Genomic DNA, 72,089 nt, shown 5'->3' with positions numbered 1-72,089 from the left:
CTAGAAGGCATGGAGACCAGGGAGTCCCAAACTTTCTTGTGCATAGGAATCCCTTGGACATCTTGTTAAGATTCAGATACTGGAGTAGAGCATGAGATTCTGAAATTATAACAAAGTACTGATGCTGCTGGTCTTCAGATCACACATTCAGTAGCAAGAACAAAGACCAGGATCCCCACATGGCTGAACATCAGCCTAACCTGTAGGGATTGTTAAATAAAGGATTCTTCAGTCTTGTACCTAATGCTCTGAGATGGCGGGTCTGGGGAGAGACCCGAGTATTTTGTAAGAAGCCCCACAAGCAGTCTTAGTGCTCAGCCAGACTGGGAACCACTGATGCGTGGTTCCAGTGACAAAGCGTGCCCCAAGGGGAGGGGGTCTTGAAAGCATATTTAAAAATGTCTTTTTTCCCTCAGAAAGAAAAGAGAGACCATGCATCATCAGTTATGAGACATGATGTTGGGAGATATATATCGTTCTCTTTACCCTAGGCTTTAGTCAGGTGGAAAATTTTAGAAGTGGATCACAGTTCAGCATAATGAAAATCTCTGAATGTTTGCTCTCTGAAACTATTCTCCAGATTGATTTCTTGGAGCAAACAATGGAATCCAAATTTTTTCCTATTTAGACATAAAGTAGTGTATATGTGTATATAGATAGATAGATAATGTTGGGGTCTAATGTTATTTTGGGGAAGACCACAGAACAGGTTTGAGGTCCCAGCTAGGAACAGAATCCACGCTCTCACTCTAGGTCAGGTCCCACATAGGAAACACTGCCCCTGTTGCTGGGCACAGATGTCACTGCTCACACCAAATTGGGCGAAGATATTTGCAAATCATATATATGATAAGGGTTAATATTGAAAACATATAAAGAACTCATACAACTCAACAACTGAAAAAATCCCAATTAAAAAATGGGCAGAGGATCTGAAGAGACATTTTTCCAAAGGAGATAGACAGATGGCCAACAAGCACATGAAAAGATGTTCAACAACACTAATTATTAGGGAAATACAAATCAAAACTACAATGAGGTATCACCTCACACCCATCAGAATGGCTATTATTAAAAAGACATGAAATAACAAGTGTTAGAAAAGATATGGAGAAAAGGAAACCCTGATACACTGCTGGTGGGAATGTAAACTAGTGCAACCAATATGAAAAACCATATGGAGATTTCTCAAAAAATTAAAAGTAGAACTACCATATGATCCACCTATTCCATTTCTGGGTATTTATTCAAAAAACATGAAAACACTAATTCAAAAAGTTATATGCACCCCTATGTTCATTGCCTTATTATTCACAATCACCAAGATTGGAAAATAACCCCAGTGCCCATCAACAGGTAAATAGATAAAGACAATGGAATACTACTCAGCCATGAAAAAGATGAAAACTTACCGTTTGTGACAACATGGCTAGATCTTGAGGGTATTATGCTAAGCAAAATAAATTAAATGTAGTAAGCCAAATACCACACGGTTTCACTCATATGCAGAGGATAACAACAACAAGCAAACACATAGATACAGAGAATAGATTGGTGGTTCCAGAGCAGACAGGGGGAAGGCAGAGAACAAAAAGGGTAAAGGAGCACATTTGTATGGTGACAGATGGCAACTAGACTTTTGGTGGTAAACATAATATAGTCTATACAGAAGTAAGAATATAATGATGTGGACCTGAAATGTATATAATGCTGTAAACCAATATTACCTCAATAAAAAATAAATAAATAAAAGAAATTACCAAATAGACTCAATTACAAATAGAAAACCAGAACTCTGTGAGGCTGAATAGCATGTGGCTGAGAGCATGACATCTGGGGGCCACTGAGCTGGGTGAGAACACTGGCCCTGCCACTTACCTGCTATTTGACCTTGGGCATGTTACCTGACTTTTCTGCTTCGGATTCTACAACTCAGTGGATTGTTTTTAGAAGTAAATGTTAAAATTAAGACACTGAACTAGCACTCAAAGATTGTCCTCACTGCACTCAAAAAATTCGTCGCCAGGACCAGATAGCTTTGTGGGCAATTCTTACTGAAATTTAAGGAACAAAGGATTCCTATCTTATACATAAAGTAAAAGAAAACAGAGACTGAAGGAAAGCTACACATCTCATTTTTGAACTGGTAATAACTTTGATTCCCAAACCAAAAGGAATAAAACAAGAAAAGAGAATTATATGCTGTAGAACCAAACTAAAATGGAGTCTCTTATCTCAGGGACAAAATGGAGGCAGTCAATGCAGGAGCATAAAGGAAACAAGCTAACCTTACAGGAATTTACAGAATCTACAGATTTCTTTTCAGAAATCAGCAGAGAACACCAGTCAATCCCCAAATGCCAAGTCTGTTTAAGACATCACTGGACTTCCTTGTTCCTCTGACTTGCCTCTCCTGATCCAAATAAGAAAGAAGACCATAGGGCAACCAATCAGCTGAAAAAGCCAAATAACTTTGAAAGCCTTGCAATCAACTCATCTTTCTGCTTTGTTTTACTCAGTATGCAGAGTTTGGTTTTTGATAATGCTAACTTTTCTTATGAACATAGATAGAAAAATCATGATCAAAACATTCATAAACTGCACCAGGTTCACACACATCTACATACGTACACACGTTCATACGACCCCATCTCCTTTCTTACAAAAAAATCAGCATACTGCATACACTTAATCCTGGAGATCCCTTCGCATCAGTACAAAGAGATATTTTAATTCCTGTGTACCCCTGCTGCCTTCCATTGTGCGGCTGGACCACGGCGTTCACCAGTCCCCTCTCCTGTGAGCTTGAGCTGTTGCCATGGGTGTTGAAGCACTTCCATGTTTTGCCTTTCTGTTCCTCTTTTTTCTTTTTCTTTTCTTTTTTTTTTTTTTTTTTTGCTGTATATTTATTTTTCAGTGCAGTTTGAGGGAAGGTAATTGTGTGAAGACAAGAAAGGTTAAAAAATTAGTGTAGACAATGATACAGAAAGCAAAGAAAGAAAAAAAAGAATAACTACTGAGCAAAGGCTGCGTGTGTGTGTGTGTGTGGTCAAGGATAAACAAAGCTGTACATTAGTTAAAGCAGTGAAAATAGCTTTTATTCAGTAACTATTGACAGAAGGGGAAAGAGTTGAACTACACTCCAATTTGTGCCGAGGTGACTGGGTGTTTTAAAAAGAGAAGAAGGGAGTAGGGAGGAGGGGCTAGGATAGTCAGGGAAGTGAAAAGTTGGGGTTTGGTTGGTCAGTGTAAATGCAGGTTGGTCAGTGTAACTGTGATTAGGCCAGCTGTGTCTGCTGCTGTCAGGTATCCAAGTTAGGATTCTATCCTCCCACAGACAATGGCAACCAGAGGCTCTATCCTTCCTGATAACATTTTAAAGGAATGGCTTTCCGGTCTTTGAGAAAAATACTCCAGAGGCGTAGGAGACACAAATACATCTCAAAGAGGCAGAGGAAAGATTTACAGTTGTCAGCCTCTTTCTAAATGCTTTAAGAAAGGGGAGTCAAGGGCCTATAAACAGATGTTGTCTAGAATAAATAGTAAATTAAATTCTTTTTGACAGTCCTGTGCTTTTCCAGACTGGGACTTAAAGCAGGGCTAGGTAGTCATGAGGATTAGTGCACATTCTGTCCAAAACATCTATGGAGACATTTGGTCCACACCAAAAGGTCCTTGAAATTTTGTTCTGTCAAAAACATCCAAGAGCATATTTGGTCCATGACAAATTGTCCTTGATATTTGGTCCTCTCGAAAACATCCGTGTGTAGAAAATGCCCCTGGGTTCAAATAGCCCATAATGTTTATTTACCCTTTTGGTTTACAGGATTAATATATAAAATCATATTTTATTGGTCCAATAATTGTGTTATGGCTGTATTTCCAATAGTAACCCTTCTTACCTTGGTAGCCTAGCTGGTAATGGCACATGGGTTAGGTAGATATGTCAGGGCTCCAATCCCACAGAGAGTGGGATTTATATTAACTGTGCATAGTGAGAAAAAGTCCTACATTTAAAGAAATGCACAGAAGATGACAAGTCAAGGATGGGATCTCACGACACATGGTATGTTAATATGGCACTGGGGGTTTGGTTGGCTGAATCCTTCAATAATGGCAGAGTTTGGAAGGAGGAGCTTACTCAAACTGCTATGTTAAATAACAGCAACTGCATTGACACAACACTTTACAGAGTGTCTTCCTTGTTCGAGAGGAGTGAGAATGGGTGTGGCACTCCTACCACGTAGAGGTTGGGTGTAATAGCTGCCCTGAGGGAGATACCAGGCATCTAACTAACTTTTCTACAGTTATCTCATTGCCCAGGGTTAATGGTCAATGTTTCCCTTGAGTCAATGTCCTATAGAGGTAACATTGAGGTAGACCACAAGAAGCTCTGCCTCTATTTGGAGAGGTCTTAATGGGTGTGACTCTCACATTTAAATGCCAATCAACATTGACCACCAAGCCCTTGGCTGATGCCTACCTACTGGCTGATCCAGCCTACCAAATCTGGTGTTGAGTCCATAAGACATTAGTAAAGTTTCCCCTACCAGTAGATCAGCGATTATTAGTTAGACAGCTGCAGAAGAAAAAAAAGGAACCTTTCTTCTGTTGCTTGGCAATATGACATCTTTATTTGAAAATTCTCAGTGGAATATGGCAGAAATAGTACACTCACAAAAGGAAAAGCCAATGCTATATTATAATAGTTTTTGTTACCATTTCCATTCTTTTAACAAAGATAGGAGTAAAAGGCATTGGTGCTGTGAAGAGAGGAGAATCTACAATGCCCAATGTACAACCAGTCAGGATTGGAATAACATCACAATCATTCAAGATGGGACAGGAAAACATCAGCACAACATTGGTGTTGAAGGGGAAGTAAGGAAAACCATGAATAGGTTAAAATGACATGCAGGAGAAGAAGCAAATGCAACACCATTGCAGGTACTTCAAAGACTCTTCATGATATTCATGATGAAGAGATTCATTTAATGCTACCAGAAAGGAATTCATTAAAGAGGCAAGTAAATAGAATTCAAAACAGATATCAACTTCCAGACCCAACTTCATTGCATGGAATGGAAATTCCAGAGGAGTATACAGTGACCAGACACAGAGAACCATTTCTTGTATGGTGTGCTCAAGATGGTGAAAGAATTCTTATTTATGCAATTTATGACAGTATTCCATATTAAGTGACAGTACCACATTCTTTAGTCATGGCACCTTCAAGATGGCACCAACACAGTTCACCCAGTTATTTACTGTGCATGGTGTAATATTGGGTTATACTATGCCATTGATTTATGTACTAACAATGAAAAGGTGAGAAGACACAGATATATATATGAGAAAGTACTTGCATTTGCACAGGGAAGAAATCTTTACATTAACCCTTGCTTATGTACGAGAGATTTTGAGATTGCAAATATGAATGTGATTTGACTATTCCTACCAAATGCGCAAGTAAAAGGATGCTTGTTCCACTTTTCACCATCACTGTGGTGAAAATATCTTCTTTCAGTCTAATATGTGAGTATAGGACAACAGAAAGTAAACCTGTAAGTGTGTATACATGTTGTTTGGACTTCCATTTGTGCCTTTGGAAGATGAAAATGAACCTTTTGAGCACATTGTGGAGAATGCAGAAGAAAATTTAGATGACCTAATTGATTATGTTGAGAGAGTGGATGTCCATGGAAGGTGTGGCAGAGACAGAAGATCAGAAGCTCCAAGATATCCACCAGAAACTTGGAATGTTTATACGTTAGTACTAAACATCAATCACAGGACGAACAATGCAGCGGAAGGCTGGTATAGCAAATTTCAAAAGCTGAGGATAGCGCATTCTTTTTTTTTTTTTTTTTTGCTGAGGAAGACTGGCCCTGGGCTAACATCCGTGCCCATCTTCCTCTATTTTATATGGGACACCACCACAGCGTGGCTTGCCAAGCAGTGGGTCAGTGCGCACCCGGGATCTGAACCGGAGAACCCCCGGCCGCCGCAGCGGAGCACGGGCACTTAACTGCTTGCGCCACCAGGCCAGCCCCGATAGTGCATTATTTTTTAATCTGAAGATTTAGTGAAGTGTTAAAAGATGAACAGCAAAGCAATAAACAAGTTATTACCCAGGTTCTTGGCGGTCACACTCAAATATGGGTGCCAACTTCACAACAGTACTGACAAAATCAAATTCATATAACTAAAATTGTTAACAGATACAACAAATATAAAGCCAATAATCAGGTTGGTACATACTTGAGAGCAATTGCTCATTGACTTAAGAGTAATCCTGCTGAACTTCATGACAAAGAATAAGAATAAATGTGAAGTCCAAAATTCATCATCAATTACAATAAAAATAATGTAAGATTTTAATAAAGTTAAATGTTTGTATTATTTAACAAATCATGAACCAAATGTCTCCATGGATGTTTTGGACAGGACCAAATGTCCTGCTAGAAGCCATAGTAAAGCTTGGTGAAATTTCTTGGTGCAGAGATTCGAGTGGAGTGTTCATGCCAAGTGTTTTTACAGTTCTTAGTGTGCTTGTGTGTGAGTGTGTGTGATAAAAGCAATTGAAAAGGAAGGGAGAATAAACTATATCACATTCTCTTTGTGGCTACCTTGTTCTACTCTCTATATAATATTAGCAATATGATATTAGCAAATAATGAAAGATAAAGTCTTGAATCATTTGCATTTTATGGAAAATTGTTACACATCAGAAAAACAGTGGGGAGATATTGGGGACACCTTTCCCAGAAAACATAACTACTATTAAGATTATTTTTCCTACTTCAGCAAGTGCAAGAAAATATCAGTACATTAAGTTTTATGAAAGTCTTTATATATTTATTTTCAAGTTTCTCGTTATTACTTAAATAAACTTGTTTTCATTGCTCTATCTTTCTATTGGTAAAAGTTGTCTGTGAGTCTTGCATTGGTATAAAATGCACTATAATTTTTACCATTAGGAAAATTTTATTTTATTTATATGTTTCACTTAAGGGCAGGATGTCCAAAAATGAATTAAAGTCATTAAATGAGGAATAGGTTCCTATGCACTTGGATCTCTTTCTGGACTCACTGTTCTGTTCCACTGATGTATCTATTCGTGCACAGGTGCCACACTGTTTTAATTACAGGGAGTTTATAAAATGTTTTAATTTTTGGTGGGGCTAGACACCTCTCTCCCCAATATGTTTTTCTTTTCAGGGATTTCCTGATTATTCTTATTTATTTCTTTTTAATATGAACTTTATAATAAACTTGTCTAGCTTGAGAAAAATGATTTGTTGGTATTTTTGTTAGAATATGTTAAATTTACAAATTGACCCTGCAAGACAGCTTTATAACTTGTCTTCCTATCCAAGAAGGCTGTATGTCCCTCCATTTGTTTATATCTACTCTTGTAAATGTCAGGTGTGTTTTATTAAAGTTTTCTTCACATACAATTTGCACACTTCCTAAGAATTTTTTTCATTTTTTATAACATTTTGTTGCTTCTTTATACACGCAGTCATATCTTCAAAAAATTTTAACTCGTCATTGTTCATGTGAACAAAGGCAATTGATTACTATTTGGTAATTTGCATACTACTAATTTGATAAATTTTCCTAGTATAAGTAGCTTTCCAACATTTCTCTTGTGAATGTTAGTATTAAATCATATCATCTACAAATAAGGATAGTATTAGCCCTTTCTTTCCCATTCCTTTGTCATTCATTGCTTGTCACTTTCTAATGGCATTGACTAGTGTCTTCCAAATAATGTAACATGATAGTGGAAATAGTGAGTTCCTTCTCTTGTTCCTAACTTAGCACATATGCATTCATCGTTTCTCGAATAAAGTCAAATGCCAGATGGTCTGATCATCAATTACAGTGTGCACGAAGGGGGGGTTCCCCCTACACCAGGAGCAGCTCAATTCTGACACTACATCAGATTCCACAAGTGAAGGGCTCAGTTCCACAAGACTGCCCTCTACTTCAAATGCCAATCACAAGCCCAGGTTGTTACCTGTGCTTCTGACTGACTGGCTACAGACAGGAGGTTCCCAGCACTCTCTCTTTGGGTTCCATTAATTAGCTAGAGTGGCTCATAGAACTCAGGAAACCTTTTCACTCACTAGATTGCTAGTTTATTCCAAAGGATATTAAAGGATACAAATCTGTTCACTATTTGAATTTATTTTTGATAAAAAATGACTGAAAAAGGATAAATTATTTAAAGGATAAGAATCAAGAGCCCAATGAAGAGATACATAGGGCGAATTCTCAAACAAAGGAGCTTCTGTCTTCATGGTGCCCTCTATGGTGACACATGGAAGAGTTTTGGTTTCCCAACCTGGAAGTTCTCCATCAGAACTTCCTCCCTTTGGATTTTTATGGAGGCTTCGTTCTATAGGCACGATTGATTAAGTCATTGGGCATTGGTGATTGATTCAACCTCCAGCCCTTCTTCCCACCCCTCTACCTATGGTGGGTCCCCTGGCAACAAGGCCCCATCCTTAGGTGCTTTCCAAAAGTGACCCCATTTACATAAACCCAGTTGTGGTGGAAAGGGGCTTGTTATGAATGATGTCATGTATGATGAAATGAAGACACTCATTTCATCTTTATAGTTCTGAAGCCATTCAGGAACTGAAGACAAGAGACCAAATATTATAACAAAACATGATCCGATTGCTCTTTTCGCTCAGGAAATCTCAAAAGTTTTGTGAAATGTGAGCCAGGAACCATGGCTGAAGACAAAATATATATGAGAAATATAATTTGGTCATCTGAATGACCAAATATATATATTTCTTGTAAATCACAATATTATACTGACTTTTTGGTTGAAGTTGTGTGTGTGTTTATATTAGGAATAGTGTTTTTAAACTCAGAAAGAATTGTTGAAATTCATCAAATAGTATTTCAGCATCTATGGAAAATATAATTTTTCACTTGATTTACTACTAATAAATTATGTTAATGGATTTATCTAATAGTGAATTATACTTGCCTTCCTGAAATAAACTCCATTAGGTCAAAATGATCTATTTCTTTAAATTGTGCAGTTTGTTTTACTTTGCTACTATTTATTTTTTAATTTAAAAATTTTTTTTATTGCAGTAACATTGGTTTGTAACATTGTATAAGTTTCAGGCATACATGATTATACTTCTATTTCTACATTGTTACATCAAGTTCACCACCCAAATACTAATCACAATCCATCACCACACACATGTGCCTAGTCATCCCTTTCACCCCTCTCCCCCCTACCTCCCCTCCGGTAACCACCACTCCAGTCGCTACTATTTATTAAAGATGTTTGCACTCACATTCATAAGGGAAATTATTCTGTAGTTATCTCTTTGTTCAATCTTCCTTATTTTACTGTTAAGATTATTCTCATTGAGTAAAATGAATTTGAAAGTTTCCTTATTTTTCTATGCTTTGGAATAATTTAGTTAGCATGGGGATTGTCTTATCCTTAAATGTTGGAAGAATACCATGTATTTTGTATTAGATCTGTATCCACTGAATCTAATGGATCTATTGGATCTAATGGATCTGTAACCACAGGCCCATTAGAGCCAATTTGAACAGACCCCATCTCTTATCAACAGAGTGATTAAGAATTGTCTTTCAGAAAATTTGCAAAGTCGTGTAGCCAGAGCATGTGCAAAAGAAGAAATCTTGACCTGAAATGACTGCAGAACCAAAGATTCTCCCCCCTACAGAACCAAAGGACCAAGACATGAGTGGAACTTAAAACTCTGACTCTCATCAGAGGCAAAGGGTCCATCACTCAGGAAGATCCAGTGTTAAAATGCCTTCTCCACCTTCTCATAAACATTTAAAACCTTACCATAAATATTTAGAACCTTATCATAAGTGCTTGAAGCCCACCAACCAAAACCTGTCCTGCCAGTGTTTCTGCATGCCAGCCTCTTCTCCCTAACCTCTTAAATTTTGCCCCAAATCCTGATCAGGGAGACAGATCAGAGAGCACACACCCCCTGTCTCCCTGCAGGTTGATCTTGCAGAATAAAGCTAATTTCTTTTCCCACAAATTGATGCCACAATTAATCGTTTTTTTTTTTTTAATGCACATTGGGTAGGAGAACCCCATTTTTGTGCAGTAACAAATTTTGGCAACCACAAAGTGACTGCCTGCCTGAGGCTCTGGAGCCCCTGGTGAGGTGTGCAGTCTTTTCATTGACCCTAAGCAGCCACCTAGACAATTTTGTTTAGAGGTTTGACTGATCAGATTTCTGTTTCCTGCTGCAGTGCTCCAGGCCACAAGGTGTTTTTTTTTTTCTTTTGAAAAAAGAAACAGCTCCAGGATATGATGTCTTTTGGGTAAGTGACCTCCTTAAAATGTGCCTGTGCCTAAAAATTATCTAATATATCAACAGGACTATTGGTTAGAGTCCCCACTGGGGAGATTTTTGCTGGTTTAAAGTCCCAAGGCTAGAATTGTGGGTCCATGGGAGATGACATAAAAGAGTTACAGCCACCGGGGCACTCAAAGGATCAGGCTAGAGACGTGAATTCTGGGTTAGAGTCCTATAATATTAGATTTCTGTGTCTGTTCATATTTGTTTATGACTGTGTTCTTTGTTAAAATTGGCTGCTTGGGGACTGAATTTCTTGGCGACTGTAACAAACTCTTTTTTTAGATTAATCTTATGTGAGTCTTCTGACTCCAAAGAAGAGAGGTACTGTTCCCTCCAGTCCTTTGGGACATTCCCAGGTGACTGGGGATTTCACAGATGTGTCAGAGCACCTGCCAATGATGTGCAACGTCCTCATAGGGACCCCCTTCTGAAGAACGTATCTTATTGGGCCCCCATTATTCATGGTGAGGCAGTCAGCAGTGGCAGCTTGCCTGAGGCTCAATCGCCTGAACTTTGTGGGTGCCAGAACACGTAAGGGAAAATCTGACCCCTTTGTTATTCTTGGGGTAGCTGGTCCCATAAGCACACTATCAGACCTTAAACACCTTTCCCTAGAAAGACCTTGTTTGTTGGGCCACCTTGATAAAAGCATGCCTAAAATGGGAAATAAAAATGGTATATCAGAATGTAGCCCACTAGGATACATTCTTCAAAATTGGGCAATGTTCAGTTATAAGCCCATGAAGAAAAAGAAAATGATTTTCTTTTGTAATACAAGCAGGCCCCAATACTCATTGGTGTCAGATGAGGTATGGGCCCAGAGTGGGTCTCTGAACTATATTAGCATCTTGCAATTAGACCTATTCTGTAAAAGAGAAAAAAAATGGGATGAGATCCCTTTTGCACAGTCTTTTATGTCTTCATGTCAAAATAAGAATTTGGAAAAAAGATGTAAGATCATGATTCAGAGGGAGGATCCACAGAAAAAGACCTATTCTCCCAGAGTTAAAGTCAGATGATGACCTTGTCTTTCTACATTTGCCGTCTCCCACAGCACCTCTTCTGTATGCTGGAGGCGCGGTTGGAGATGACCAGGAATGGCATAATGACCCCCCTGAAGGTGCTGGGTTGGCTTTATACCCCTCTTTACTTAATAGTCAGACAGGAATGGCATCCCACCCTCATACCCACCAGGGTACTCAATTCAGCACAGGGAATGCTCCACACCAGGCAGGGCAATTCCCACTAAGACAAGTCCCTGCAGGGGGGCGGCCCGGTGGCACAGCGGTTAAGCGCCTGCATGCTCAGCTTTGGCGGCCCGGGGTTTGCAGGTTCAGATCCCAGGCGCACACCAATGCACTGCTTGTCAAGCCATGCTGTGATGGCATCCCATGTAAAGTAGCGGAGGATGGGCACGGGTATTAGCCCAGAACCAATCTTCCTCAGCAAAAAGAGGAGGATTAGCAACAGATGTTAGCTCAGGGCTAATCTTCCTCACAAAAAATAAAAATTAAAAAAAGACAAGTCCCTGCAGGTCTCAATGACCAAGGCCAACCCAGAGGATTTTTGTATGTGCATACTCCCTTTTCAACTTTGGATTTATTCAATTGGAAAAGCAACATGCCTACTTATTGAGATGATACCCAAAAGATGGGAAATTTACTTATGTCCATCTTTGCTACTCATGACCCCAATTGGGCCAACATTCAGGCCTTTATGAACACCTTCCTAGAAGAGTGTAGAATAGTACTAAACAAAGCACATCAGGAGGCCGAGAGACTCCATGAGTTACAACCTAGCACCTGGGTGCTACTTTATCTGCTATACATAAATATGCTTCTAGCCAGTTAATGTTTCCTACTGACATTCCCCTGCATTGCATAAGCTCAGAAGATTGGGTCCTCCTCAAGAATTGGAAAAGTCAACACCCTGAGGACCAAATACAACCTAAATGGAATGGACCCTATGAAGTCCTTCTGGTTATGCATTTTTCAGTAAAATTAAAGGGAGTTAAACCTTGGATACACCACTCACGGGTAAAAATAGTACCCATTCCCAGCCAGGACCTCCCCTCATCCCCTTTGTAACTCTCAAACAGGTAACACCCTTCACAGACAACAGGAAACAGAAGGACTGAATCATCCAAACCATGGTGGCCATAGATGCCTATGGCTGACATTTTTCCCTGAGAGTATTCCTGTGAACCTCTAACTAATCTTAAGTTACTTTTCAGAAAAAGCAACAAAAACTGAGGAAATTCTTGGATCTCCAGGTACCAGGCTGAGTGGGTTTCACCTCCCTATCTAACACCCAACTTCAACTGGCCAATACAAATACCTCCAAGCCAAGATGAGAAGACAGCATCTGTTGTAGACAGTTGTCCCAAGGCTCCGGACTAGGCCTATATTCCTAACTTTATATCTCCTCATTTAAATCCTCTTAACATTTAAACCCTACATAATTGCTATAATCATTAATTTCTAGATTGCCTTACTTTTTTACCTATCCCAATACCTTACTCCCCCCCAATTCTGTAAGATAGATTAGAACTTGATTACAAAACCCCTTTGATTAATCACAAAAATGCCATTTAAGATTTTCCTGATACTATAATTGGTTTTCCAATCCACATCTGAATGGGCCTCTGATGGCAATGGTTTTTTTATAATGGGCACGTTCCTTTGCTACACACAAAAATCATTCCAGTTGTTGGATATGTGGCCAACTTCCCCCTTCTAGTACATCTGGGTTATCTTGGGTTTCTCCCTTACAAGGTACAGATTGGAAAGTTTTAAAGCAATTTGTTATGATGGAAAGATCTAGTGTTCACAGTACAACTGTTATTAATAACTATGATCCTGAAACGTGGCCAATAGCCTGTACTGTTAATGATACAGGGTACAGCTACTCTTTCTCTCTTGCTCGGACCACACAATTATCCCAACAACTTACAAGTAAACAAAACAAGAAAGATATTACTGTGAGAATTATGGGAGGTTTTACACAAACTTGGGATGGATACGTTTGGCTTACTCCTACTCATGGATGTTAAAATGCACCAGTATCCTTATGTTGGGAACAAAGAAATCATCCCAAACAAAATTTACCAGACTGCACTCAAAATATGAGATGGATACCCCCAATTCATGTAAAAATACTATTATGTTTAAAGAAAGTGATTGGTTTGAAACAGACTGGTCTTGACAGTCAGGCATTTACAGAGTGTCTCCTAATGGAACTCAGTGGTTATGTGGAACAAACCTCTGGCCTTGGCTACCATCCAAATGGCTAGGATGCTGCACCCTGGGTTTCCCTTGGATGCAAGGAAGGATTTGCCCTGAGCTAACATCCATTGCCAATCTTCCTCTCTTTAAGACCAGATGGGCTCATTCAGTGGTATGACCAGCTTGCAACTACATTTGTTCCTTCCTTGGGGCCAGAAGATGTCATATCACGTATAGAAGCTCTGACTAAATTTACTCAACAAGCCCTTAATGATAGTCAAGCAGGAATAGCCTTGTTAAATACTGAAGTATCTTTAATGAGGAAGGCTGTCCTTCAAAACAGAATGGGCTTAGATGTTCTAACAGCCTCTCAAAGAGGTACATGTGCAATTATTCAAACTGAATGTTGTGTCTATATACCTGATGAATCTTCCAATGTGTCATCCCTATTAAAGCACGTGAGAAAGCATGTGAATGCCTTGAGTGATCCTACACCCAGTCTTGATTTATTTGGTTGGCTTCCCTTAGGTATTGGTTCCTTTTTGTGATCTGGATTACAATTTCTATTTCTGTTACTCCTTGGAATTCTTGTATTAGTCATAGTATTCAAATTGATTACTGTTTTCTTTACTCAGTGTTGTGAGACTTGTTTGTAAGCCAAAGTAACGATGGCTAAACAACTTGAGATGGTCGATCAATTTTATGACTGGATAAATTTCCCTTTCTGATAAAGACTTTTTCTGATAAAGCTTAAGAACTTATTTTAAAACTAGTCTTTTCTATAATTGTAAACAATGTAAGCATTAAGAGTCATAAAAAGCACATGTACAATATTTTCACAACAATCTAAAATTAATTTTAAAACATATGAAAAACTTCCTCTGTTAATATGTATATATCTATGCTTGTCCACTATTTCCCTCAATGTGGATAACTAGGCAAATCACTGGGATAAATGCCTAGCGCTGAGGGACTTGATGGACCCAGGCAGACAGCAACCACCCTGATGGTGAGGGATGGTATTTTGATCATCAAAGCTTTCTATCAAGAGATTATCAGGGCCGGCCCCATGGCTTAGGGGTTAAGTGCACGCGCTCCGCTACTGGCGGCCCGGGTTCAGATCCCAGGCACCCACCGACACACCGCTTGTCCGGCCATGCTGAGGCCGTGTCCCACATGCAGCAACTAGAAGGATGTGCAACTGTGACATACAACTATCTATTGGGCCTTTGGGGGAAAAAAAAGGAGGAGGATTGGCAATAGATGTTAGCTCAGAGCTGGTCTTCCTCAGCAAAAAGAGGAGGATTAGCACGGATGTTAGCTCAGGGCTGATCTTCCTCACACAGACACAAAAAAGAGATTATCAAACAAAAAGGGGGAAAATGATAAATAAATGGAAAGCAATAGGATATATTAGAATATATGTGGGAGCCATTTGGTTTAAAATTAATTTGGCTTGCCTACATAGGTGAGGCATGTGGGACCTCTGCATCAGAGCAAGTGGGTCCACTTTGGTGGGACAGGGCATGTGCATGGGTCAGGACTCCAGTGATGGGGTGTGTGGGCCTGCAGGCAGTGGGGCTTGTCAGCTGCAGCAGACTTGTGCCACTGGCCTTCTCAAACAGCAACATAGGGGATCTGCCCTACCTTCCAATGCTTGAAACAATTGTGTGCTGCCATGCCTAGGGACAGCTCCAAGCAGCTGCAATCCTAAGAGAGCTGACAATAGCCTTGCAGGCCAAAGGCCTATAGCAATTCTGAGCCCCTGAGCCCAGCAACCAGCCACACTGGGGGCCTGACTCACTTAACAGCAAAACAGCAGCAGATGTGTGCTATTAGACCTTGCAGCCAGCTGTGCTGGGGCCGACCTTGACCCAATAAAGTGACTGTAGCAGCTGCACACAGCTGATCCTTACAACCAGCTGGCCCAGGGGTCACCCTAGCCTACCTGTGCACCTACAGCAAGAGCAACTCCGCCACAACAGAAGGGCACACACAGATCACACAGGGGACACTCCAGGAACCTTTGGAACTGGTGATGAGAGGGAAGCACATTGCTGGGTCTCATCATGCATCTTTTATATAAGGCCACATATCCAAGATTGGGAGATGTAGCTGATCTACCTAATCATAGATACAAGCACAGAGAAATAGGCAAAATGAGGAGACAAAGGAATATGTTCCAAATAAGGGAACAGGACAAATCCTCAGAAAAATAACTAAATGAAATAGAGATAAGTGATCTCCCTGATAAAGACCACAAACTAATAGTCATAGGATGCTTACTGATCTTGGGAGAATAATAGATAAACAGTGAGAATTTCAACAAAGAGTTGGAAAATATAGAAAAGAACCAATTGGACCTGAATAATACAATAATGGAGATAAAAAATTCACTGGAGGGAATCAACAGTGGAGTAGATTACACAGAAGAACAGATCAGTGAGCTGGATGAAAGAGTAGAAGAAATTACCCAAGCTGAACAGAAAAAAAAGAACAAATAATTAAAAAGAAAAAGGACAGACTAAGGGACCCCTGGAACAACATCAAGTATACTAACATCCATATTATAGGTGTCCCAGAAGGAGAAGAGAGAGACAAAGGGACGTAGAACCTATTTGAAGAAATAATTGCTGAATACTTTCTTATCCTAAGGAAGGAAACAGATATCCAGGTACAAGAAGCACAGTAAGTACCAAACAAGATGAACCCAAAGAAGCCTAAACCAACATACATTATAATTAAAATGCCAAGAATTAAGGATAAAGAGAGAACCCTAAAAGCCACAAGAGAAAAGCAAAAAGTTACATACAAAGGAAAACCATAAGGCTATCAGCTGACTTCTCAGCAGAAACCTTACAAGCTAGATGGGAGTGGTGTGATATATTCAAAGTGCTGACAGGAAAAAAACCAACAGCCAAAAATATTGTACCAAATAAGGTTATCATTCAGAATGGAAGGAGAGATAAAGAGTTTTCCAGACAAGCAAAAGCTAAAGAGGTTTTACCACTAATAAATCAGCCTTACAAGAAATGCTAAAGAGACTTATTTAAGTGGAAAAGAAAAGGCCACAAATAGGAACAAGAAAATTATCATAGAAGAGGCTGGCCCAGTGGTGTAGTGGTTAAGTTTGTATGCTCTGCTTTGGCAGCCTGGGGTTCATGGGTTCAGATCCCTGGCATAGACCTACACACCACTCATCAAGCCATGCTGTGGTGGCAACCCACATACAAAAAGATAGAGGAAGATTGCCACAGATATTAGCTGAAGAACAATCTTCCTCAAGCAAAAAGAGGAAGATTGGCAACAGATGTTAGCTCAGGGCCAATCTTCCTCACAAAAAAAATAAAATTATTATAGAAAAAAATCACTGATAAAGGCAAACATAAAGTAAAGGTAGCAGATAACCACCTATGAAGGTCAAAAGACAAAAGTACTAAAATTATCAATTTCCAAGATAAGAGGTTAAGGGATACACACCCACAAAAAACAAGTTAAATATGATATCAAAAACGTAAAATGTGCGGGAAGGAGAGTAAAAGAGTAGGGCTTTTAGTAAGAGGTCAAACTTAAGAGACTTTCAACTTAATATAGATTTCTATTTACATAGGTTGTTATATATGAACCTCATGGTAATCACAAACCAGCAACCTATAATAAATACACAAAAAATTAAGAGAAAGAAACTCAAATATAATACTCAAATCACAAGAGAAGAGAGCAAGAGCAGAAGAAAGGAACAGAGAAGAACTACTAAAACACTGAAAATAAGTAACAAAATGGCAAGAAGTACACACTTATCAATAGCTATTTTAAATGTCAATGGGCTAAATCCTCCAATTAAAAGACATAGGGTGGCAGAATGGATAAAAAACAAGACCTATATATATATATGCTCCTGAAGTGTGTGAAGACACACTTCAGACCTAAAGACACTCACAAACTGAAAATGAGGGAATGGAAAAAGATACTTCCTACAAATGACAATGAAAATAAAACTGGGGTTGCAATACTTATATCAGAAAAAATAGACTTTACAACAAAAACTGTAAGAAGAGACAAAAAAAGGACACTATGTAATGATAAAGGGAAAAATCCAACAAGAGGATATAACATTTATAAACATCTATGCATCCAACGTAGGAGCACCTCAATATATAAAGCACTTATTAACAGACATAAAAGGAGAAATAGTAACACAATAATAGTACAAGACTTTTAACACTTCACTTACATCAGTAGATAGATCATCCAAACAGAAGATCAATAAGGAAACATTGACCTTAAATGACACTTTAGACCAGATGGACTTAGTAGATATATACAGAACATTCCATCCAAAAACCATAGAATACCATTCTTTTCAAATGCACATGGAATATTCTCCAGGATAGATCACATATTAGGCCACAAAACAAATCTGAACAAATTTAAGAAGATTCATATAATACCAAGCATCTTTTCTGACCACAGTGGTAGGAAACTAGAGATCAACTACAAGGATAAAACTAGAAAAAGCACAAATATGTGGAGATTAAATAAAATGCTACTGAACAACATTTGGGTCAACAAAGAAATCAAAAACTACCTGGAGTCAAATGAAATGAAAATACGACATGACAAAATTTGCAGGATACGGCAAAAGTGGTACTAAGAGGGAAGTTTATAAGAATAAAGACTTACCTCAAGAAACAAGAAAAGTATCAAATAAAAAATCTAACAGTGTACCTAAAGGAATTAGAAAAAGAAGAACAAGCAAAGCCCCAAATCAGAAGAAAGGAAATAATAAAAATCAGAGCAGAAAAAAATGAAATAGAGACTAAAAAAAACAATAGAAAAAAAATCAATGAATCTAAGAGATGGTTCTTTTAAAAGATAAACAAAATTCACAAACCTTTAGCTAGACTCATTAAGCAAAAGAGAAGTCTCAATTAAATAAAATCAGAAATGAAAGAGGATAAATTACAACAGACATCTCAGAAATACAAAGGATGATAAGAGAATACTACAAAAAGCTACACACCAACTAATTGGATAATCTAGAAGAAATGAATAAATTCTTAGAATCATACAACCTTCCAAAGCTGAATCAAGAAGCAATAGAGAATTTGAGTAGACCGATCACCAGCAAGGAGATCAAAACAGTAATCAGAAATCTCCCAAAAAACAAAACTCCAGGACCAGATGGTTTCCCTGGTGAATTCTACCAAACATTCAAAGAAGACTTAATATCTATCCTTCTCAAACTCTTCCAAAGAATTGAATAGGAGGAGAAGCTTCCTAACTCACTCTACGAAGCCAACATTACTCTGGTACCAAAACCAGGTAAGACAACACGAAAAAAGAAAATTACAGGCCAATATGACTGATAAAAATAGATGCAAAAATCCTCAACAAAATACTAGCAAATTGGGGCTGGCCTCATGACTTAATAGTTAAGTGCAGTGGGCTCCACTTTGGCAGCCTGGGTTTCATTCCCAGATGTGGACCTACACCACTCATCAGCAGGCTTGTTGTGGCAGTGACCCACATACAAAACAGAGGAAGATTGGCAACAGATATTTGCTCAGGGTTAATCTTCCTCAAGCAAAAAGAGGAAGATTAGTAACAGATGTTAGCTCAGGGAGAATCTTGCTTAGCAAAAAAAAAAATACTAGCAAATTGAATACAACAATACATTAAAAAGACCATATACCATGATCAAGGGGGATTTATTCTAGGGTTGCAGGAATGGTTCCACATCCACAAAATCAATCAACATGAAACACCACCTTAACAAAACAAAGAATAAAAATCACATGATGATCACAATAGATGCAAACAAAGCATTCAACAAGATACACCATCCATTTATGATAAAAATTCTGAATAAAATGTGTATAGAAGCAAAGTGCCTGAACATAATAAAGGCCACATTCGACAAACCCACAGGTAATATCATACTCAAAGGTGAAAAACTGAAAGCTATCCCTTTAAGAACAAGAACCAGGCAACGATGTCCACTTTTACCACTCATTAAACATGGTATTGGAAGTCTTAGCCAGAGCAATCAGGCAAGAAAAAGAAATTAAAAGGGATCCAAATTGAAAAGGAAGGAGTGAAACTGTGAGTATTTGCAGATGACATGATTTTATATATAGAAAACCTTAAAGAATCCACAAAAGAACTATTAGAAATAATAAATGAGCACAGTAAAGTTGCAGGATACAAAATCAGCATACAAAAATCAGTTGTGTTTTTATATACTAACAATGAAGTAGCAGAAAGAGAAATTAAGAATACAATCCCATTTACAATCTCAACAAAAAGAAAAAAAAAAATCTAGGAATAAATTTAACCAAACACGTGAAAGACCTGTACACTGAAAACTGTAAAACATTGTTGAAAGAAATCGAAGAAGACACAAAGAAATGGAAAGATATTTCGTGCTCTTGGATTAGAAGAATTATGATAGTTAAAAAGTTCATACTTCCTAAGGCAATCTACAGATTCGATGCAACCCCTATCAAAATCCCAGTGACATTTTTCACAGAAATAGAACAAATAATCCTAAAATTTATATGGAACAACAAAAGACCACAAATAGCCAACGGAATCCTGAGAAAAAGGGAACTAAGCTGAAAGTGTCACACTCCCTGATTTCAAAATATACTACAAAGCTATAGTAATCAAAACAGCATGGTACTGGTACAAAAACAGACACACAGGTCAATGGAATAGAATAAAGAGCCCAGAAATAAACCTACACATCTATGGACAGCTAATTTTTGACAAGAGAGTCAAGAACATACAATGAAGAAAGGAAAGTCTCTTCAATAAATAATCTTGGGAAAACTGGACAGCCACATGCAAAAAAAAATGAAAGTAGACTACTACCTTACACCATACACAAAAATTAAATCAAAATGTATTCAAGACTTGAATGTAAGACCTGAAACCATAAAAATTCTGGAAGCAAACATAGGCAGTATGCTTTTTGACGTCAGTTTTAGCAGAATCTTTTCTAAGACCATGTCTCACCAGGCAAGGAAAATAAAAGAAAAAATAAACAAATGTGACTACATCAAACTAAAAATCTTCTGCACAGAAAAGGAAACCATCAACAAAATGAAAAGACAATCTAACAATTGGGAGATATTTGCAAACTATATATGTGATAAGGGGTTAATATCCAAAATGTATAAAGAACTCATACATCTCAACAACAAAGAAACAAGCAATCCAATTAAAAAATGGGCAGAGGGTATGAATAGACATTTTTTCAAGGAAGATATACAGATGACCAACAGGCACAAGAAAAGATGTTCAACATCACTAATTATTAGGGAAATACAAATCAAAACTACAGTGAGATATCACCTCACACCCATCAGAATGGCTATAATTAACAAGACAAGAAATAACAAGTTTTGGAGAGGATATGGAGAAAATGGAACTCTCATACACTGCTGGTGGGAGTGTAAACTGGTGCAGCCACTATGGAAAACAATATGGATATTCCTCAAAAAATTAAGAATGGAACTACAATATGATCCAGCTATTCCATTGCTGGATATTTATCCAAAGAACATGAAAACATGAATGCATAGAGATATATCCACCCCTATGTGCATTGCAGCATTATTCACGGCAGCCAGGACTTGGAAACAACCTAAGGGCCCATCAAGGGATGAATGGATAAAGAAGGTGTGGTATATATACACAATGGAATACTACTCAGCTATAAAAAAAGATCAAATCTTGCCATTTGTGACAACATAGGTGGACCTTGAGAATATTATGCTAAATGAAATAAATTATATGGAGAAAGTCAAATACCACATGATTTCACTCATAAGTTGAAGATAAAAACAACAACAACAAGCGAACACATAGATACAGAGATTATATTGGTGGTTACCAGAGGGGAAGTTGGGGAGGGAGGAGGGCAAAAGGGGTGACAGGGCGCATGTGTATGATGATGGATGGTAATTAGTCTTTGGGTGGTGAACATGATGCAGTCCACACAGAAATTGGAATATAATGATGTACACAAGAAATTTATATAATGTTATAAACCAATGTTACCTCAATAAAAAAATTTTAATGCAAATAATAAAATTATAAGAAATAAAATTAATTTGGCCTAACCTTGTTTTTACAAAAAGGCCTGATGTGGCCTATTGGGCATGCATTGTACATCTGCTTTAAACATTTACAATGTCTCAAAGCCAAGATAGGGATGTTGCCTTCCCTCCCACACTAGCATCTCTTTATAAATAAGGATTTCTTCCCTATGAGGCATGGCTGTACTTACCAATAGGTCCTTTGGTGATGGTCTTGTTACTCCTTCTGTTCTGGCTTGAGATTCTCACTTCTTTTGTCAAGTCTGTTCCCAGAGTCCCAAGGATATCAATCCTTCCAGGAACAATGCTTCAGAACTCATGAGAAGTTACAATTAAAAGCTAGTAATTCCTCAAGTCCTTGTTAGGCCTCTGCCCCTTACCAGCAGGAAGCAGCTAGAGCAGTGATCACCCCATTCCCTCAAGATTGAGGAATGCACAACAAAAAGAGGGGATTTGTAACCACAGGCCCATTAAAGCCAGTCCAAACAGACCCCATCTCTCATCAACAGAATGCTTGAGAATTGTCTTTCAGAAAATTTGCCAAGTCACGTAGCCAGAGCATATGCAGAAGAAATCTTGACCTGAAATGATCACAGAACCAAAGATTCTCCTCCCCAGAGGACCAAAGGACCGTGACATGAACAGAACTTAAAAGTCAGACTCTTATCATAAGAGAGGGGTCCATCATTCAGGAAGATCTGGTGTTAAAATTCCTTTTCCACCTTCTCACAAATGTTTAAAACCTTACCATAAATGTTTAGAACCTTACCATAAATGTGTGGAGCCCACCAATCAAATCCTGTCCCACCAGCATTTCTGTGTGCCAGCCTGTTCTCCCTAACCTATTAAATTTCACCCCAAATCTTGAATCAGGGAGACACATATGAGGGCACATGCTCCATGTCTTCCTACAGACCAATCTCACAGAATAAAGCTGATTTTTTTTCCCAAAAAGCTTATGCCATAATTAATTGGCCTTTTTATGCACATTGGGTAGGAGAACCCCTTTTGGGTGGTAACAATCTTCTTGAGGAATCATGCTTTACCTGGGGAAGCTCTTTATCAACTGTCTCTATTTCTTTATGGAAACTGATGGTTAAACTTTCTATCTCTACTAGCTTGGGTTTCAGGACATTATCATTTTGAGAAACCCGTCTATTTCTTTTAAGTTGTCAAATTTATTTGTATAGATTTGCACAAATTTGTCTCATGATTGTTGAAATATTTTCCATTTGATAGCTATTTCCACCAACTCAGGTTGGGCTCTGAGCACTGAGAAGTGCCTTCCACTGGTTTTCTCTGAGACCTGAAGCTGGGGGCTCCTCTGCTTCCTCCAAGATCCCTCTTTAATCTTCACTGCTTTTGACAGCACTTTACTCTATTCTGTAGTTGGGGTTTCAGGTGCTTAACATTCTTAAAATGTTAAAAAATAAACTTCAATAGAAAAGTAAAACATACATACAAAATTGCTCAAATCATAAATGTATAGATCTGCCTTATGACATATTCTCCATACAATTATACCAATACCCAGATCAAGAAAAAGAAAGTTACCAGCATCTTTATCATGCTTTCTTCAGGCTACAACCCCCTCCTCCACTGAAGTAACCACTCTCGCATTATAATACCATTGTCAACAAATAAGAGGCATAAACTGCAAGGGAATCAAAACATGTTTATTTGGGGTCTTAGGGATTGCAATTCAGGAGACACAGATTCAAGTAGAAAGTTAAATGTGCTCCAAAGATGACAAAGGAGGCAGGAGTTTACAAAGGCAAAAACCACAAGCATACATAGATCGTTTTAAACAATTAATGGTTGGCTTTGGTGAGGAGAAGGCTGATTTACCCGTATGTGATTTGTTCTTGGAGTGTACCTAAGCTGATTGTCTGTTTTGCAAAGAGGAAGTGTTCCCAAATGTGGTTTCTGTGGTTCAAAAGTTCAGTTGGCATTTGGTTGTGAACGTATATAAGCCCCACTTCCTTAATGGCCTCCCAGCTCCATTTTAGAATGCTTGACATGTGTTACTCCATTTTGTAATCATTCTCCACACCATAAATTAGTTTGGCCAGTTTTTGAATCTATATGGATGGAATCATATAGCCTCTACTGTTTTGAGTCTGGCTTGTTTTGCTCAACTTCTTTTTTGGTCATATTCATCCATGTTTATGTGGATAGCAATAGTTCATTCATTTTCATTTCTGTATAGTGTTCTATTCTCTAATTTTTATCTCTCTGCCAGTAGAGTCTGTCAAAAGCCCTACTCAGCTTATTGGGCTCTCAGCCACACTCTCAACTTGAAAATGCTTTGAAGCAGAGCGTTACTCAATATTGGGCTCACATATCTGAGATTTTCCTCTTTCTAAACTCTGGCACCATCAACTCCTCTCTGCCTTGATAATTCTTCATGGCCTTCAAGTAGATGTTCTCAATTACCAACAAGATTTTATTTATTTATTTATTTATTTTAGCTTTTTAAAGTATTTCATTCTTTTTTTTCACAAGAACTAATGATTTTTTTTAAATTTTTTGTTTATTGTGGTAACATTGGTTTATAATATTGTATAAATTTCAGGTGTACATCATTATACTTCTATTTCTGCATGGATTACATCACATTCTCATATTCACCACCTAAATACTAATTACAATCCATCACCACACACACGTGCCTAATTATCTCTTTCGCCTTCCTCCCTCCCTGCTTCCCCTCTGGTAACCACCAATCCGATCTCTGTCTCTATGTATTTGTTTGTTGTTGTTATTACCTACTACTTAATGAGTGAGATCATATGGTATTTGACCTTCTCCCTCTGACTTATTTCACTTTGCATAATACCCTCAATGTCCATCCATGTTGTCACAAATGGCAAAAGACCTGAACAGACATTTCTCAAAAGAAGATATACAGATGGCCAATAGGCACATGAAAAGATGTTCAACATCATTAACTATCAGGGAAATGCAAATCAAAACTACAATGATGGATTCTTTAGGGTTTTCTATATATAAAATCATGTCATCTGCAAATAGTGACAGTTTCACTTCTTCCTTTCCAATTTGGATCCCTTTTATTTCTTTCTCTTGCCTGATTGCTCTGGCTAGGACTTCCAATACTATGTTAAATAGGAGTGGTGACAGTGGGAAAACTTTTAGAAGTAATAAACGAATATGGTAAAGTTGCAGGATACAAAATCAACATACAAAAATCAGTTGCATTTCTGTACACTAACAACGAAGTAGCAGAAAGAGAAATTAAGATTACCATCCCATTTACAATTGCAACAAAAAGAATAAAATACCTAGGAATAAACTTAACCAAAGAGGTGAAAGATCTGTACACCGAAAACTATAAAACATTTCTGAAAGAAATTGAAGAAGACACAAAGAAATGGAAAGATATTCCGTGCGCTTGGATTGGAAGAATTAACATAGTTAAGATGTCCATACTTCCTAAAGCCATCTATAGATTCAATGCAATCCCTATCAAAGTTCCAACAACATTTTTCACAGAAATAGAACAAAGAATCCTAAAATTTATATGGAACAACAAAAGACCCCGAATAGCTAAAGGAATCCTGAGAAAAAAGAACAAAGCTGGAGGTATCACACTCCCTGATTTCAAAATATACTACAAAGCTATAGTAACCAAAACAGCATGGTACTGGCACAAAAACAGACACACAGATCAATGGAATAGAATCGAAATCCCAGAAATAAACCCACACATCTATGGACAGCTAATCTTTGACAAAGGAGCCAAGAACATACAATGGGGAAAAGAAAGTCTCTTCAACAAATGGTCTTGGGAAAACTGGATAGCCATATGCAAAAAAATGAAAGTAGACTCTTACCTTACACCATACACAAAAATTAACTCCAAATGGATTAAAGACTTGAACGTAAGACCTGAAACTGTGAAAGTTCTAGAAGAAAACATAGGCAGTACGCTCTTCGACATCGGTCTTAGCAACATCTTTTCAAACACCACATCTGACCGGGCAAGAGAAACAATAGAAAAAATAAACAAATGGGACTACATCAAACTAAAAGCTTCTGCACAGCAAAGGAAACCATCAACAAAACGAAAAGACAACCTAACAATTGGGAGAAGATATTTGCAAACCATACATCTGATAAGGGCTTAATCTCCAAAATATATAAAGAACTCATGCATCTCAACAACAAAAAAACTACCAACCCAATTAAAAAATGGGCAAAAGACCTGAACAGACATTTCTCCAAAGAAGATATACAGATGGCCAACAGACACATGAAAAGATGTTCAAAATCACTAACTATCAGGGAAATGCAAATCAAAACTACAATGAGATATCACCTCACGCCCGTCAGAATGGCTATAATTAACAAGACAGGAAACAACATGTTTTGGAGAGGTTGTGGAGAGAAGGGAACTCTCATACACTGCTGGTGGGAGTGCAAACTGGTGCAGCCACTATGGAAAACAGTATGGAGATTCCTCAAAAAATCAACGATAGAACTACCATATGATCCAGCTATTCCACTGTTGGGTATTTATCCAAAGAACTTGAAAACACCAATTTGCAAAGGTACATGCACCCCTGTGTTCATTGCAGCCTTATTCACAATAGCCAAGACTTGGAAGCAACCTAAGTGCCCATCAAGGGACGAATGGATAAAAAAGCTGTGGTATATATACACAATGGAATACTACTCAGCCATAAGAAACGATGAAATCCAGCCATTTGTGACAACATGGATGGACATTGAGGGCATGATGCAAAGTGAAATAAGTCAGAGGGAGAAGGTCAAATACCGTATGATTTCCTTCATTAAGTAGTAGATAATAACAACAATAAACAAACACATAGGGACAGAGATTGGATTGGTGGTTACCAGAGGGGAAGGGGGGAGGGAGGAGGGTGAAAGGGATAATTGGGTACATGTGTGTGGTGATGGGTTGTAATTAGTATTTTGGTGGTGAACATGATGTAATCTATGCAGAAATAGAAGTACAATGATGTACACCTGAAATTTTTACAATGTTATAAACCAATGTTACTGCAATAAATAAAAAATTAAAAAAAAAAAAAAACTACAATGAGATATCACCTCACGCCCGTCAGAATGGCTATAATTAACAGGACAGAAAACAACAAGTGTTGGAGAGGATGTGGAAAGAAGGGAACTCTCATACACTGCTGGTGGGAGTGCAAACTGGTGCAGCTCTCCAACAAGATTTTATAGTTGTTCTTTGAGGAAGGGTAGGTCTGAAACAAGTTAGTCTGCCATCACTGGAAGTGGATCCCTGTCTAGTTTCTTTCAAGATAGATTTGGAATTTCTGAATCTTTATACCCTAGTTGCTTTGACTGATATCTTAGAGGAAAGGAGGAAACATGCATAATTTAACTCATGCATTCAGTACGGTAAGATATGAAGGATCTCCTAATAGACCTTAACTGATCTAAATACAGTCCTTTCTTCTCATAGATGAACAGGACCCAAGTCCTTAGAATATCACTTTAACTCATGGCTTACAACAGCCATAGTTATTGGAGGTTACTCTGACTAGGAAAAACCTAGGAAAAATATAGATCAAAAGAGTTTCTGTGGTTTTCAGGAAGGATGTTGTGTTTTATTGAGGAAGTCTTGGTTTGTAATTGTTGCTAATCTGGCTTTCTATTGAAAAAACTAGTTATTTTAGCCTCGCTATTACATTGGAAGGTGGTTAATTTAGCCCTGGTGTGTAGTTCCACTTGTTGGCATTAGCAGTGGTTTGGATCTCCAGTGTTCCCCTAAGTAGGCTTTAAGATATGTGTGCGTCACAGTGCAAATCAGAGTGGTGCATATCTCTGTAAGAGCAACTGAACATTATATATAAATATACTTGGGTATACTTACAAATATGGATATATTTACACATGTATGTATTCATATATGTTTGTTTGCATAGATCTTTGTGATGGACAGTTCTAGAGGGTTTGACAAATGTATGGAATCATATATCTACTATCCCAGTAGCATATAGGATGGTTACTTCATCTTAAAATTTTCTCTACATCCTCTTTATTACTCTTTCCTTGACTACCAGCCACCAATAATCTGTTTTCTCTACCTATAGATTTTCCTTTTTCAGAATGTCATTTGAATGGAGTCATATAACATATAGCCTTTTGGATCTGACTACTTTCACTTACTAAAATTCACTTAAGATTCATCCAGGGAGACTTCTGATTTCTGGTTCCACATGTAAAAAGCTTGGAAGTTGCCACTCTATCCCAACAAGTACAAAGATGAACAGACTGAAAATTCAATAACTCTTATTGTATCTGTAAGAGAAAGGAGGACACAGGGAAAACTGCTGCCCCCAATATTGGAGAGGCAAAAAAGTGAATACAGCAGTCATGGCTTCCCAGAGCAGAGACTTATGAGCAGAAACTGCCACAGGAACCAGTGCCAGCCTAGGAAAATCTGAACAGTAATTGACAGATTGCTGGAGGGTCAGTATGGACAAGTCTGAGAGTTAAAAATTCCAGGTGGACCCAGTCATAGAGGGACCCTACAATGTGAAATTTACCCCCAGGAGCTCAAGCAGATTCCCAGAGTAAATAGAGAAAAATCCCCTCATGCTTCTAGCAGGGGGAGAGGGAAAGGAATAACTTTGAAATATAACACTGTACTCTATTCTAAACAAGGCCTTCTCTCAGGAGAAACTGGTTAATTGGAGCCTAACTTGCTGGGGTAGTATCAGAGCCTAACTGACCTAAAGTAAAGGAAATGCCCAACTCTAGTCAATCTAGCCTTCCATATGAAAGAAGGGAAATACATAACTCTCACCCACTTTAGCCATACTGTCCCACGTGATTCGGGAGAAACAAACTGAGAACACTTATGAAGTTCGCATTCCAGAGGCACAGGCTCATTAAAAGACAGAGAGCTAATCATAAGACTATAGAATGCTTCCTTTCCCCCATACACCTTACCACTACATTACTAAAGGCCTATTTACAGCAGTTCCATTTACTTGGTGCATCATGTTTGGCTATCAAGAAAAATTTACAAGGCATACCAAAAGACAAAAAACACAGTTTGAAAACACAGGGCAGAATCAGAATCAAACATGGAATTATCAAACCAAGGATTTAAGGTAAATATGATTAATATACTAAGGGCTCTAATGGATAAAGTAGACAGCATGCGAAAACAGATGGGCAATGTAAGCAGAGAGATGGAAATCCTAAGAAAGAACCAAAACTAAACGCTAAAGATCAAAAACACTGTAACAGAAATTATGGCCTTGTTATTAGGCTGGACATGGCTGAGGAAAGAATCTCTGTACTTGAAGCTATACCAAGAGAACCTACAAAGACTGAAAATAACAGAACAGAATATCCACGAACTGTGGTACAACTACAAAAAGTGTAACATATGAGTAATGGGAATACCATAGGGAGAAAAAAGAGAGAAAGGAACTGAAGGAACATTTACAGCAATAGTGATTGAGAATTTTTCCAAATTAATGTCAGACACCAAATCACAGATCCAGGAAGCTCAGACAACACCAAGCAGGATAAATATCCCAAAAAACTATAATATATATCATTTCAAGCTATGGAAAATCAAAGACAAAGAAAGAGTCCTAAAATAAGCCAGAGGAAAACACCACCTTATCTATAAAGAAACAAAGATGAGAATTACATTCAACTTCTCGGAAATGATGCAAGGAAGAAGAGAGGAGAGAAAAAAAGCACCAAGCTAGAATTGTGTATCTTGTGAAATTATCTTTCAAAAGTGAAAGAGAAAAAAAGACTTTCTCACACAAACAGTAATTGAGGAAATTTAGTGCTGGTAGACCAGTTTGCAAGAAATGATAAAGGAGGTTCTTTAGAGAGAAGGAAAATGATATAGGTCAGAAACTCAGATCTACATAAATAAAGGAGAAACATTAAAGAAGGAATAAGTGAAAATAAAATAAAAACTATTATTTTTCTTGGTCTTGATCTAACAAAAAAGTGTTCAAAAGAATAATAGCAACAAGGTATTCAATCTAATACAAGTATGCTTATGTGTATATCATATACAAAATGCTTATGTGTTTATATACAAAAGAAATGAACAAATGAAATCAGTAATACAAGGGAAGTAGGGAGAGACTAGGATTATTTTGTGATTATAAGGTACTCACACTACCTGTAGTGTTATTTGAAAGTGGATTAGATTAGTTATAAATGTACATTGCAAACTCAAGAGTAAGCATTTAAAAAGTTTTTAAAAAGTATAACTGATGTGCTAAGAAAGAAGAGAAAATGGAATCATGTAAAATGCTCAATTAAAACCACAAAAGTCAGAAAGAGAGCAAAAGACTAAAATAGGAGCAAAACCAAGAACAACAAAGAAAAAATGGTAACAATTCTGGTAAACATAAATTTAACAATATCAGTAATCACTTTGAACGTCAATGGTCCAAATGCACCAGACATCTTTGTCTTTAAAAGACAAAGATTGTCAATGGTCTAGATGCCCCAATTAAAAAACAAGACCCAACTATATGTTGTCTACCAGAAAGTCACTTTAAATAAAAAGAAACATAGATTATAACTAAATGGAAGGAGAATAATGTACCATGCTAACACTAACCAAAAGAAAGCAGGAAAAGCTATGTTAATTTCAGAAAGAGTAGACTTCAAATAAGAAAAGTTATCATGGATAAGAGGGACATTACCTAATGATAAAGAGGTCAATTCTCCAAGAAGACATAATTCTTTATCTGTAAGCACATAAAAACAGAGTGTCAAACCACATGAGGCAAAAACTGATAAAACTGCAAGGAGAAATAGATGAATCCACTATATAGTTGGACACTTCAACACCCCTCTCTCAGAAATGGACAGACCAGCCGGCACAAATCAATAAGCATATTACTGAACTCAAGAATACCATCAATTAGACTACTTCATCCAACACTAGCAGAATACACAGTCTTCTCAAGCTCACATGGAACATACACCAAGATGGATGAAATTGTGGGCTGTAAAATACATCTTAACAAATTTAAAATTGAAATCATACAATATCTGCTCTCAGATAACAAAGGAATTAAACTAGAAATCAGTAACAGAAATATAAGTGGAAAATCCCAAAATACATGGAGATTAAACAACACACTTGCAAATAACACGAGTCAATGTGCAACATTAGATAAATTGTAAAAATTTTGAAGTAAATTAAAACGAAAATACAACATCAAAATTTGTGGGAGGCAGTGAAAGCAGAGCTTAGAAGGAAACGTGTAGCATTGAGTGCATATATTAAATATGAATACATGGATGGACATTGAGGGTATTATGCAAAGTGAAATAAGTCCGAGGGAGAAGGTCAAATACCGTATGATTTCCTTGATTAAGTAGTAGATAATAACAACAATAAACAAACACATAGAGACAGAGATTGGATTGGTGGTTACCAGAGGGGAAGGGGGGAGGGAGGAGGGCGAAAGGGATAATTCAGCACGTAGGTGTGGTGATGGGTTGTAATTAGTATTTGGGTGGTGAACATGATGTAATCTATGCAGAAATAGAAGTATAATTATGTACACCTGAAATTTATACAACGTTATAAACCAATGTTACTGCAATAAACAAAAAATTTAAAAAAATAAAAATAAATAAATATGAATATATGAATAATCTAAATTTCCATCTTAGTAAACTTGAAAAAGTAGAGTAAATTAAATCCAAAGTAAGCAGAAGAAAACAAATAATAAGAATTAGAGCAGAAATGAATGAAATTGAAAACAGGAAACCAATAGAGAACATCAACAAAACCAAAACATGGTCTTTTGAAAAAATCAATGAAATTGATATACCTCTAGCTAGGCTAACTAATAAAAAAAAGAGAATGGATACAAATTACTAGTGTCAGAAATGAAAGAGGGGACATCACCACAGACCCTATGGGCATTACAAAGATAATAAAGGAATGCTATGAACAACTTTATGCCCACCAATCTGATAACCTAGATGAGATCGACCAATTCTTGAAAGACACAATTTGCCCACACTCACACAGAAGAAATAAATAATCTGAATAGACCAATGTCCATTAAATAAATGGAATCAATAATTAATAACATTCTAAAACAGAAAACACCAGGCCTAGATAGGTTCACTGGTGAATTCTACCAAACATTTAAGGAAGAAATTATATAATTCTCTACAATCTCTCTCAGAGGATAGAAGGAAAAAGAATAATTCTTAATGCATTCTCTGAGGCTGTTATTACCCTGATACCAAACTAGACAAAGACATTATGAGAACAGGAAACTACAGGCCAGTATCTCTCATGAACATCATGTAAAAGTTCTCAAGAACACATTAGCAAATTGAGTCTATAATGCATAAAAAGAACTATACAGCACGACCAAGTGGGATTTATCCCAAGTGTGCAAGGCTGGTTCAACATTTGAAATCAATTAATGTAAGCCATTACATCAACAGTCCATAAAGGAAAACACATATGAGCATATCAATAGATATAGAAAAAAGTATTTGACAAGAATCAACATCCATTCATGATAAAATCTCTAGGTAAACTAAGAATACACAGAAACTTCCTCAACCTGATAAGGATTATCTACAAAAAATATACAGCCAACATCATAATTAATGGTGAGAAACTTGAAGCTTTCCCACCAAGATCAGGAACAAGGCAAGGATACCCTCTCTCACCACTCCTTTGCAATATCATACTAGAAGTCCTAGCTAATGCAATAAGACTTTTTAAAAAGGAAATAAAAGGTACACAGATTGGGAAGAAAAATATAAAACTATCTTTGTTGGCAGATGACATGATTCTTTATGTAGAAAATCCAGACTCAACAACAACAAAAAACTCCTTTAACAATTAACAGGCAATTATAGCAGGTTGAGGATAGAAAGTTAATATAAAAGTCAATAGCTTTTCTATATGTGAGATAAAAACGAGTGAAAGTTAAACAAATTTTTATTTTGCTAGGAAGGAAAGATTCGCCCCAAGCTAACATCTGTTGCCAATTTTCCTCTTTTTTTTTTTTTTTGCTCCCCAAAGCCCCAGTACATGGTTGTATATGCTAGTTGTAGGTCATTCTAGTTCTTCTATGTGAGCCACTGCATGGCAACTGACAGACAGAGAGTGTGGTTCCACAACCAGGAATTGAACCCGGGTTACCAAAGTGGTGAGCACTGAACTTTAACCACTAGGCCATCAGGGCTGGCTCTAAAAGTTGAAATTTAAAACACAATCCTACTTACTTAACATAAGAAAAAGAAATACTGAGATATAAATGTAACAAAATATGTACCAGATCATACGAAGAAAACTATAAAACTCTGATGAACAGAACCAAAGAACTAAATAAATGAAGAGATATTCCATGTTCATGGATAGGAAGACTCGTATTTTCAAGATATCAGTTCTTCCCAATTTGATCTATAGATTCAATGAAATTCCAATCAAAATCCAAACAAGTTGTTGTATAGATATCAACAACCTAATTATAAAGTTTATATGGAGAGGCAAAAGAAACAGGATTGTGAAGAAAATATTGAAGGAGAAAAATAAGATTGGAAGACTGACACTACCTGGCTTCAAGACTTAGTAAAACACAACCAAACAGTGGGGTGTTGGTGAAAAAATAGACAAATAGATCAAATGGAACAGAATAAAGACCCCAGAAATAGACCCACGTAAATATAGTCTACTGATCTTTGACAAAGGAGCAAAGGCAATACAATGGAGCAAAGATAGTTTCTTCAACAAATGGTGCTGGAACAGCCAGACATCCACATGCAGAATAATGAATTTAGACACAGATCTTACACTCTTCACAAAAATTAACTGAAAGGGGATCAAACCCTAAATGTAAAACACAAAACTATAAAACTCCTAGCAGAAAACATGGCAGAAAACCTATATGAGCTTGAGTATGGTGATGACTTCTCAGATACAACACCAAAGGCATGATGCATGAAAGAAATCATTGATAAGCTGAAGTTCAACAAAATTTAAAACTTTTGCTTTGTGAAAGACAATGTTAACAGATTGAGAAGACAAGCCACAGACTGGGAGAAAATATTTACAAAAGATACATCTGATAAAGGACTGTTATCCAAAATATGCAAAGAACACTTAAAACTCAACAGTAAGAGATCAAACAGCCTGTTTGAAAAATGGGTCAAAGATCTTAGGAGACACCTGACCAAAGAAGATATCCAAATGGGAATTAAGCATTTAAAAATGCTCCTCATCATGTATTATCAGGGAAATTCAAATTAAAACAGCAATGAAATACCACTACACACTTATTAGAATGGCCAAAATCTGGAACACTGACAACACCAATTACTGGTGAGGATGTGGAGCAAGAGAAACTCTCATTCATTGCTGGTGGGAATGTAAAATGGTATAGCCACTTCAGAAGACAGTTTGGCAGTTTCTTACAAAACTAAAAGTACTCGTACCATACAAGCTACGCCTAATGCTCCATGGTGTTTCCCCAAAGGAGTTGAAAACTTATGTCCACACAAAAACCTGCACACCAATTTTTGTTTGTTTGGTTGGTTGATTTTTGTGAGGAAGATTATCCCTAAGCTAACATCCGATGCCAACCCTCCTCCTTTTGCTGAGGAAGATTGGCCCTGGGCTAACAACCGTGCCCATCTTCCTCTACTTTATACGGGACACCGCCACAGCATGGCTTGACAAGTGGTGCATTGGTGCTCACCCGGGATCTGAACCTGTGAACCCTGGGCCGCTGAAGCGGAGGACATGAACTTAACTGCTACACCACCGGGCCGGCCCCATGCACACCAATATTTATAGCAGCTTTATTCATAATTGCCAAAACTTGGAAGCAATCAAGATGTTCTTCAGTAGGCAAAAGGATAAATAACTGTAGTACATCCAGACAATGGAATATTATTCAGTGCTAAAAAGAAATGAGCTATTAAGCCATGAAAAGACATGGAGGAAACTTAAATGCATATTACTAAGTGAAAGAAGCCAATCTGAAAAGGCTAAATAAATACTATATGATTCCAACTATATGACATTCTGGAAAATGGAAAGCAATGAAGACAGCAAAAAGATCAGAGGTTGCTATAGGTTGGGCTAGGGGGTACGATTGAAAAGGTGGGGCACAGAGGATTTTTAGGGCAGTGAAAATGCTCTATATGATATCATAATGATAGATACATGTAATTTTATATTTTTTCAAACCTACAGAATGTACAACACCAAGAATATACCCTAATGCATAAATGTGCTATAGACATTTGTATATATAAATAAACTATAGACTTTGGGTGGTTATGATGTGTCAATGTTAGCTCATCACTTCTAACACTTGCATCACTCTGGTGAGGGATGTTGAATAGTAGGAAATGCTCTGCACATGTAGGATATATGGAATTTGGGAAATCTCTGTACCTTCCTCTTAACTTTGCTGTGAACCTAAAACTTTTAAAAAATAAACTCTTTAAAAAAACAAAAACAAAACAAACAAAAAAATTCATCCAGTTTGTTGCATGAATAGATCATTTTTTTTATCATTGAATAGTATTCCAGTGTATGGTGTACTGTGTTTTCTTATCTTTCTACTCTTGAAGGATATCTTGATTGTTTACAGTTTTCAGTGATTATTAATAAAGCTTCTATAAACACTCACCTGCACTTGTTCTGTGGAAATAAGTTTTCAATTCACTGGAGTAAACATCTAGCAGTGTGATTTCTGGGCTGTATTGTAAGTATATGTTTAAGTTTATGAAAAACTTCCAAAAAGTCTTCCAAGTTGGCATTACATTTTTCATTCTCATAAGCAAGGAATGAGAGTTCCTAGTGCTCTGGATTCTTGCCAGCGTTTTTTTAATGTCTTAAATTTTTTTTTTTTTTTAGCTACTCTAGCAGTGTAGTAGGATCTTATTGTGTCTTTAATTTGTATTTCCCTAATAACAAATGATGTTAAGTATCTTTTCATGTGTTTATTTGCCATTATCTTCTTTGGTCATGATCTTTCAGTCAATTTAAATTAGGATTTTTTGTTTTCCAATTGTTCTTTTAATTTTCTTTATATATTTTGGTTATAGGTCCTTTATCATATATGTGACTTCCAAACATTTTCTTCCTGTTTATGGTTTTTCTTTTTTTTTTAATTGAGATACCATTGACATATAACATTGTATTAGTTTTAGGTGTGCAACATAATGATTTGATATACATATATATTGTAAAATGATTACCACAGTAAGTTTAGTTAACATCCATCACTACGCACAATTACAAATTTTTTTCTTGTGATGAGAACTTTTAAAATCTACTCTCTTAACAACTTCCAAATATACAATATAGTATGGTTAACTATATTCACCATGCTGTACATTACATCCCTAGGACTTATTTATCTTATAACTGGAATTTTTATCTTTTGATCAGTTTCACCCATTTCAACCACCTCTCATCCCCCTCTTCTGGCAACTGTCAATCTATTCTCTGTATCTATGAGCACAGTTGCTTTTTTTATATATATAGTCCACATATAAGTGAGATCATACAGAATTTGTCTTTATCTGACTCATCTCACTTAGTACAATGCCTTCAAAGTCTATCCATGTTGTTGCAAATGACAGAGTTTCCTTCTTTTTTGTGGCTAAATAATATTCCCATGTGTGTGTGTGTATGTGAGCATGTGCGTGTGTGTATAAACAGATTTTCTTTATCCATTCATACATTGATGGACACTTAAGTTGTTTCCATATCTTGGCTATTGCAAATAATGCTGCTTGAATATTGGAGTGCGTGTGGCGTTTCTTTTCATTCTCTGAACAATGTCTTTTATAGAGAAAAAGTTTTTAATTTTGATAAAGTCCAATATATCGTTTTTTTCTTTTGTGGATTGGGCTTTTGATGTTTTATCTAAAAATTCATCACAAAGCCCAAGGTCAGATTTTCTCCTTCATGTTATTCTAGAATTTTTATCACTTTACATTTTACATTTAGGTCTATGATCCATTTTGAGTTAATTTTTTATATGATATGAAGTATTCCTTAGATTTTTTTCTTCTGCATATGGATACACAATTGTTCCATGACCATTTCTTAAAAAGACTCTCTCTTCTCTGGATTACATTTGCCCCTATATCCAAAATCAGCTGACTATATCTGCTTATGCCTATTTGTGGCCTCTCCATTCTGGTCTATTGGTCTATATTTCTACCCTTTTGCCAATACCACACTGTCTTAATTGCTGTACATTTATAGAAAGCCTTGAAATAGCATCCCATAATTTTGAAAAAGATATATTTTCATTATCATTCAGTTGAAAATATTTTCTAATTTCCCTTGTATTATCTTCTTTGATCCAAGAGTTTTTTAGAAAAGTGTTTTTAAATTTCCAAATATTGGTTTTATTCCCCAGATATCTTGTTATTTATTTCTAATGAAATTAATTATGGTCAGAGAACATACTCTGTATGATTTCAATCTTTTGAAATTTATTCTTACTTGTTTTATGTCTCAACATATGATCTCTCTTAGTGAATGTACCATAAGTCTTTTTTTAAAAATATGTATTCTCTGGATGCTGGATATGCTGTTTTGTAAATATCAATCAGGTCAAGGTGGTTGATAGTGTTGTTTATTTGTATTTTAAAGAAACTAAGAGAAAAAAAAGAGTCTTTTCTTTTTCCCATGTATTTATCATTTCCAGAGTTATGTGTTCCTACCTGATGATTTAAGCGTTCATCTGGTAGGATTTCCTTCAACCAAAAGAAATTCAGTTAGTAGTTTTCTTTCTTTCTCTCTCTCTCTTCCCCTCTCTCCCTCCCTCTCTCTCTCTTTCTGTCTTTCATCTCTCTCTCTCTCTTTCATTCTTTCTTTTTCTTCCTTCTTCCCTTCCTCCCTTTCTGTCTTCCCATCTTTCTTTTCTTTCTCTTTCCCTCTCTCTCTCCCCCCTCTCTCCCTCCTTCCCTCCCTCCCTCCCTCTCTCTCTCTCTCTCTCTCTCTTCCTTTTTCTTTTTTTGTAGTGGAGTTCTCTTTGAAACAAACTATGTTGGTTTTATTTTACCTGAAAATATCTCTTTTTCCCCCTGAGGAGCATTTATACTGGTTTAGAACCCTGAATCAACTGGTTATTTTCTTACAGTGCTTAAAAAATATCATTTCATTGCCATCTGTTGTTTCTGATGATAAATTAGAAATGCATTTACTGGCCATTCTTATAACTGTTCCCTTGTATGCAATGTGCCATTTTTCTCTGGTTGCTCTCCAGATTTTTTGTTTAACTTTGGTTTTTGTCAGTTTTACTAGGTGTGATTTTATTTATATATACCCTGCTTGGGGTTCACCAAGTTTCTTTTGAATTTATAAATTCATGTCTTTTACCAAATTTTGAAAACTTTTCGGCCTATCTCTTTATTTTTTCTGTCCTGTTCTCTCTTTCCTCTCCTTCTGGGATCCAGTTACACATATATGTGATTGCTTCGATATTGTCCACAAGTCTCTGAGAATCTGTCATAGGTGACTTTCAGAAGAACTCTAGAAAATAGTTTTTCCTTTTAATTTTTACACATCAGGACACTAAGGCACATATAGTTTTGGTGACCTGCTCAAGCTTACACAAATAATTAAATGACAGAATCAAGAATTAAAAACCAATCCTTCTATTATAAACCAATGATTTTAATTAGAATCCATTAATCCATACTGGTCTTAAACGGACACATAAATAAATAATTGGGGACAAGGAGAGAGAGGAAAGCTATTCTTTACTGTAGAATGCCAAGTAATAAATGTAAAAGAAAGAATGGAGTTTGAAAAATCATTGTTTTGCAACTGTAGTAGCAATAATTGATACAGACAGGAATCATCAAGGAATGCTAAAACTAGTGAGTGAAAGTCTCTTGAAGAACAGGATAGTTACATAGTTTCAAAGCATCTCCCCTAAAGTTCCTTCTCAATTATAATGGAAAACAGTAACTTTATAGTGGAAATACCGGCAGACACTGCTTTAACCAAGTGATGAAGTTAACATCCCCCACAATGGGCTTCCTGATGTAATGCTCTGAGAAGGATACATCAGTTCTGCAATATTCCTGCCCAAAATGCATAACTTGAATCTAATCATGAGGAGACATTGGATGAACCCAAGTTGAAGAACTTTCTACGAATAAATGGCCTGTCCTCTACAAAAATACGAAGGTCATCAGAGAGCTGCCTCTCAGGCTCCAGAAGCACAGCACCCAAGGCCCAGGTCATGGGTTTGTAAGCAGTGAAGTCCTTCCTGTCTACTCGTAGTGCCAGAATCTACAGCTGTTGCCAGGCTCATAGCCGTGGCTCAGCTGCAGGGTGTGGGACCGTGGGGGGACCTCATGTCCCCCAACTCTTGGGTTAGTTGTTAGAGTAGAAGTGATATCTGGGGTGGGACTGCAAGACCCTTGAGTTCATGGGCTGGGGTGTCAGGAAACAGGGCCTGGAAGGATCAGAATAAAGTTCTGGGTCATCTGAGAGGAAGGAAAGAGGTGAGATACCTGGGTCCTAAGGTCTTGGGAGTGGGGAAGGTGCCAGGCTGCCCCAGGAGTGAGGGAAGTTAAGTGGAAGAATCTCTGGGATTTGGCAGGGAGAAAGCTTTCATTCTTGGAATCCAGGGGAATAGGGGTCAATTGCCTGGGCCAGGCTCACCCCCAAGCTTCTTGTAGCCCATGATGATCTTCAGACTCCAAGCTAAGTTCTGAGTGGGACTCTCCTGGAACACAGTCTCCTTGGTTGCCAGAAACCAAGCCACCTCCCCACCCATGGCCCTGGGACCTCCTGTCCTGGGAGGGCACCTTATGCCTTCATAGGCAAGAAGAAGAAGTTCAGGTAGCTGAGAGCTGTGAGCGCAGGCAGCCCCGGCCTGGACTGAGACTCAGCTGTGAGCTCACAGTGCCGGAAGTGGGTCCCTGCAGCATCCAGGGTTGGGCCCCTGAGCACCTGCCATTAGCTCTCCTTTTCCCAGCACCACAGAAACTCCCCTGTGCCTGTCTACCAAGACCTGGTTTTTACTCATACTTCACTTCTGATACCAAATGTGTGGGTTTTTCCACACCATGCAATTCTCTAATTCTTTGTAGACACCAAGTGGACCTCCTATGATTCAATTCAATTTTGACACTAACTACCCAGTTAGTGCTGACCCCACAGGTTAAGGGCTCAGTCCCACAAGACTGTCCCCCTCTACATCAGAGGGTATAGTCTCAAGTAGTGGATCCCCAGGCTAGCTACACTTCTGTCTGACTTATCTACAAATTGGGGGTTCCCTTGACCCCCACTCCAGTTTTAATAACTTGCTAGGACAGCTCTTGGAACTCAGAAATTCACTTTACTTACTATTACTGGTTTTATTATAAAGGATATAAATCAGGAACAGCCAAATGGAAGGCATGCATAGGGTAAGGAAGGGGGAGTGTCTTGGAGAGTCCATACCCTCTTCTAGTATGCTACCCTCCGAGAACCTCCATGTGTTCACTAACCCAGAAGTTCTCTGAATCCCATTGTTTAGGGTTTTTATGGAGTTACTATTACTTATGCATAAATTATTAAATAATTGGCCATTGGTGGTGCTGGAGATTATGAGTGCCATGCATCCAATTCCCAAGGACAGGCTTCAGCATCAGCAAAAATTACAGTGGTTGATTCCTTACATACCAGTGAAAAAAAGGTGAAGGTGCCAAACTATAATCCTGCAGAATATATTACTCTGCATAGCTAAAGGTAGTCATGGATAACTACAACCCCTACTCCTTCTTAATAACCAGCTTCTTTTCATTTAATCCACTAAAATTTTAGTTATAGTCACTGGTTTTACATAGTGAAATACAAAATAGAGATAGCACATCATGATAATCTACAAAAATTTATTGTTTATTTACAGAAGAAAAGCAAGCATATCACTAAATGAAACAAATAAAGTGCTTTTTCTCACACAAACAAAAAAATCTCCAGCCCCTCTCCCCTCCCTAGAGGTTGAGGAGTGGTGCTGAAAGTTCAAGCTCTCTAATCAAATGGTTGGTTCTTCTGTCAACGAACCCCTCTCTTGAAGCTATCTAGGGACCCCTGCCACTTGTCATCTCATTAGTATACCTAAAGGAGACTCTTGTCTCTCCAGAGAGTCCAAGGGTCTTAGAAGCTCTCATGTCAGGAGTCAGGCACTAAGACCAAATATAACGAAAGCTGATCCTATCACTCCTGTCACTCAGGAAATTACAAGAGTATTAGGAGCTCTGTGCCAGGAACTGGAAATGAAGACCAAACATATATTTCTTATTATATCACACACTCCCTACACACACACACACACACACACACACACACACACACACACACACACTTCCTATTCATCTCTTCCCATTGTTCTCCCCTCCCTGGCTCTTTCTTCACTCCTCCTTTCTCTCATTCTATTGTGTCTCACTTATCATCCCTCTCCTCTCCAGAGCTTCCCTCCTTCATACACCTGACTCCTCAAGGGCTCCTCTCCACAAATATCATGATTGGAGACTCATAGGCTGATTCTTGGGAAAAGCAGCCTCCACTCTGAAGAAGCAGTATGAGCAATGGAGGGGACACGGGCGTCCAAGGCCCTATCCTGGAAGCTGAGGGACTGGGTCTTGGGGTAGGTCAACCCTACACTTGAATCCTGGCTGTTATGGTCTGGAAGGTTGGCTCTGCTCTGCTGACAAAGTACAGAAATACTCAGTGGTAGGAGGAAACATCAATATCAACCTGGATTTTGGAAAGCTGAATGGGCCCTGAGCCTGATGTGTGACCTGGACACCCCCTTGTGTGCAGAGCCTTGTCCAAGGGCTGGGAGCAGAGGAAGAACTTGGGGAGGTCCTGGTTGAGAAGGAGAAAGGGGAGCTGAGTCTTCTGTCCTCAGCCCTGTAGCCCATGAGGATGCTGCCACTCTGTGCTCTTGGATTCTGATGAGCAGCTCTGGGAAGATGAGGCTGTGGGCTGAGTCGGGCAGAGATGGCTGACATGGGGACAGGGCATCCATGCAGGGATGAAGACTCCTTCTGAGTAGCGCTGACTCCACAGGGGTCAGACTCACCTTCTTTGTCTTGAAACATGAGAGTAATAGTGGAGCAACAAAATCTGGCTCTGGAATTCTTCCTGCAAATATGGTCCACATGGAACCCAAACAGAAAGAGGCCGTTCAAGGCCTAAGTTCACTCCATTTTGGGCTCACCTGACTTTATGGGTTGCCAAAAATGTAACTCTGGTATTTACAGAAATTTCAATGATTTTACCAAATTCCAAAAGAATTATGTACAAATTTATTTCTTATGTCTCTGGTTGTGTTTTTGAAAGAGTCAAAAGACCAAGGAAAAGAGACCAGAAACCTCCCCTGGAAATTCTCAAATCCTTTTTCATACTAGTAACTTGGAGCTAGAAAGCCAAGACTGAAGTATACACAGAAGGATCTGGAGGAGGAACCCTCCCTTTGAATCAGCAAAGGCACAATTAGTCTGGGCACACCCCTGCTCTCTGTCTACTTTGAGCAGGTTCCACTCTGCAGGTGAAGCACAGCCCTGGTCTCCCCTAGAGGCCTCAGTCCCACACATCTCATTGCCCCACATCAGAAGCATCTGTTTCACTTGTGCTCGTTTTCACAGATTTCTTACCTTTTTCTGTGGTTCTGACCACTAATATGATATACAGGCAAGATCCTACAAAACCAGGTAAAAGATTTTTACTTACTCCACTTACTTATGAACATGGAGGAATGATTATGAGGGGACAGTGGCAGATATGGACAGAGGAAGAGACAGACAAAGGGCAGAGAGACAGACAGAGACAGAGGTAGAGAGACACTCACACAGATTGTGAACATACGTCCATTTCTTCATCCATCCATCCATCTACCTAGTGACTCTTGCAAGGTAAAAATATCAACAATTCAAATTTATGCCCCGACAGAAGTTACAGGGTTTTCCTTGTCAGCTCACACCTGTACACATTCACCTCGCTAGCTGATAGATTTGCTGGCTTCTACCCACGTCCTGCCGTGGGTGCTGAGCATTGGAGTCTGAACAGGACTAGACACCTGTGATCTGCTCACACTGGGCCCTGTCCTGTGCCTGGTAGTGAGATGACCTTATCTCCCAGATGCTCTTCTTTTTGGTCCTTGGGAAAATTCCCTGGCCCACCTCCCTATTGACACCTGGGAGACTCAGTCATCCTGGAATGATCAGTATCTTTGAATCAAGCACTGACTTTTCAGCATTTACCTTGTGTCAACTACTTGTAAATGCCCTTTCAATGATTTTCTCATTAGGATTTGTTAAAAAAAAAAAAAGGATGTGGTCGCAACCCCAAGCACACTGTTTATGAGAATCCTAAAAAGAAGGACCCCTCAGGGAAAGGGCCCTCTCTGATTCCTCCCAGATCACCTCATTTCATCTTCTCATCTGTGTTCACTTGCAAGGTGGCTTCCATTTCCCCTGACTTTATTGCAAGAAGTGGAAATACCTGCTCCGTAAATGAGTTCTTTGGAAAATCCAGAGTCTCAAACACTGCCCCCTAGGAATCACACACAACAGAAACACACATGTCTCTACTTCCTCAATCTAGAGATGCTGTATTTTGATTTCTGTGTGTCTACTGCACGCAAAATTTGACTTTTCATTCCCATTCAGTTTCTGGAAATGAGTTGGGTTTTCAGTATATTTCCTCCAGAGAGAAAATTTGTCCAAATCCACTGATAACACCAAATGCTGGTGAGAGTGCGGAGCAAAAGGAACACTCAAGTCATTGCTGGAGGCAACGTGAAATAGTACAGCTACTTTGTAAGACAGTTTGGCAGTTTCTTACAAAACTAAACATACACTACCCATATGATCCAACAATCATGCTCCTTGGTATTTACCCAAAAGATTTGAAAACTTATGTCCTCACAAAAACCTGCGCAAGGCTGTTTATAGCAGCTTTATTCATAATTGCCAACACTTGGAAGCAACCAGGATGTCCTTCAGTAGGCAAATGAATAAATAACCTGTGATACATCCAGACAATGGGATATTATTTGGCACCAAAAAAAAGTGAGCTATCAAGCCTTGAAAGACATAGAGGAAACTTAAATGCATATTATTAAGTGAAAGAAGTTAACTTGAAAAGGCAACATACAGTATGATTCCAACTATGTGACATTCTGGAAAAGGCAGAACTACAGAGACAATGAAAAGATCAGTGGTGCCAGGAGTCAGGGGGAAGAAAGATGAATAGACAAAGCACAGTAGATTTTTAGGACAATGAAAACACTAGGTAATGATGGATATATGTCATTATACTTTTGTCAAAACCCATAGAAGGTACAACACCGAGAGTGAACCCTAAAGTAAACTGTGGACTTTGGGTGGACTGTGATATGTCAATCTAGGTTCATCCTTGGTAAATGTGCCACTCTCGTGCATGATATTGACAATAGGGGAGGCTATGAACGTGTGGAGACAGGGACTATATGGGATATCTTTGTACTTTCCTCTCAATTTTGTTGTAAACCTAAATCTGTTCTAAAAACTAAAGTCTTTAAAATGTTAAAATTTAAAAAAATACTTTAAAAAAGAGAGAAACAGAATCACCGCAGAGTGAATAGGACTTTGGAGAGCTACACAGCACTGGGTCTTGATGTTCTGGGATGGCCAGACGTATGGAGGGCTCATCTTCTCAGTAAAATGAAATTTTGGCTCTCCTTTTTTTGTTCTTATCTCAAAATAAAAATTTCAAAATGCCAAGAGACAGAGTTTAGCTAAAGGAACTCACTCTCTTTTACTCCTTAGAAAATGTGCTGTCAAGGAAAATCCATTTTGTCATGGGCTGAAGTGTGTCCCTCCAAATTCATATGTTGAAATCCTAACCTCATGCCTCCGAGCGTGACTGTGTTTGGAGATAGGGTCTTTAAAGAGGTAATTAAGGTTAAATGAGGTCATTGAAGAGGGCCCTAATTCAATATTACGGGTGTCTTTATGTAGGTAACAGGTGTCACCGCACTTCCTGGTGGTCAAGGATAGTACAACAAACCTTCCTCCTTCTGACCATCACTTGGGATCAGACTTGCATCTCAGTCTGCTGCCTCTCCCAGCATTTTCTGGCTGCCTTTCCATATTCTCTGACAGGTGTTTCCTTTAATAAAATACTGCTAAGTTTAATCTCATCTTGGCATTTGCTTCTTGGAGGACTCGGACTAATAAAATCATTTTCATCTGTATACCAACAAGCTATTGCTTAGTCCATCTTGTAAAATTCTCTCTTTATCCACCTTCTCCCACCAGTGTCTGTTCCATTTTGTTTGTCTTTTAGTATCTCTTTGAGGTAACAGATGTTTAATGTTTTCAACCACTAAATTCTGGTGTAGTTTCTTACCCAGCAATAGATAACTAATAACTCTCTCTTAAGTTACTCTACCTCTTCTGTATTTACTTGCACTTGGAATTGTTCTCTCTCCTTGCTGTTTCCTATTCCTCTCCTCTTCTCTTTTGTTTTCTTTTGTCTCTTCTCCTTCCCTCTCTCCCTACCTCCCTTCTCCCTTTTTCCTTTCCATTGTGAAAGAACCCAAACATATAAAATGACATATGTGATTTCATAAAATCAGCATATGTGGTTATGCTGAAAGGAAGCATTATCTGGACCTATATGCTAAAAGTATGATGTTAATGTATATGGACTAAAAGTAAATAAAATTATTCATAGAATCAAAGAAATGCCTGGACAAGGGCTGGTTCTATGGCCTAATGGTTAAGTTTGGCATACGCTGCTTTGGCAGCCCGGGTTGGGTTCCTGGGCTTGGACCTATACCACTCAACAGTGGCCATGCTGTGGTGGTGACCCACATACAAAATATAGGAAGATTGGCAATAGATGTTAGCTCAAGGGTAATCTTCCTCAAGCAAAAAGAGGAGGATTGGCAACAGATGCTAGCTCAGGGTGAATATTCCTGAGGAAAAAAAAAACTGCCTGAGTGATTCTGCAGCCAAGGCAGTGGCTTTCCACACTTAATTCCCCCCCTTCAGCTGAGCTTTTTATTTTCAAAACAATCACATCAGCATCATGAACTCTTACACACTCCTGGTAAAAGTTTAAATTGGTACAAGCACTTTGGAAATCAAATTACCATTATGTAGTATGGTCAAAGTACACATCCCATATAGTCCAGCAATCCTACTCCTGATCATACACTCTGGGGAATTTCTTGCCTGTGTGCCCTAGGAGACATATGCACTAGTGTTTACAGCAAAAACTGGGATAACCACACAAGCATCAATAGGAAAATTAGCAAAATTGTGGTATAATCATAAAATGTAAGACTTCAGCAGTAAAAATGAATGAACAACAGCCTCACACAAGAGGTATAACTCTCCCACATACAGCTGAGTCACAGAAGAATTCATGTAGTACAAGTTCAGTACACAGAAAGTTCAAAAACAGGCAAAAATAAATCCTATTGGGTTTGGGGATATATACACTTATTGTAAAATCTTTAGAGAGACTCAAGGGAATAGTAAACACAAGACCAGTATAGAGATTACATCTTGCGGATGGAATTGGGGAGGTGCCCACGGTGGCTTCATAGGTTGTGTTTCTTATGCCAGTGGTGGGTGCCCAGGTGCTTACTTGATCATAACTCCTTAAACTGGCATTTTTCAAATTTCAGCTTGTGAACCATTTCTGATTAATTTTTTAAAAATGAAAAAGAAAATATCAAAGTTCATTGCAAGCATCCTTAACAAGAATTACCAACATTGGAACAAAGCCACAGCCAATGTTATGAGTCATGTAACAGAGAGGGCTGGGATGCCATAAAAAATAACATTGGCTAGAAATAGGTCACTGGATCTTTTGCTCACTGGCACATCTAAAATTTTCTAGTATACAGTGTTCATTGTGATGTGTAAGGTAATTCTATCTTGAGAAGGATTTGATGTGTTACTTACACTTAACCTCACACAGAACTGAATTAAATACTTTTACAGAAGTGGAAAAGTGCATTGTTGATCAATATAAACTAAACTGGAAAACCTTATAAAGGGATAACCAGTGATAGAATAGCAAATGCGAATGGAAAACACAATAGAGCTGCTTAAAAAACTTGAGAGGCACATATTAACAGTGCTTTTTAGAATCACATTGGTGTCCAAATCACTTCTACCTAATCTCATTCCAAAACACAGTGAAAGATGTTAAATTTATTATAGGATGCCAACTGAATAGCCAGTTTTGGAAAACTGTTCCAGATTGGAGGTAACCATTTCTGACTACTGCATCCCACCAAAATTGTTGTCATGATGCTAGGCTGGTGCACAGACTGAGGTATGGAATTCACATTTTTCTAACTGAAAAGCAATTTCATTAGGCAACTATTTTTGAAAGTGATGTTAAGTAAGAAAATTGGTATTTTAGCCAATATTTTTTGCATTCCTAACAGACTAAATTTGAAACTTCTAATGAAAAACAAAGACAGCTATTACTTTAAAGGCGTTATGGTTATGGCACCCACTTCTTGGAACTACAGTATTTGATCTAGCTGCTATATGTTCTCAACTTTGTTGCAACTTATTAAAGAAAACATTATTATTAAAGGCAATTGCAAGAAAAACTTACAGATTTTGTTGTATCTCCTTTTCTGTCTCAAACTTTTAATCATTATTTTCCAAAAGAGAAATGAAAAGCATTAAAGAAAAGTAATCAGATAAAAGAAGCATTGATTTATAAAACCTTGAAACAATATTTAAAATTTGACTTTAACATGCATGTAATTTCTTTGATATTCCTCCCTCCACCTCCAAGAGGTGGATTTAATTCCCTCCTCTGGCATGTGGGCTGCACTTAATGACTCACTGCTAACTGATAGAGTAAGGCTGATGTAATGGTATGAGACTCTATATCTAAAACATAAAACACATTGCAGCTTCCAACTTGGTTGCTCTCTTTCTCAGATCACTTGCTTTGGGAGAAGCCAGCTACCTAGTCATTAGCTACCTTATGGAAAAGTCCACATGGTAGGGAACTGAGGCATCCTGGGACCATCCAGGAAGGAACTGAGGCCTCTTCCAACAGCCATATAGTGCGCCGTGTTTCGTCCGAATCATCCATCCCCAGTCAAATGATCAGATAATGCAGCCATGGCTGACAACTTGACTGCAACCTTTGAGAGAGGCCATGAGCCAGAGGCTCAGATAAACTTCCCCTGGATTCCTGACTCTGGGAAACTGTGGGAGACAATACAGGTTTGCTGTCTTCAGCTGTTACATTTTAGGTAATTTGTTATGCTGCGGTACATAACTGATACAGGGTCCAAAGAGAGTGAATTATTAGACTTTAATTTTCATTTGCTCAAAGTTGGTTATAAGAGATTAAACATGAAATTTGGTTTTAAGATTTAAGAAGAATTTTCATGGTTAATAGATAGGATGCATTTTATTACCATTCACAACAATGTATTTATTAGAAATTCAATTCCCAAGTGTGAACAATTAAACACAAAAGGAAGAACCAGGCCATGTTAGGCTGATTCTATGATGGTCCACAATGACTATCCCCTACTTATTCACCTACCTCCCAGTTATTCAATCCAATTTTAATGTAGGTGCTGCTATGAAGGGATTTTGCAGATGTAACTAAGGTCTCAAATCAGTTGACCTTAAGACGGGGATTCTCAAGGTTTGGACTGTCCTGATCAGGTGAGTGCTGATTGGGGGTTCTTCCTGAGGAAAGAGTGGAAAGGTGTGAGACAGATTCAATGTGAGGGATTTTTCTCTGTTGTGGGCTTTGAAAATGGAGGCCGCACGGCAAAGAACGCTGGTGACCACTAGGAATTGGGAGCAGCCCTCCTCCAGCTCCTCAAGGAAACAGGGACCTCAGTCCTACAACTGGAAAAAAACTGATTTCTGCTAACAACCTCTCTATAATCTTAGAGGAGGATCCTGAGCTCAAAATGAGAACCCAGCTTTGTGAAACCCTGAACAGAGAACCCACCTACACCATGCCTGGATTTCTGAGTAAGGAACTGTAAGCAAATAAATGGATGTTGTTTTGAGCCACTAAGTTCTGGTAATTTGTTATGCAGTAGTAGACAAGTAATACACAGGCTCACTCTGTAAAAGATAAGCACATAGCATTTTTTTCCACTAGAATGAATTTATGAACTAATATGCACTCTAGTTGCACAAAATAAAATCTTTCCTACCTTTTTTTGTATTTTTCAGTTTATGATTTTTATGTAGTGCAATTAAAATTTAATACAATCGTATTTCATTCATTCATTCAACACCAACTAATTTAATGCCTAGTATGTACCAGAAATGGCTTTATATGCTGGGGATACAATTTTGACCTAAATAGCCTAAAGCCAAAACTGTGCTTATGTGCCTTATGTTCTAGAGACTTCCCAAAAGTCAGATGGAGATATTGGAGCATTTTAGTGAAGAAATGACACATCCTGACTCACATTAGCAGGATCGCTGACCCCTGTGGGGAGAAAAGTCCATGGGTGGCCGGTGAGGGGGTAGCGCTGGCACCACAATTCAGCAGTGAGAGGGTGGTGGAGTCTAAGGGGAGAAGAGGGGTGAGGGGTGAGAGGGACAGAGAGAAGGGCTGGAGGAGCAGGGGTGAGGAAAGAATTAGAGGTAATGAATTCTAAAGCAGTGGGATTCTCAGATTTAAACATACATATTGTTTTATAGATCTTTAATAAATGTATCTACAGAGCCTAGCAGAATATTCTTTGTATTTGGTATTTATTACATTCTGTAGGGCTGCCTAAAAACTAATTGCCTCCTTATGTTAATCAGTTTACTAAATCATAAGTATCCTGATAAAATATGCACACTGCTTAGATGTGAATAATTCATAAAAATAGGTAATGCAGGAGCACTGGTGAAGAGCATTTTGACCGCAGTGAACACCTTCAACTTCAAGGTGATTCAAGTTTGTAGTGCTCCTGGTTGAAATATACAGAAACAAACTGTGCCTCCATGTGCTTCTTTGTACTGAAATTATATCAGGGACTCACACAGACACTCTCAGGGCTACGGAATGAAGATCATTTTAAAATACAACCAACTGGAGTCACAGATATACTGTCTCAAAAAGTAAAACTTAGGAGCTTTGTGAGTCTGATTGGAGTGCTGTTTAGACACTTTTATATATGAAGGAGCCAAAATCACTTCTTTTACAGATTAGATTCCTGATATTCAGGGGTTTTCAAGATTGTGTTACCCACTGTAGCTAATGAACAAAAAGGAACCTGGTCTCCATGAGGACCTCTGTCTGGTGTTTTCGGGCACAACTTCTCCATGTTTTAAGAGAAAATCCCTGTCCCTCCACCTCCATTCCCAGGGCAAGCTCACTGGCATCAAGTTCCCTGGGGGTGAGTTTTCTTCTAGAAGAGTCCAGGGGAAGAGGTGAGGAGTGGGAGGCAGGGAGTCCATCTCAGGGAGAGTGATTCCAGTGAGAGAAGGAAAAGGAGCTGAGCCCAGCCTGGGAGTCTCCCCTGGGTTTCCGCACACAGTCCCCGGGCCAGGACTCAGGGAGACTGTGTGACAAAGAGCTCTCGGTGCAGGAGGAGAGGGGTGACGGCAAAGTCGCAAGTCCCCGGCCGTGGCTCTCAGGATCTCAGACCTGATGGCGGTGTGTGGTGCGGGGAAGCCCAGTGTCGGGGAGCCCCCATCTCCCTGAGTTTCACTTTGTCTCACATTCTGCGTCAGGTCCTCCCGCCTGGAGACTCATGACGCGGCCCCAGTTCTCACTCCCATTGCGTGTCCGGTTCTAGAGACGCCAATCAGCGTCTCCGCGGTTCCGGTTATAAAGTCTCCACGGAACCGCCAGGACTCACTCTCCCCAGACCCGGAGTATGCCGGTCGTGATGCCTGGAATCTTCCTCCTGTTGCTCTCGGGGGCCCTGACCCTGACCGAGACCTGGGCGGGTGAGTATGAGGTCGGGAGGAAACGGCCTCTGCGGGGAACAGAGCGAAGGGACCTAACGGTGGGGGCGCAGGACCCCCGCGGAATTCGCGTCTTCGCGGACACCTGCCCAGAACCCCTCCCCCACCGCGGCCCCGCCCTGACTTGACCCCTCCCTTCTCCTGACTCTCCTCGTACCCCAAGTCCCCGTCCTTCTCCAACCCGCCGCCCCTTTTCCGTCTAACGAGCCGCTCACCCCCTCTGGCCCTTCCCGGCCCCATCAACTTGGGACCCCGGGACCCGCGCCCGGAGGAGGGTCGGGCCGGGTCTCAGGCCCTCCCCGCCCCCAGGCTCCCACTCCATGAGATATTTCAAAACCGCCGTGTCCAGTCCCGATGTCCGGGAGCCCCACTTCATCGTTGTCGGCTACGTGGACGACACGCAGTTCGTGCGGTTCGACAGCGACGCCGCGAGTCCGAGGATGGAGCCGCGGGCGCCGTGGATGGAGCAGGAGGGGCCGGAGTATTGGGAACAGGAGACGCAGATCTACAAGAACATTGAGCAGAATTTCCGAGCGGAACTTAACAAGTTGCGCGAGTACTACAACCAGAGCAAGGCCGGTGAGCGACTGGGGCCGGGCCCAGTCACAACTCCCCATCCCCACGGATGGGCCGAGTCCATCTGATTCTGTGGTCTGGTCTGAGATTCACCCTGTCCACCAATTATGCGGTAGACTCTGATAGACTTAAAAAGGTGTTTATTTGCGGTTTGATAGGACTGGAGTCCGGGCAAAACACAAATTCAAGTAGTCCTTGAATTGTTTTTCCACTGCTGAAAGGGAGAAGGAAGGTTTTATAGTCGTGGCTAAGAAGGGCGGAGAAGAAAAACGGGAAGGAATGTCCTTTAACAAATTCCAGGCACAGGGTAATCGTGAGGGTCCCTTGAAACAAGCCATTAAACTTAGGAATGTGGGAGAGACTCTGATGGGAATGAGGTCTCTGTCCTGATAATCTTATCGTCTTTGGAAATGAGGTCTCCATCACAATAATCATATTGTCCTTGAGAAGACTTGCAGAAGCATTTCAGGTATCTAATGAGTTCAAGAGTTCATCCTGAAGGAGGGATTTCTTCCTCTCCTCTTCATGTCTGCCTCACTCCATTTTAGTGCCTTAACGTGAAAGAGTCCATAATCTTTTTTCAATTCCACAACCCCAGCACTGTGGGACCCACTGGCCTCTCCACCAGGGAAGAGCCTGCAGCCATGTTCACAGGGTTTCATTTTCAGTTTACTTTTAATCGGGGTGGGGGTGGGGCTGACTGCAGGACAAGGCTAAGTGGGAAGGGCTGGTCGTTGGAGTGGGGCTAAGTGGGCAGGACTGACTGTGGGGATGGGGTTAGGGTCTCACACCTTCCAGTGGATGCACGGTTGCTACATGGGGTCAGACAAGCGCCTCCTCGGTGGGTACAGTCAGTTCGCCTACGACGGTGATGATTACCTCGCCCTGAACGAGGACCTGAACTCCTGGACTATAGCTGATACGGCAGCTCAGGTCACGCTGCGTGAGTGGGAGGCGAGGGGTCTTGTGGAGCACCACAAGGCCTACGTGGAGGGCAAGTGCGTGAAGTGGCTGCTCAGACACCTGGAGAACGGGAAAGAGATGCTGCAGCGCACAGGTACGAGGGTCCACGGGGCCTCCCCAGTCTCCCCTTGGGCTGAGGGCATTCTACAAGGAGTGGAAGAAAATGAGATGACACCAGAACACCCTTGTCCTGTGGGTCAGGAGACTAAGTCCGTCTGAGTTTTCCTTTCCAGTACCAGAGACTGACTCGCCCAGAGGTCCCGTCTTCCTTTCAGGGACAATTAAGGGATCTAGTCTCTCCGGCATGGAGGGGGAAACCTTCCCTGAAATAACTGACAAGCGGTTCCCTTTGACTCTGGCAACAGCTCTGGGACTCTCTCTTTCAGGCCTTGTTCTTTGCCCCAAACCAATGTGTTTGAGGTCTGACTCTGTTCTGAGTCTGAGGCCTCCACCCAGGTCAGGACCAGAAATCCCTTTTCTCCCCCTAAGAGACCTGCCTCCTACACTGGGCTATCTTGTCCTGATTCTACAACTTTCCAAACAACGGGAGATATCCCAGAAGCCTGTGTCCAGGCTGGTGTCTGGGTTTTGTGTTCCCTTCCCCAATTGTCCTGTCCGTTTTCAGGATCGTCACAAAAGCCTTGCTTCAGTAGCCCAAGACAGATGTAAATTTCCTGAATTTTCTGACCCTTCTTCTCAGACCCGCCAAAGGCACATGTGACCCACCACGCCATCTCTGACCACGAGGTCACCCTGAGGTGCTGGGCCCTGGGTTTCTACCCTGCGGAGATCACCCTGACCTGGCAGCGTGACAGGGAGGACCTGACCCAGGACATGGAGCTTGTGGAGACCAGGCCTGCAGGGGACGGGACCTTCCAGAAGTGGGCAGCAGTGGTGGTGCCTTCTGGAGAGGAGCAGAGATACACATGCCATGTGCGGCACGAGGGGCTGCCTGAGCCCGTCACCCTGAGATGGGGTAAGGAGGGAGACATGGATTCATGGCCTCTTCTCGGAGAAATCAGGAACCTTTCTGGAGACCTTCAGCAGGGTGAGGGTTGAGGGCCCAGGGGTCAGGATCCTCATGTTCCCTTCCCTCCCCAGAGCCACCTCCTCAGTACATCATCCCCACTGTGGGCATCATTGTTGGCCTGGTTCTCCTTGGAGCTGTGGTCACTGCAGCTGTGATGTGGAGGAAGACGTGCTCAGGTAGGGAAGGGATTGGGGGGATCTGAGACTTCTTGTCTCACTGGGGGCATTTCAAGCTCCAGGTAGAAGTTTACCTGCCTTGTTAATGGGAAATACCATCCACACACATGTCCTTGCCCAGTTTGGGGCCCTGTTTGCTAAGTCTTAATCTTTAGTAAAGCACATGTAGTAGTGAAGACAAATTTATCGCCTTGATGAGTCTGGTGATGGAGACCTGATTCCCAGCAGTCACAGGTGACAGGGGAAGGTCACTGCTGAGGACAGACTTCCAGGAGGGTGGTTGGTCCAGTCCCCACACATGTACTTTCTTCATGTTTCCTGATCCTGCCCTGGGTCAAAAGTCACAGTTCTGGAAACTTCTCTGGGGTCGAGGATTAGAGGGTCCTTTAGGACCTCGTGGCCCTGCCTCCTCCGGGGCCTCTCATGTGATGTTTTCTTCCCACAGGTGGAAATGGAGGAAGCCACACAAGTAAGGATGGGGGCTGGGGAGTGATCTCTGAAACCTTCGTGATGGTGTAAACAGGAGCTCATGAGGGAGCTTACCCACCCCATAGTTCCTCCTTTAGTCTCATCTCCTGTGGGCTCTGACCACATCCTGTTTTGTTCCATCCCAGGGAGTGACAGTGCCCAGGGCTCTGATGTGTCTCTCATGGATCCTACAGGTGAGACTCTGGAGGCCTGAAGTGGGAAGGTGTTGGGGCAGAAAGGACAGACTGAGTTATGGGGACTCTTTGGTTGGGACATTTTGAACGTACAGTGGGCTGTTCAGAATGTTACCAATTACAGTCACTGACTTAAATTTGTTCATGATTATTTTCTTCTATAGTGTGAGACAGCTGCCTGTGGGGGACTGAGTGATGCAAGATTTGTTCACGTCCCACCCCCCATTGTGACTTCAATAGCCTCTTTCTTCAAAGGGCATCAGAATGTGTCTGTGTTCCGGGGCCGGCCCCGTGGCTTAGCGGTTAAGTGCGCGCGCTCCACTACTGGCAGCCCGGGTTCGGATCCCAGGCACACACCGACGCACCACTTCTCCGGCCATGCTGAGGCCGTGTCCCACATACAGCAACTAGAAGGATGTGCAGCTATGACATACAACTATCTACTGGGGCTTTGGGGGGAAAAATAAATAAATTTAAAAAAATAAAATCCTCTTTTTTGGGGGGGGGTGGGGAGGAAGATTCACCCCGAGCTGACATCTGTTGCCAATCTTCCTCTTTTTGCTTGAGGAAGATTCACCCTGAGCTAACATCTGTGCCAATCTTCCTCTTTTTTGTATGTGGGTCGCCACCACAGTGTGGCTGACGAGTGGTGTAGGTCAGCGCCAGGGATCCAAACCTGCAAACCTAGGCCCCTGAAGTGGAGTGTGCTGGACTTAACCACTATGCCACCAGGCCGGCCCCTAAAATCCTCTTTATATATTGCTGGATTTGGTTTGCTAATATTTTGTCAAAGATGTGTTCTTATTCATGAGAGATATTGATCTGTAGGTTTCTATTTTTGTGCTATCTTAGTCTAACTTTCGTGTCAGGTAATACTGGCCTCATAGGATGTGTTGGGAAATATTCCTTCCTCTTCCATTTTTTAGAAGAATTTGTGGAGTACTGAGTTTATTTATTATTTAAATGCTCAGTAGAATTTGCTAATGAAGCCAGTGGTCCCGAGCTTTTCTTTGTAGGCAAGTATTTAACTACAGATTCATTTTCTATATTTGCTATAGATCTATTCAGATATCCTATTACTTATAGAGTCATCTTCAATAATTTCTTTCTTGCAACTTGTCCATTTCATCTAAATTGTCTAATTTGTCGGGAAAATGTTGTTTAGGGTATTCCCTTACACTGTCTTAAATTTCTGTAAGGTCACTGGTGATGTGTACTTTTTTTCATTCCTGATTTTGATGAGCTGTGTCTTTTTGTTTCTTGTCAATCTAGCTGTAAGTTTACCAAATTTTTTGATTTTTTCAAAGAGCCAAGTTTTGATTTTATTGATTTTCTTGTATTTTTGTTTCCTGTTTAATTCATTTCCCTTTTTTTTGTGTGTGTGTGAGGAAGAACAGCCCTGAGCTAACATCCATGCTAATCCACCTCTTTTTGCTGAGGAAGACCGGCTGTGAGCTAACATCTATTGCCAATCCTCCTCCTTTTTTCCCCCAAAGCCCCAGTAGATAGTTGTATGTCATAGTTGCACATCTTTCTAGTTGCCGTATGTGGGATGCGGCCTCAGCATGGCCGGAGAAGCGGTGCATCGGTGCGCGCCCGGGATCCGAACCCGGGCCGCCAGTAGCGTGGCCCTTAACCACTAAGCCATGGGGCCGGCCCTAATTCATTTCCCTTTTAATTGTTAGTATTTCCTTCCTTCTGCCTGCCTTGAGATTGGTTTGCTCTTTTTTTCCTATATTCTTAAATGAAAACTGAGATTATTGATTTGAGATTCTCCTTTTTTCTCATGTAAGCATTAAAGGTAGACATTTTTCTCTAAGCATGTGTATTAGTTTGCTAAGGCTGTCATAATAAAACACCACAGCCTGGGTGGCTAAAACCACAGAAAATTATTTTCTTACAGTTCTGAAGGCTGGAAGTCCAAGATCAAGGTGCCAGAAGGCTGGGTTTCTCCTGAGGCCTCTCTCGCTGGCTTGGGGACAGCCGCCCTCTTGCTCCCTCTTCATGTAGTCATTCTCTGTGCACATGCACCCTTGGTGCCTCTCTGTGTGCTCTAATCTCCTCTTCTTATGAGGACACCAGTCAGATTGCATTAGGGCCCACCCTAAGGGCTTCATTTTAACCTAATCACCTCTTTAAATTCCCTATCTCTAAATACAGTCATATTCTTAGGTACTGGGGATTAGGGCTTCAACATATGAAATGGAGAGGGGAGCATAATTCAGCCCATAACAGCATGTTTTAGCTGCAATCTATACATTTTGATATGTTATGTTTTCATTTCATTCAGTTCAAAATATGTTCTAATTTCCCTAGTGATTTCTTCTTTGACCCATGGGTTATTTGCTTATATGAGTTGTTTAATTTCCATCTATTTATGGATTTTCCAGATTTCCTTGTGTTGTTCACTTCTAATTTAATTCTTTTGTGGTCAAGGAACATACTTTGCATGATTCAATTTTTTTTTATTTATTGAGATTTATTTTGTGGTCAAACATATGGTCCATCCTGGAGAATGTCTCATGTGTGCTTGAAAGGAATGTTCCAGAAGTATTTGGTGGAGTATTCTATAGATTCCACTTTGGTGAAGTTGATTGATAGTGGTTTTTAGTCTTCTATAGCTTTTCTGATTTTGCATCTAGTTTTTCTCAATTACTGAGTGTGGAATACTAAAGTCTCTAACTGTTAATTGAATTTACTATTTCTCTCTCCCTCTTGTCAGTTTTTGTTTCATGTATTTTGGACTCTGTTGTTAGGTATATAAATGTTTATAGTTGCTACATCATCCTGATGAATTGACCCTTTTTGTTATAAAATATCCCTCTTTGTCTCTGAGACATGTTTTAAAGTCTTTTTTAAGCCTATTTTGTCTACTATTAGTTTAGCCACTAAAGCTCCCCTACGTTTACTGTTTTCATGGTGTGTCTTTCCCATCTTTATACTTTCAACTTATTTGTATATTTAAATCTAAAATGTGTCTCTTGTAGACAGCTTATAGTTGGATCCTGTTTTGTTCATCCAATCTGACAATCTCTGTCTCATCATTGAAGTGTCTAATGCATTTACACTTAATGTAATTATTGATGTGATTGATTTACATCTACTGTGTTGCTATTTGTTTTCTAGACGTCTTGTGGTTTTGTTTGCTCCTCTTTACTATTTTCTGTTGAGTTCAATCAATATTTTCTAGTGTACAAGTTACATTCCTTTGCTGGTCTTTTTAAACTATTTTTATTGAGATATAATTGACATACAACATTGCATTAGTTTCAAGTGTACAATATCATGATTCAACATATGTATATTGTGAAATGATCACCACAAGTCTAGTTAACATCCATCACCGCACATAGTTACCAATTTTTTTTCTCATGATGGGAACTTTTAAGATTACTCTCTTAGCAACTTTCAAATATACAATACAGCAGTACTAACTGTAGTCACCATGCTGTACATTACATCCCCAGGACTTATTTATTTTATAACTGGAAGTTTGTACCTTTGACTCATTTTGCCTACCCTCTGCCTCTGGCAACCACCACTCTGTTCTCTGTATCTGTGAATTTGATTTGGGGTTTGTTTTTTTTTTGTTTTTTGTTTTTTGTTTTTTGTTTTTTGTTTTTAGATTCCACATATAAGTGAGATCGTATGGTATTTGTCTTTCTCTGTTTGACTTATTTCACTTAGAATAATGCCCTAAAGCCCATCCATGTTATTGCAAATGGCAGGATTTCCTTTGTTTTATGGCTGAGTAATATTCCATTGTGTATATATATATATACACACCACATTTTCCTTATCCATTCATCCATTGATGGACACTTAGGTTTCCATGTCTTGGCTATTGTAAATAATGCTGCAAGGAACATGGAGATGCAGATATCTTTTCTAGTTGGTGTTTTCATTTCCTTTGGATAAATACCCAGAAGTGTAATTGCAGAATCATATGGTATTTCAATTTTTAATGTTTAGGGTAACCGCTATACTGTTTTCCGTAATGGCTGCACCAGTTCATATTCCCATCACCAGTCCAAAGGGTTCCCTTTTCTCCACATCCTCACCAACACTTGTTATCTCTTGTCTTTTTTATAGTAGCCAACCTAATGGTTGTGAGGTGATATCTCATTGCGGTTTGATTTTCATATCCCTGTTGATTGTGATGTTGAGCACCCTCTCATGTACCTGTTGGCCATTTGCATGTCTCCTTTGGAAAAATGTCTATTCAGATCCTCTGTCCATTTTTCAATCAGATTGTTTGGTTTTTTGCTATTGAGTTATATAAGGTCTTTATATATTTTGGATATTAACCGCATATCAGATATATAATTTACAAATAGTTTCTCCCATTCTGTAGTTTGCCTTTTCATTTTGTTAATTTCTTTTCCTGTGCAGAAGCTCTTTAGTTTCATGTAGTTCTATTTGTTTATTTTTGCTTTTGTTGCCTCTGTTTTGGTGTCATACCCAAAAAATCATCTCCAAGACCAATGTCAAGGAGCTTACTGCCTACGTTTTCTCCTAGGAGTTTTATGGTTTCAGGTCTTACATTCAAGTCTTTAATCCATTTTCAGTTGATTTTTATGTATGGTGTAAGATAGTGGTCCAGTTTCGTTCTTTGGCATGTTGCTGTCCAATTTTTCCAATCCCATTTATTGAAGAGACTGTTCTTTCTCCATTGTATATTCTTGGCTTCTTTGTTATAAACTAGTTGACCATATATGCATGGGTTTATTTCTGGGCATGCTACTCTGTTCTATTGCTCTATGTGTCTATTTTTATACCAATACCAAATTGTTTTGATTACTATAGCTTTGTAATAAAATAATCAAGAAATCAAGAAGCATGTTGCTTCTACATTTGTTCTTATTTCTTGAGATTGCTTTGGCTATTTGGCATCTTTTGTGGTTCCATATGAATTTTAGGATTGTATGCTCTATCTCTGTGGAAAATGCCATTGGATTTTGATAGAGATTGCATTGAATCTGTAGATTGCTTTGGGTAGTATGGAAATTTTAACAATACTAATTCATCCAACCCATAAGCATGTAATATCTTTCCATTTATTTGTATCTTCTTCAATTTATTTCATCAATGGCTTATAGTTTCCAGTGTACAGGTCTTTCACCTCATTGGTCAAATTTATTCCTAAGTGTTTCATTCTTTTTGACGTAATTGTAAGTGGGATTGTTTTCTTAATTTCTCTTTCTGATATTTTGTATTAGTGTATAGAAGTGGAACTGATTTTTGTGTATTGATTTTGTGTCCTGCGACTTTGCTGAATTTGATTATTAGTTCTAACAGTTTTTTGGTAGAGTCTTTAGGGTTTTCTATATATAATATCATGTCATCTATAAATAGAGACAGTTTTACTTCTTTCTTTTTTTTTAATTTTTTGTTTATTGCAGTAACATTGGTTTATAACATTGTATAAATTTCAGGTGTACATCATTATACTTCTATTTCTGCATAGATTACATCATGTTCACCACCCAAATACTAATTACAACCCATCACCACACACATGTGCCAAATTATCCCTTTCGCCCTCCTCCCTCCCCACTTCCCCTCTGGTAACCACCAATCCGATCTCTGTCTCTATGTGTTTGTTTATTGTTGTTATTATCTACTACTTAATGAAGGAAATCATACGGTATTTGACCTTCTTCCTCTGACTTATTTCACTTTGCATAATACCCTCAATGTCCATCCATGTTGTCACAAATGGCTGGATTTCATCATTTCTTATGGCTGAGTAGTATTCCATTGTGTATATATACCACATCTTCTTTATCCATTTGTCCCTTGATGGGCACTTAAGTTGCTTCCAAGTCTTGGCTATTGTGAATAACGCTGCAATGAACACAGGGGTCCATGTATCTTTACTTCTTTCTTTCTGATTTGCATGCCTTTTATTTCTTTTTCTTGCCTAGTTCCTCTTGCTATTGGACTTCCAATACTATGTTGAAGAAGAATAACAAGAGTGGGCATCCTTGTCTTGTTCCTGATTTTAGAGAAAGAGCTTTCAGCTTTTCACCATTGAGTATGATGTTAGCTGTGGACTTGTCATATATGGTCTTTAATATGTAGAGGTACATTCTCAATTCCCACTTTATTGAGAGTTTTTATCATAAATGGATGTTGAATTTTGTCAAATGTTTCCTCTGTCTATTGAGATGGTCATATGATTTTATCCTTCATTTTTTTAATGTGGTATATCACATTGATTGATTTGTAGATGTTGAACCATCCTTACATCTCTGGAATAAATCCCACTAGATCATGGTGTATGATTTTAATATATGTTGAATTCGGTTTGCTAATATTTTGTTGAGGATATTTGCATCTATGTTCATCAGGATATTGGTCTGTAATTTCCTTTTCTTGCAGTGCCCTTGTTGGTTTTCGTATCAGAGTAATGCTGGTCTTGTAAAATGAGTTTGGAAGTGTTGCTTTCTCTTCTGTTTTTTGGAAGAGTTTGAGAAGGATTGGTATTAATTCCTCTTTAAATGTTTGGAATATTTTTTGAGTTATCTTATTAGTGATCTCTGGGGATTCCATATGTATCTGAACTTAACCTACTGCAGATTAATACTAACTTAATTCCAATAGTGTATAGAAACTTTAGTGTATCCAAGTCCAATATAGCTCTCTTCCTTCCACCCTCCTTTGTGCTCTTGTTGTCATAGAAATTACATCTTTATATGTTGTAAGCTCAACAATAGTTGTGTAGTTATTGTTTTATGCAGTTGTCTTTTAAATCACTACTTGACAGTAGAAAAGAGTAAAACATTTATCTATATTGTCTTTTATAATTGCTAATGTAATTACCTTTACCAGTGCTCTTTATTTCTTCATATGGATTCACGTTAACCTTCTGGTGTCAGTTTCTTTCAGTCTGAAAGACTTCTTTGTAAGGCAGGTATGCTAGCAACAAATTCTCTCAGCCTTTGTTTATCTAGGTATGTCTTTATTTCATCCTCATTGTTGAAGGATAATTTTGCTGGATATAGAGTTCTTGGTTGACAGTTTGGAACTTTTCTTTCCAGCATTTTGAATATATTATTCCACTAGCTTTTGGACTCCATTGTTGCTGATGTGTAGTCTGCTGTTAATCACATTGAGGTTCTCTAGTACATAAAAGTCATACTTTTCTCCTGCTACTTGCAAATTTTTCTTTGTCTGTGTTTTGACAGTTTCACTATGATGTCTCTATGATATATTTGGCTTATGACAGTTTTACTGTAATAAGAAATAGATGTAGGGGCTGGCCTGGTGGCATAGTCATTAAGTTCGCATGCTCCACTTCGGTGGCCTGGGGTTCAGAGATTTGGATCCCACCCATAGACCTACACACTGCTCATCAAGCCATGCTGTGGTGGTATCCCACATACAAAATAGAGAAAGATTGGCAACAGATGTTAGCTCAGGGCCAAACTCCCTCACCAAAAAAAAAAAAAAAAATTTGATGTGGACCTCTTTGAGTTTATCCTTCTTGGAGTTCGTTGAGCTTTTCGGACATGTCGGTTAATATTTCTCATACTAGTTGGGACATTTTCAGCTTTTATTTTTTCAAGTTTTTTTTTTTTTTTGCTTCTTTCTCTCTCTCCTCTCCTTCTGTGACTCCAATTACATCTATATTGGCATGTTTGATGGTTTCCTACAGGCTCTGCTCATTAGTCTTCATTCATTTTCCTTTATGTTTATCAGACGGAATCATTGCAATTAACTAATCATCATTCACTGAATTTTTGTCTGCCTGCTAGATTATGTATTTGAGACTGTACATTGAATTTTTATTTCAATTATTAAACTTATCAACACCAAAATTTCCACTTAGTTCTTCTATTATAATTTCTATGTCTCTATAATCTATATTGGGTGAGTCATTGTTATCAAACTTTCTTTTAATTCTTTAAATATGATTTCCTTTGGTTTTTCAGCATTTATAATGGCTTATATAAACTATTTGTGTACTTAGTACAATATCTAGGTGTCCACAGATTGTTTATATTCACTGCTATGGACCACAATTTCCTGTTTCTTTACATGTCTCATTATCTTTTATTTTGAAAAGTGGACATTTTAGATAATATATTCTGACAACTCTGGCTTCTGATGTGCACCAGGGGTGTTCATATTGCTTTTTCATTTGTTTGTTTCATGACTGGACTTTTACTGTAGAATCTGTCTTCCCAGCAGTATACAGTTATAGAGGTGATGCTCCGTTTTGTTGTTGTTTTTTTAATTCTTGTTTTATTTTTAAGCCTTGCTTTCTGTGATTCAGCCTTGGGTCAGTGTAGCCTAATGGTCATCCAATGGTTGTTCAAAAGTTTTCCTTGGGGCCAGCCTGGTGGAGTAGTGGTTAAGTGCATGCACTTCACTGCAGTGGCCTGGGATTTTCAGGTTACAATCCCAGGTGTGCACCAATGCTTCGCTTGTCAACCCATGCTGTGGCAGCACCCCATATAAAGTAGAGGAGGATGGGCACAGATGTTAGCTCAGAGCAAATCTTCCTCAGCATATAGAGAAGGATTGGCAACAGATGTTAGCTCAGGGCTAATCTTACTCACAAAAAAAAGAAAAAAAGTTTTCTTTAAACACTTTGAGCCAACAAGGCTTCTACTCTTTGCTGAGGAGATATGTGTGAGAGTTTGGTTACTCTTCAAAGTTCAGGCAGTTTACAGATATGCATTGGCTTCCACTTTCTGTTTGCGTAAAACCTCACAGTCACCTATGGATGAATAGATAACTGGGGCCTTTTCTGGCCTTTCCTGAGTATGCAGAGGTGCACACATTTTCAGATCCCCAGGAATATATTGAATATTTTCAAAGCACCCTATGACTGTCTTGTTTCCGTGATCCCTCTTTTTAAATTTTTGGGTGTTTTCCTGCTTTCACAAACTGATATTACAGTCTTGAGCAGCTGAAATCTTCCGTTTGTTTGCCCTGCCACAAAGCTGAGGAGACAATGAGCAAAGCCCCAATTAAACTGCCACAGAGCCCACTGTATTTACCAAGTTCAGTGGTTTTCAGTAAATAAATACTTTTCAACCAAATTTGTGCACCTTGTTTCCGGAGTTCTTGAATTGTTTTTATAATTGTGCCAGGTTCATCATTGCTTTTTTGGAAAAAGGGTGTACTAAGGTGTTCAATCTCCATTGCAGAAATGCCACCCTCCTAGAACTCAGGTTTAAAGTAACAGAATTTCTCCTTGCCAGACCCTCAGGGATCTGGCATTAAAATTTCTATTTGCCTTCACCTTTCAGTACATTCTGTCCATATTTGGTTAACTGTTTCTGTCTTGAAAAAAGTATTTTATTAAATTTTTTCTGATTTCTCTGATCCTTTCAGTGTCACCATCAGCATATGAGCCATTGACCCACGTCTGATGGCAACATCAACCTGCAGTGCTGGGCCCTAGAATTTTACTCAGTGGAGATCACACTGACTTGAATGCAGGATAGAAAGAACCAAACCCAGGACATGGAGCTGTGAAGACCAGGCCTGCAAGTGATGGAACTTTCCACTTGAACTTTCCAGAAGTGGGCACCTGTGGTGGTACATTCTAGAGAGGAGCAGAAATACACATGTCATATGCAGCCTGAGGGGCTGCCTGAGCCCCTCATCCTGAGATGGGGTAAGAAGGGAGATGTGAGGATAGAAACCCCTTCTCAGAACCAACACAGCACAGATATTTTGGGTACCTGTGGCAGGGTCAGTGTATTGTCCAGGAGGCTCATGGTCCCTTCTAGTCCCTTCTCAGATCACCTTCCCAGCTCATCCTACTCACTGTGGGAATCACTGCTGGCCTAGTGCTCCTTGCTGCTCTGATCTTTGGAGTTGTAATCTGCAAGAAGATCTCAGGTATAGAAAGAGTATGGGAATACGGACTTCTTCATTACATGTAGGATCTCAACCCAAGTGGATGATTTCCATAACCCTAGATAGAAATGGAGATCAGTGACATGCAACAAGTTTGGAATAGAGTCTGACAGAGAGATTGGCTGAGAGGCCACTGCCTGTTCAGGTGATGATTTGCATGCAAGCAGGAGAAAAAATAGGTAGAAAGATTGTTTTGGGGAATTGTAAGCTTGGAAGCAGGTAGGTTGACAAACTGCTAGCTGGACAGGAAAGCAGAGGATATCAAAGTCAACAGCCATGGGCTCCCATAGATCCCAGTGTTCAGGGCAGCCTCTTATTTAACTAAAGGACACTAGCCCTGGGACCATCCCTAGGCTGAGAAGTCATGTCTGGACCCATATGTCCCCTGATCCTCTGTGAAATTGTGGCCAGCAAGATAACAAATGTCTGCATAGTCATTGAGTGGGTATCCAAGGTTCCTTGGAATCAGATCTTTATGTCCTCATGTTTACCGTATGAAAATCCTGTCCTGCAGTTTTTACACTTCTTTCTAGAGATTAAATGTTATCAAACCAAGTACTCAGAATGAACATACTTACTAGTAGATGAGCATCTAGTGTAGACACCATCTCACATTGCACAAATTGGGTGGGGTAAACAGACACCTACCCCAGATGTAGACAATAAGAGCGGTCAGCAGTGTTTATCCCAAGCATATGGGGTGCTGCCCACCCAGTACTTATAGGCCAGAAAGAAAGGTCCACTGCTGCACCACAGACCTACAGGAGGGTGATACTTCTGTTTCTGCACATGTCTTCTCTCCCACTGTTCCCTGATGCTGCCCAAAGTCTGAACTGAACTTCTTGAACCTTCCCTGGGGTATAACACTAGCCAATTATTTTATAACCTCAGTGCCCCTCCCCACTATAACAACTTCTCAAAGGTTGTTTCCTTCTATGTGTTAAATAAATAAGTTAATTTCTAATTCAGGTGGCTACAGGATAAGTGGGAGAAAGCTGATCTCCATAACCTTTGTGATAAAGAAGAAGAAATCCAAAAAGTAATCCCCATCCTATCCCATGACTCTATCTGTGAATTTCATCCAGATTCCTCTTGATATTTTTCCCCAGGCAGTTACAGAATGCCAGGACACTCACAGCTTCTTAAGCTGTCACTCGTAAAGGCCAGGTGGGAGAGAGGATTGAGGCAGTGGAAAACAGGTTTGGCTGTAGCAGGTCTTGGGTTTTTTAAGTTAAGAATGTGACGTAGGCTGTCCTGAAAGCTTTGTGGTGTTAAGACTTGAATCTGTTCCTTAACATTTTTTCCATAGCTTGAGAGAGCTGCCTTGTGCGGGACAGGACTGGTGAGACATGAATTATTCACGCTTCTGCTTTACTTCTCTGTGGACTCTTGACTTCTTTTCCTCCAAATGGTCTCCGAATATCTCTGTGCTGCTCTCAGTTTAATACTTATATGAAGTAGGTGGAAGAGTCCATTTCCAAGCATATGCCCACCCCTCCACCATACTCTCTGCACCCCAGACCTGTGGTTCCCTACCCCTAGACCACCTTTCCTTTTCCAGGGGAGATGGAGCTAAGAACTCTCCCTCCCTATCCTTGATCATGGACTTCTTAGCCTCCAGAACTGTGAAAAATAAATTTCTGTTGTTTAAGCCACCCAGTCTATGGAATGTGTGTTATAGCAGCTTGAACTAAGACACTTGGTCATTGCTTGCGTATGTATCTGCATCTTTCTTTGCACTGTAATTTATACTTGTTCTTTAGGTGGTCCCTTGCTCCACCAGGTCCTAGAACCTCACGCATCCCAGAGGGTGAGCCATTTTCCAAAACTATAGAAATCAAGGGCTGAGAATGGCACTTCTCAACCCTGCCCCATCTCTGGATAAGTTTATTTTTGCTTTGTAGATTTCATTCCTTCCTTATGGAATTTATTTGTATGTTATTTTGGAAGAGAAATGCAGTTCATTCTGTTCAGGCCATGCTATGTCCCTGGCTACAGGTTTGTGATTCCATCAAGATACTCAGGGCAGCAACTGCACACAGATCTCTGAATTTCACACATTAATCACCAAACTGCTCGTTCCTTTGCCTTCCTTCCAACAGTGTCACCAGAACACTTCTTAATTCATTTAATAGACATGTAATAGTAAGACAAATTTTGGAATTAGCCAGATGTGTCAATATTGTAATATGATCAAATTCTTGTTGATATCTTATCCCTTTGGGTGTCCTACATATGGTAGGGCCCTGGGAGGAAACAGATGTCACAATCAAAGGTATAGCTGAAGAAAGTTTAATGGCCCAGCTATTTACAGAGGTGTAGGCAGGTAACAGCAATGGATGTCAGAGCTCCCTGGGACAAGACACAGCAGGAAGCCATTAGCACCTCTAGACCGAAGGACAGTAGAAGGGAGTTGTTTCTGGAACCCAGCAAAGCTGTAGCCTTCAAAAGGGGCCACCAAACATGTGCTGGTGCTGTAGGTAGATGCAGGCATTACTGTAGCATAGCACTGGAGGAAAGAGTCCAGGTATCAATGCCTTGAATCCTCTCTCCTCCCACACAATGATCCCTGCAGTGCCTACTAGTGGCAAACCCAACGGGAAGCCAGAAGGCAAGGAACCCAGGTGATATGTTTTAAGGATAACTGGAAATATAAGCGATGATCCACAAGCCACTTAGGACCTAAAGTATAGACAAAAGAGAAGAATTAGGATGTTAAAAGTATACAGATTCTGTGAAAGAAAAGCAGGATGTGTGTCTTCAATTATAATAATAAGTGTTGGAAATATTACAGATGTTAGGCTTATTCAGTATGGCCTCATGGGTTGTATCTAGGTGGAAGGGAGAGGAAATCGCTATGGATATCCATGATGAAGATCTTCCTGTGAGAAATCTCCAAAACCAAAAGGTTTTAAGATCTCCATTAATCAGGATAGAGAAGCACAGGCTGGACAACCACTGCAAAGAGATCTACATTCGTTTCCTAGGATGTGCATCAAAGCATAAGTCTAGAGACAAGTGTCATGGTGGCGAATGAGAGTGGTTCTCTCAGATTCTACTAGCACATGAGAGCTCATGACCTGTGGACATAAATTGCTGGAAAAAGAGGCCATCAGCCCCCACTGAGATCCCCCCCAAAAAAGTCATGGCCCTGAGCTAACTTGCTTATCACATTTAATATTTTTTAGCATATATTTTATGTTCCTGCACAAATCTTACTTATTACTTATTTGGGAAAAAAGGGAATGTGTTTGGGAAAAAAGGGAATGTGTTAGGCATAATGGATATAGAATCCATTATAGAATCATAGGCTCAGCCTATGAAGAAGTAAGACTCAGGGCAATTGGGGGCCAAGGCACCTCTGGGATATGGGCAGCAAGTACTGATCATCAGTCTCATTAAGGGCCAATCACTGGGATAAAAAATAAAATACTCGTACAATTTTCACACTCTTTGCCACTGCTCAAGATTCACATTCCTATAAGAGCATATGCAATTGGTCTAGCTTGGGCCTACTATCCACTCCTTCACTAGAAGAAGCAACTCAACATGGATTAACAGGCCTGCCAGCCTGCATCTGGATGGTATATATTGTAGTTCTCTAAAGCATATTGGGGTGCGCTTTCAAGGAATGGGCATGATATATAAAAGTTTGCACTAAATATTCACTGCTGACGCAAAATAAGTGGATTCCTTTTTAAGAGCCAAGTCTCAGAGGCCAGATCACCCTCAGAGTTATGTATGTGGCCACTCTGCATGACCACAAGGTGATGTTCAGCTGGGGCTGGAGCATCCCAACTCCAAGCCAGGCATAGCAGGAGAGGGAGAGGGTCTTTGGGGCTGGGGTTCAACAGGGAGAGGCCTCAGATGCCTCTGCATCTGTGGCTTTAGCATCTGATTCTCCTCTCGCTTCCATACACCATAGCTCAGAACCAGTGCTCCTAGTCTTCCTCAGTTTGTCTGAGGGCTAGGCCAAAAAGTCATGGAAGTAATCACATAATAAGTCACAGGTAAATATTGCGATTTCCAAGGTAATTAAAAGAATAATAAGAGAATGTGTAACTAGAAAGCCAATTAAGAAGACTACAATAATGAAAATATGTTGGTTAATCCAAAAGAAGGCAAGAAAGAAAAACAATGGAGTCAATAAAAGGGTACTTTTATACAGGTTTCTGCTACAGTTGAAGACATGCTCATCTCCCTACTGGACATTGAACAACTGACCTCGTTGAACTTAAGGACACGCAGAGTGTCAAAGAGCTTCCGGTTCTTCTCGTTGTCCTTCAGTTTCACATAGTACTGCTGCAACCCGTGCAGCGTCAGTTTAGTCTCATCGTCTATGAAGATCTCCATTGGCTGGGGGGAGGGAGAGGAAGGGCGTGGGGGACAGGAGGAGGGCAAAGTGGGGGGTTAAACCTGGGGGGGTGGAGTAAGTTGATCTCCAGTACACCCCATGGGGGGAGATGGGGAGAAGAGAGAAGGTTGAAAACCACGCTCCACTCCCCAAAATACCCACATTTAATGCGGTCTCTTCCACATTAGACCTGATTTCCTTCCTATCAGTTGAGTTTTAAGATTACCCAACTGAAAACTGTCATGGGAAGGGAACTTTGCAGGGAGGAGAAGGAGCAGTGAAACCACCGGATGGCACGATGTAACAAATATGTCTGAGTCGCTCAGTGCATCAGGCTCTGCTGCTACAGGTGTGAAAAAGACCAACACCACCTTTTCCCTCATGGACCTTATCCTCCCAGTTCCAGAGTCCTCCACTGTCTCTCCTTCAGTCTGTATGGCTGACTCATTAGTTTCTAGAGAGGGAAGTGCAGCTGTGCTGTCTCTTGCTCAAAACCTGAGCCAAGCCTCTTACTCCTTAACGTTAGAGCAGCTCTGCCAATCTCAAGTCTCCACCTACAAATATGAACCATCCTCCCTGACTGTGAACTAGGAGTGGCTGGTTTGTGTAGGTTTGGAGTCAGAACTGAGAAATCTGATTCCCAGTGATGTGGAATTGACACTTCTCCAAATTTGCCCAGATGTATAGTAAAGATCAATAAAACTTCCTTAGAACTCCCATGGAGATAAATATCTATAAAAATTACAATCCCACGTCAGATTATCTATCCTACAGATATATGTCATGCTTAGAAATGATATATGCAGAAAACTATTCATTGTAGCATTATTTTAATAGCAAAAGATGAAACAACTTACGTATTGATAAATGGGGGGCCAGTTAAATCCATCCATATAGTGTAATACCATAAAGCTGTAAAAAAAGCAAAAGAGAAATTCTTCATGTATTGATAAAGAAGATCTCCAAATTAAATCGTTAACAGAAAATAACCACGTTTCAGAGCTGTGTATACTAGGCTGTATTTTGTTTAAAAGGGGAACAAGAATTTATGTACATACACACGTGTGTACACACATATGCACATACACACATACATGCACACATGCCCGGAAAGACATTCAAGGACCTGGTAATAATGTTCTCTAAGGGGAGAGCAGTAGGAGCCATGCTTTGGTGGAACAACCTTGGAGGGCAGCGTGGGGGTGGCCCCCCTCTCCTGTGGCAGCTGCTTCTCTGCCCTGGGCTGCAGACAGCGCTTGGGGACTGTCCACGTGTCACCTGTGGGGACACTGATTTGCATTCTACCCCATCTTTACATGAATAGCATTACATTATTCTACTTCCCCAATCAAAGATCCACTTACCAACAACTGGAAAGATATTTTCTAGAGGTATTATTTGCCCTCTTCTCAATATTGTCTGTTGATTGATTCTACATGTGGTTTATCTGTCTTGCTCTTATTTAGACTTTTTAATTTCTAAGGTGATTCAACAACTGTTTGTTCACATCTTCCTCCCATCCAAATGTGCTCTGACAAGGCAGGGTGAGTGAGATGCTAAATGATGACAAGCACCTTGTCAGCTTCTTACCACATTCATTATATCCCACCCCCATTTGTACAGTGCAGGCAGTTTCTGCTGCGAGATGATCAATATTAGCAAGAGAGAGTTCTTTGTTGTGTTCTAGGTGCTCCATTCTGCCCCATCCCACAGAGGATGGGAATGAGGAGGCACCGAGGGCAGCTGTGCACCGTCACCCAAGAGCTCAGGACTTCAGTATCTCTGGCCTTAACCAGGAAGATCAAGTCTGAACTCTGAGGGGCAAAGGTGTAAAAAATAGATGGTATTGGGAGACCATAGAGATAAAGGACTCTAGGAGTGTGTCTAATGCTAATGAAATATGAATTGAAATCAGTTCATAGGGGTAAGTAAACAGTTTGTACCAGCATCATCATCAACAACACTGACCAAAAAGTGATCTCAATAAAAATAAACAAAACAGATCTCTTATGCTGAAAGAGAATAACTTTTTTTAGCAAATTTGGAGATATACTCCGTAGCTATTTATCTTGATGGGGCCTGTAGAATGTTATCTTAATAAATATAAAAATATATTCATATTCATTCATTCAATATATATTTATTAAACCTACCATTTCCCAAGAAATATTGTAAGTGCCGAGGAGAAGTGGTGAAAAAAAAAGAAATAAAAATCTGGGCTCTCGTGAATTTTTCATTTTACTTTTAGGAGACTGACACTAAGTAAAATAAATAAATTATGTGGTATGTCAGGTCATGATTTATGCTATGGAGAAAATCAAGGTGGGAAAAGTGTGTGGAAGGTAGTGGGTGCTGGGAGTTGGAAGTTTCAATAGAGCAGGCATCAGCAAGGACAAAGACATGAAAGAAGTGAGGGAGAAGCATCCCAGGTAGGAGGAGTAACAGGTGCAAAGGTCCTGAGGTGGCGGTGCTCAGATTAATTTCCAAGTAAAGCAAGTAATTGGAAAAATCTCTTATTGGAGATATTGTAGCCAAAATATTCTGTATAGAGATAAGTGCCTCTGACACTTGGAGTGTGCGATCTAAACCTGTGCTTGAAGCTTAATCCAATCAAGGATATTTGATTAAAACTCAGCCCTACTTTCATGCTCCCTTGTTGCTCTCTTCCCACTGAACATAGTGAAAATTTATTCTGAGTAAGAACATAGATGAAGATCTGGGGTTTTCACAAGTGATTGGCAGCTCTGCAGTTGTCTTGGTCAGGATCCCTGATATGTGGGAGAGATGCTTTCAGTGAAACTGTCCTTTTCTCTAGGCACTCTCCACCCTGGATGCTCCCTTTCCTATGCATTTGTTTAGATTATTGGAAAGGAATGTTACTAGGCCATATTTTCTTAGATCTGCATGAAAAGGTCTTCTTTAAATTGTTAATTATTTGGTCTCAATATTTCTCTAGGAGGTGTTTCAAGTAGACATTTAAAAAACAACTATTTTTTCAAGATTACAGTTATGAATAATTTTCATTTTTGTAAGCAACAGCATTTACATACAAATACACACGATAAGTTCTTCCTTAAATACACATAAGAATTTGTTTTTCTCTCCAGGTGGTTTAGCACATTCCTCATTTGTTTCTCTTATGGTCTGAGGTGCCGAAAGCTGAGGACACAACTAGTACTGGACATAATACCTGACTGTATCCCACACAAATGGGAGATCTAGATCTTTGCTATAAGATGTTGATTTTTATTGTGTTTATTTTTAATTGTCCCACTTAAATTGTGCATTATAATATAAGCCACCTGAGTCCTTTTGCCAAGTAAGAAAATAAACACAACTTATTATCATCATTATATTTATGAATATACAGTATTTCTTTTCATCCCTCATGAAGGAGAATCTCAAAGTTTCCAAAGTCCACTGGGCATTGACTCTGGATCCAGGCACCGTGTCTCTCTTCCACCCAATTCACTATTCTCTAGAGTAGACCTAGAGGGGAGAGTTGGAAGTTGTGAACTGGGGTTGGGGTGGGGAGCAGGGCGTGGAACCCAGGTAGTGGCTGTCTGTTCAAAATCAATGTGAATATAAGATCAAAACAAAACATCAGGGCAGATCTTATTTCAGTCTTCTTTTTTTTTTATTTTTATTTTTATTTTTTTTTATTTTTTTTGGTGTGAGGAAGATCAGCCCTGAGCTAACATCCATGCTAATCTTCCTCTTTTTGCTGAGGAAGACCG

At 39.4% G+C, this 72,089-nt stretch overlaps 1 protein-coding gene across 4 annotated transcripts; it reads left to right on the top strand.

Annotated features, from left to right (window-relative positions):
* The first annotated feature begins 50,588 nt into the window (after window positions 1–50,588).
* On the top strand, window positions 50,589–65,653 carry LOC101393794 (saoe class I histocompatibility antigen, A alpha chain-like). 4 transcript variants are annotated; one of them, XR_015554080.1, is made up of 9 exons: window positions 50,589–50,694; window positions 51,022–51,291; window positions 52,070–52,345; window positions 52,952–53,227; window positions 53,353–53,457; window positions 53,903–53,926; window positions 54,072–54,119; window positions 63,468–63,753; window positions 65,308–65,653. XR_015554080.1 is itself a non-coding variant. In XM_087438315.1 (8 exons), exons 1-8 carry the CDS (start codon window positions 50,622–50,624, stop codon window positions 63,503–63,505), a joined length of 1,110 nt encoding a protein of 369 aa, XP_087294441.1. In that variant the 5' UTR covers window positions 50,589–50,621; the 3' UTR covers window positions 63,506–65,653. The 4 variants fall into 4 exon arrangements, 3 of the variants coding, with proteins under 3 accessions (XP_087294441.1, XP_087294442.1, XP_087294443.1); XM_087438315.1 differs by having other exon boundaries at window positions 63,468–65,653; XM_087438316.1 differs by lacking the exons at window positions 63,468–63,753; window positions 65,308–65,653 and adding an exon at window positions 54,284–61,942.
* The last annotated feature ends 6,436 nt before the right edge of the window (window positions 65,654–72,089 follow it).

The sequence above is a fragment of the Ceratotherium simum genome, chromosome 13 (assembly GCF_057802395.1).
Source record: "Ceratotherium simum simum isolate JZ-2026a chromosome 13, ASM5780239v1, whole genome shotgun sequence".
Lineage (NCBI taxonomy): Eukaryota > Metazoa > Chordata > Mammalia > Perissodactyla > Rhinocerotidae > Ceratotherium > Ceratotherium simum.
Note: the sequence above shows the minus strand (reverse complement) of the source record. Positions and strands in the feature narration are given on the sequence as shown.

Coding starts and splice junctions, on each gene's coding strand:
- LOC101393794 (XM_087438315.1), top strand. CDS start 50,622: ATGCCGGTCGTGATGCCTGGAATCTTCCTCCTGTTGCTCTCGGGGGCC. Junction 51,292..52,069: donor CTACAACCAGAGCAAGGCCG/GTGAGCGACTGG, acceptor GGATGGGGTTAG/GGTCTCACACCTTCCAGTGG. Junction 54,120..63,467: donor GTCTCTCATGGATCCTACAG/GTGAGACTCTGG, acceptor TGATCCTTTCAG/TGTCACCATCAGCATATGAG.